General features: G+C 42.2%; 2 protein-coding genes and 1 pseudogene across 2 annotated transcripts; 2 read left to right on the forward strand and 1 right to left on the reverse strand.

The window, feature by feature from the left end:
- The first annotated feature begins 28,356 nt into the window (after positions 1–28,356).
- Positions 28,357–35,181, forward strand: LOC103543474 (cytochrome P450 2A13-like). Its single transcript, XM_070557861.1, has 10 exons — positions 28,357–28,567; positions 28,850–29,012; positions 29,894–30,043; positions 30,287–30,447; positions 31,666–31,842; positions 32,129–32,131; positions 32,898–33,036; positions 33,489–33,676; positions 34,282–34,423; positions 34,967–35,181. The coding sequence occupies exons 1-10, from the start codon at positions 28,388–28,390 to the stop codon at positions 35,146–35,148; spliced, it is 1,485 nt and encodes a 494-aa protein (XP_070413962.1). The 5' UTR covers positions 28,357–28,387; the 3' UTR covers positions 35,149–35,181.
- Positions 35,182–40,994: 5,813 nt separating this feature from the next.
- On the reverse strand, positions 40,995–43,279 carry LOC103543365 (zinc finger MYND domain-containing protein 11 pseudogene; annotated as a pseudogene).
- A 9,372-nt stretch (positions 43,280–52,651) lies between these two features.
- On the forward strand, positions 52,652–63,037 carry LOC103543364 (cytochrome P450 2A13-like). The gene is made up of 9 exons (XM_070632781.1): positions 52,652–53,369; positions 53,655–53,817; positions 54,711–54,860; positions 55,102–55,262; positions 56,456–56,632; positions 57,676–57,817; positions 58,271–58,458; positions 59,064–59,205; positions 59,749–63,037. The coding sequence occupies exons 1-9, from the start codon at positions 53,085–53,087 to the stop codon at positions 59,928–59,930; spliced, it is 1,590 nt and encodes a 529-aa protein (XP_070488882.1). The 5' UTR covers positions 52,652–53,084; the 3' UTR covers positions 59,931–63,037.
- The last annotated feature ends 9,052 nt before the right edge of the window (positions 63,038–72,089 follow it).

A 72,089-nucleotide genomic window follows, 5' to 3' on the forward strand; every position in this document is an offset into this window, starting at 1 on the left:
TTTGCATTTGTATGGTGGTGCTGATATGTGTTCCTCTGTGTGAGTCTGTGAATGCTTTTTGTGTGTATTTGTGTGTCTGTGTCCGTGTGTGTGCATATTGTGGTTTCTGTCTTTGTGTGTCCTGTAGATGCTCAATGTCTTTCTCCTTCAACTCTCTTTTGCTGTGACAGAGACAACGAGAGTAACAGAGAGAGGGGATGAGAAAGACAACATCAGAGAGACCCAGAGACAGGGGTTAAACAGACAGAGAAAAGAAGAGAGGCTGTGATCTGGGGACATAAAGATACCGTCAGTTGAGGGGCATGTCTCTCTAGGATCCTGTCTCTCTGATTGAGCTGTACACTTCTTTCCTTGTCTTTTTCTGTCTGTCTCCCACTGTGGGGGTGTCTTTTTCTGATCTTCTCTGCCTCTCTCTGTGTTGCACTCTCCCTCTTGCTTGATATCTCTGTCTCTTTCTCTAGACTCTGAGTTGCAGGAGCACAGAGTCTGGGTCTAATTTGATTGATGTCCACTGTGCTCGGGTCTGCCCTAGCAGGGTCGGTCCATAATTGCTAAATATGTGAATGAATGTGTCTATCTCTGCCTGGCTACCAGCCTCCTTCTCTCTCTTTCCTTTAAAATGAAGAACTAGCATCTTGCTTGCAAAGCTCAACAAAGTGCTTTCCACCACCAAAGATCCTCATCTAAGGGATGGAGGTGGCTGAGTCACTCCACATGCGTGAGAGTGAGGCAAGGACAATGTTTTATTGAATCTGAAAGTCAAAGCTGCCAGGTACAGACTCACGCAATATTTCTCCAACTCAGGACAATTCTGACCTCTTGAATCCAGGGGTGGAACCTTCACTTTCCTGACCTTGGAAAGGTGCCACTGTGGACTTTCCTGACCCCAGGTCCTGGTTCTTGCTGTGTTGTGTGATCAGGCACTGCGCTTGGGTCCTCATTCCTGCCCTGGGATCGCTGGTGGGGACAGGCAGAGTGTTTTACACAGAGTAACTCACTTAATCCTCATGGTTTGAAGTAGGTATTCTTGCCATTCCTACTTTATATATGGGGAGAGTGAGGCACACAGAGGTTGAGAGTGTTGCCCAAGATGACACAGCAGGTTAGAACCATATTGTCCAATGTGGTAGCCACTTGCCACAAGTGACTACTAAGTACTTGAAATATGCCTAGTAAGACTAATTAAAATTTAACTTTAATTAGAAAATTGATACTCAATTCAGTTATTGGAAATATTCTAAGTACAGTTGGAAAAAATTGGGTATGTGAATCTGCATTGTTAACTTTCATGGTCTCTAAATACATATCAAATATTTCTGGAGAAAACTTATGATCCTAATTAAGATGTGCTGTAAGTGCAAAATACACAGCAGGTTGCAAAGACTTATATGAAAAAGATATGACGAGAGGCAGAGGCAGAAAGAGAGAAAGCCAGAGACAGGGAGAGAACAAGAAATAGAAAAGAGATGTAACACAGAGAGGGAGGCAGACAAAGGGAAGGTGGAAGACAGACAGAGAGAGAGAATAGGAGAGCAAGAGAGACAGAGATACAAACACACAGGAGCAGGGGGCCTGCAGTGGGTAAAGGCAGGGCTAGCATCTGTGAAAGGCTTGCTGTTATATGTGAAAACGTGTTTCTTTCATTATTTTTTATTTTTAACAGCTTATTGAGGTATAATTAACATACAATAAATTGCATATCAAGTGTACAATTTGATCAATTCTGAAATATTGCACACCTGTGAAGTCATCACCACAATCAAGATAATGAACATATCCATCATCTCTAAAATCTCCTCATGCCTTTCTGTAACTCCTCCCTTCTCCCATTTCAAAGCCCCTCCCTAGGCAACCACTGATCTGAGGTTTGTCCTTAGAGATTAGCCAGAAATTTCTGTATTTTATATAAATGGAATCATACATTATGTCCTCTTTTGAGTCTGGCTTCTTCCACTCAACATAATTATTTTGAAGTTTGGATTAGGATGAATAATGGCCTCCCAAATATGTCCATATCCTAATCCCTATAACCTATGAATGCGACCTTACATGGTAAAAGGAACTTTGTAAATGGGATTAAATTAAGGTTCACCAAATGGGGAGATTATCCAAGTAGGCCAGGGATGTAATCACAAGGATCTTTATAAGAAAGAGGGACGAAGGTCAAAGTGAGCAGTAGGAGAAGTGATGATTGGAAGCAAGAAGTTGGAGTGACATGAAGGGGCCCTGAGCCAAGGAATGCAACTTCCAGAAGGAAAACAGCCCTGTTGACACCTTGATTTTAGCCCAGTGAGATTGATTTTGGCCTCTGATCTCCAGAACAATAAGACAATAAATTGTGTTGTTTTATGCCACTCAGTTTGTGGTGATTTCTGGCAGCACTACTAAGAGACTAATATAAGGTTTGTCCATGTTGCAGGTGTCAGTCGCTCATTCCTTTTCATTTCTGAGAGTACTCCATTGTATGGACACTCCACTGTTTGATTACCCATGGATCTGTTGATGGCCATTTGGGTTATTTCCAGTTTGGTGCTATTACAACTCTAGCCACTTATGAATATTTGCGTACAAGTGTTTGTGTGTACATATGCTTTCATTCCTCTTCAGCAAATACCTATTTGTGGAATGGTTGTGTCATATGATACACATATACATTTTATAAGAAACTTCTAACCTGTTTGCCAAAGTGGTTATAAGATTTTACATTCCCAGCATCAGTGTATGAGAGTTCCAGTTGCTCCACATCCTGGACAACACTTGGTATGGTCGGTACCAAGTGTTTTATTTTTAATTTTAGCCATTCTGATAGATGTGTGGTGGTATCTCATTGTAATTTTAATTTTAATTTACATAATGACTAATGATGCTATACATCTCTTCGTGTGCTAATTTTTCCTACGTATGTCATCTTTGGTGAAGAGTCCAGTCAATGTTTTGTCCATTTAAATTGAGTTGTTTGTTTTCTTACTATTGAGTTTTGAAAGTTCTTTACCTATTCTGCAGACAAAACCTTTGTCAGATAGGTGACTTGTAAATATTTTCTCCCAGTCTATGGCTTGTGTTTTTGTTCTCCTAACAGTTTCTTTTGAGGAGCAAATATGATTAAGTGTGATGAAGTTTAACTCATCATTCTTTATGGGTTGCACTTTTAGTATCGTATCTCCAAAACTGTCCCCACTCAAGGTCATAAAGATTTGATCCTATGTCTTTTCCCAGAAGTTTTACAGTTTAACGTTTTACATTTAGGCCTATGATCCATTTGTAGTCAATTTCCTTGTGAGGTGATAGGTATGGGATCAAAATACCTTTCTTGGCATATAAATATCCAATTTTTTCATCACTATTTGTTCAAAGTACTGTTTCTTCACTGAATTGGCTTTGCACCTTATTCAAAAATCGATGAAAATATATGTGGGTCAATTTGTGGACTCTCTATTCTTCGATTCTTTATTTTGTTGGTCTTGATCCTAATACCAAACTGTTTTGATTATTGTGGAATTATTTTTCCCAAGGTCAGAAGTTTTAGTCCCTCAACATCAGCCTTCTTTTTCAAAGTTGTATTTCTTGAAGTCTTTTGCATTTATGTCTGAATTTTAAAATCTACAAATAAAAAAATGTTGCTAGGATTTTATTTGGAATTTCTCTGAATTCATAGGAAATTGATATCTTAACCATATGTGTCTTCTGACAGTGAAGACAGTACATATCTCCATTAGTTTCATCTTTGTGGTAGGCAGAATAATGGCTCCCCCAAAGACGTTCACATCCTAATTCTTAGAGCCTGTGAATCTTTTAGGTTAGATGGCAAGGGAGAATTATTGTTGTAGGTGGAATTAAGGTTACTAATCAGCTGAATTTAAATTCAGGACAGTATTCTGGATTATCCAGGTGGATGTGATGTAATCATGAGGGTCCTTAAAAGTGAGTGAAAAAGGGAGGAAGAAGAGAAGGATCATAGGGAAATTTGACTATAGAAGAATGGTCAGAGAGATACAATATTGGTGATCCTAAGATGGAGGAAAGGCCATAAGCCAAGGAATGCAGGCAGCCTCTAGAAGCTGGAAAAAGGCAAGGAAACAGATTTTCTCTTAGATTTTCCAGAAAGGAACCCAGTCCTGCTGAAACCTTGATTTTAGGTCAGTGAGACCCACATTGAACTTATGACCTACAGACCTAAGGATCATAAATTTGTGTTGTTTTACATCTCTTAATTTCTGATATTTGTTATAGCAGCAATAAAAACTAATAGAATCTTCTGTAATGTCTCTTAGCAATGTTTTGTAGCTTTCAGTGTACAGACCTTTCACATATTTTGTCAGATTTATTCCTATTTCAGCATTTTGATGATATAGTAAATATTCTTTGAAAATATCTATTTCTGATTGATCATTGGTAGTATACAGATATACACTTGATTTTTATGTTGATTTTGTGTTCCTAATGATTGATACTGCTAAGAATATTTTGCATATGCCTGTTGACCATTTGTATATCTTCTTTGGAGAAAAGTGTATTCATGTGCTTTGCTAATTTTTCAATCAGGTTGTTTCTTTGCTCTTGATAAGCAGGCGTTCTCTATATATTCTTGATATTAACCTCTGATCATATATATTTTCTGCAAATATCTCCCCCATTCTATAAGTTGCCAGTTTGCTCTATTTATTGTGTCTTTTGATGCACAGAAGGTTTTAATTTTGATGCAGCCCAATTTGAATATAAGACTTGAAACCATAAAACTCCTAGAAGAAAATATAGTCAGTACACTCTTTGATATTGGCTTTTTCATCATCTTTTCAATGGCCATGTCTACTCAGGCAAGGAAAACAAAAGAAAAAGTTAACAAATGGCACTACATCAGACTGAAAAGCTTCTACGAAGCAAAGGGGAGCAAGAACAAAATGAAAAGAGAACTCACCAACGGGGAGAAAATATTTGAAAATCACTTATTCGACAAGGGGCTGATCTTCAAAATATATAAAGAGCTCATACCACTAAACAACAATAAACCAAACAACCCAATCAAAATTGGTCAAAGGATATGAACAGGTATTTTCCCAAAGAAGATATACAGATGGCCAACAAACACATGAAATCATGTTCAACATCACTACTTATTATGAAAATGCAAATCAAAACTACAATTAGATATCACTGTACACCTGTCAGAATGGCTAAATTACCAAGACAAAAAAAAAAAAACCAAACAAATTTTGGAGAGGATGTGAAGAAAATGGAACTCTCATACACTGCTGGTGGGAATGCAAATTAGTGCAGCCACTATGGAAAATAGTATGAAGATTTATCAAAAAATTAAAAATAGAAATACCACATGATTCATTTATCCCACTACTGGGTATTTACCCAAAGAACTCGAAATCAATGATCCAAAGAGATTTATGCACCTCTATGTTAATTGCAGCATTATTCACAATAACCAAGATTAGGAGCAACCCAAGTGTGCTTCTGTCAATGAATGGATAAAGAAGATTTGGCATATGTGTGTATATATATATGTGTTGTTATATATGAACCTCATGGAAATCACAAGCCAGAAACCTCTAACAAATATGCAAAAAATTAAAAGAAAGGAACCCAAATGTAGTACTAAAGAAAGCCACCAAACCATAAGGGAATAGAGCAAGAGAAGAAGAAAGGCATAGAGAAGAACTACCAAACGATCCCTCCCAAAATTAACAAAAATGGTAATAAATACATTCTTACCAATAGTTACTGTAAATGTCAATGGACTAAATGCTACAATCAAAAGGCATAGGGTGGCTGATTGGATAAAAATACAAGATCCATAGATGTGCTGCATGCAAGAGACACATTTCAGATGTAAAGATACTCACAAGCTGAAAGTGAAGGGATGGAAAAAGATACTCCATGCAAATGTCAGTGAAGAGAAAGCTGGGGTAGCAATATTTATATCAGACAAAATAGACTCTAAAACAAAAACTGTAGCAAGAGACAAAGAAGGGCACTACATAGTGCTAAAGGGAACAATCCAACAAGAGGATATAACACTTGCAAATATCTATGAACCGAACGGAGGAGCACCTAAATATATAAAGCAATTATTAACAGACATAAAAGGAGAAATAGACAGTAACACAAGACTGGGAGGGGCTTTAACATCCTACTTACACCAATGGATAGATCATCCAAACAGAAGATCAATAGGGAAACATTGGCATTAAATGACATACTTGACCAGATGGACTTAGTAGACACTTACAGAAGATTCCAGCCAAAAACCACAGAATAAACATTCTTTTCAAATGCACATGGAACATTCTCTGGGATAGATCACATGTTAGGCCACAAAACAAGTCTCAATAAAGTTAAGAAGATTGAAACACTACCATGCATCTTTTCTGAGAACAATGGTACGAAACTAGAAATCAAATACAGGAAGAAAATCATAAAAGCCACAAATATGTAGAGATTAAACAAAATACCATGGAACAACGATTGGCTCAAATGAAGAAATCAAAGGAGAAATAAAAAAATACCTAGAGACAAGTGAAAATGAAAAGATGATGTCAAGTTTTATTCAATACAGCAGAAGCAGTTATAAGAGGAAAGTCTACAGGCCAACCTCAAGAAATAAGAAAATCTCAAATAAACAATCTAACAGTGAAACAAAAGAACTGGGAAAAGAAAAACAAAGCCCCAAATAGGTAGAAGAAAGGAAATAAAAAATAGAGCATAAATAGATGAAATAGAGACAAAAATAACAGAAAAAACCAATGAAACTAAAAGCTAGTTCTTTGGAAAGGAAAACAAAATTGACAAACCTTTAGCTAGAGTCACTAAGAAAAAAAGAGAGAAGGCTCAACTAAATAAAATCAGAAATGAAAGAGGAGAATAACAGAAATACAAAAGATTATGAGAATACTATGAAAAGCTGTATGCCAACAAATTGGGCAATCCAGAAGAAATGGATAAATTCTTGGGATCATACAACCTTCCAAAACAAAGTCAAGAAGAATTAGAGAATTTGAATAGACCAAACACCAGTAAGGAGATCAAAACAGTAATCAAAAATCTCCCAACAAATAAAAGTCCAGGACCAGATGGCTTCCCTGGTGAATTCTACCAGACATCCAAAGAAGAAAATACCTATTCTTCTCAAATTCTTCCAAATAATTGAAGAGGAGGGGAAGCTTCCTAACTCATTCTATGAAGCCAACATTACCCTGATACAAAAACCAGACAAAGTCAACACAAAAAAAGAAAATTACAGGCCAATATCACTGATGGACATCGATTAAAAAATCATCAACAAAATACTAGTACATTTAATACAACACTACATTAAAAAGATCATATACCATGATCAAGTGGGATTTATTCCGTGGATGCAGGGATGGTTCAACATCTGCAAATCAATCAAGGTGATAGACCACTTTAACAAAATGGAGAATAAAAATCACGTGAGCATCACAATAGATGCAGAGAAAGCATTTGACAAGATATAGCATCCATTTATGAGCAAACCTCTGAATAAAATGGGAATAGAAGGAAACTACTTCAACATAATAAAGGCCATATATGACAAATCAACAGCTAATATCATTCTCAATGGAGAAAAACCAAAAGCTATCCCTCTAAGAACAGGAACCAGACAAGGATGTCTACTTTCCCCACTCTTGTTTAACATAGTATTGGAAGTCCTAGCCAGAGCAATCAGGCAGGAAAAGAAAAGGGATGCAAATTGGAAAGGAAGAAATGAAACTGTCACTGTTTTCAGATGACATGGTTTTATATATAGAAAATCCTAAAGAATCCACCAAAAAACTTTTAGAAACAATAAATGAATACGGTCAAGTCGCAGGATACATAACCAACATTCAAAAATCAGTTGTGTTTCTATACACTAATAACGAAGTAGCAGAAAGAGAAATTAAGAATACAATCTCATTTACAATTGCAACAAAAGAACTGACATATGTAGGAATAAACTGAACTAAAGAGGTGAAAGCCCTGCTCACTGAAAACTGTAAAACATTTTTAAAAGAAATTGAACAAGACACAAACAAATGGAAAGATTGTATACAATCAAGTAATGCGTGAATAGTGAGAGTTTTACTTCTTCCTTTACAATTTGGATCCCTCTTATTTCTTTTTGTCTAATTGCTCTGGCCAAAACTTCTAGTACGATGTTGAATAAGAGTGGTGAGAGTGGGCACCCTTGTCTTCTTCCTGTTCTCAGAGAAGCGGCTTTCAGTTTGTCTCCACTGAGTTTAATGTTGGCTCTGGTTTTGTCATATATGGCCTCTATTATGTTGAGGTATTTTCCTTGCATACCCATTTTATTGAGAGCTTTTAGGATAAACGGATGTTGGATCTTGTCACATACTTTTTCTGCCTCTATTGAGATGGTCATGTGATTTTTACTCGTCATTTTGTTAATGTGGTGTATCATGTTGATTTATTTGTGGATGTTGAACCATCCCTGCATCCTTAGAATGATTCTCACTTGATCATGGTGTATGACCTTTTTAATTTACTGTTGTATTTGATTTGCTAATATTTTGTTGAGGATTTTTGCATCAATGTTCCTCCATGATATTGGCCTCTAATTTTCTTTTTTTGTATTTGCTTTGTCTGGTTTGGGTATCAGGATAATGTTGGCCTCGTAAAGTGAGTTAGGAAACATCCAATCCTCTTCTAATTTTTGGAAGAATTTGAGAAGCATAGGAATTAAATCTCCTTTGAATGCTTGGTAGAATTCACCAGGGAAACCATAGGGTCCTGGACTTTTTGTTTGGGGGAGCTTTTTGATTGCTTTTTCAATCTCTTTACCTGTGATTGGTCTATTCAGATTCTGTCTTTCTTCTTGATTTAGTTTTTGGAGGTTGCACAATTCTAAGAATTTATCCATTTCTTCTAGGTTCGCAACTTTGTTGGTGTATACCTTTTCATAGTATTCTCCTTTAATTCTTTGTATTTCTGTGGTGTCTACTGTAATTTCTCTTCTTTCATTTCTGATTTTGTTTTTTGATTCCTCTTTCTTTTTTTCTCAGTGAGTCACACTCAAGGTTTGTCATTTTTGTTTATCTTCTCAAAGAACCAGCTCTTAGTTTCACTGATCCTTTGCATGGTGTTTTTAGTCTCTATTTCATTTATTTCTTCTCTGATTTTTATTTCTTTCCTTCTACTGAATTTGGGCCTTGTTTGTTCTTCTTTTTTCAGTTCTTTTGGGTATAGGGTAAGGTTGTTTATTTGAGATTTTCTCTCTTTTTTTGAGGTAGGCCTGTATTGATGTAAATTTCCCTCTTAGGACCACATTTGCTGCATCCTATAGGTTTTGGTATGTTAGTTTCTATTTTCGTTTCTCTCCAGGTATTTTTTAAATTTCACCTTTGATTTCTTCATTGATCCAATAGTTATTCAGTAGCCTATTGTTTAGTCTCCACATATTTGTGACTTTTCTAGATTTTTTTTATAGTAGTTGATTTCTAGTTTCATAGCATTGTGGTAAAAAAAGAGGTTTGATACGATTCCTATCTTTTAAACTTATTGAGACTTGCCTTGTTTCCTTTGGATGTTCCATGTGCACTCAAGAAGCATGTGTATTCTGCTGTTTTTGGATGATATGTTCTATACATATCTATTGAGTCCGTCTGGTCTAGTGTTTCATTTAAGGTCACTATTTCCTTGTTGACTTTTTGTCTGGAAGATGTATCCATGACTTAAGTGGGGTATTTACGTACCCTCCTATTATTGTGTTGCTGTCAATTTCTCCCTTTCCATCTGTTAATAGTTGCTTTATATAATTTGGTGCTCCTTTGTTAGATGCATATATGTTAATAACTGTTATGTCTTCTTGATGGAATGTCTCTTTTATCATTATGTAATGCCAATCTTTGTCTCTCATTATCTTTTTATCTTAAAGTATGCTTTGTCTGATATATGTATGCCTACACCTACTTGCTTTTGCTTGCCATTTCATTGTATTATCATCTTCCATCCCTTCACTTGGAGCCTATGTTTGTCTTTAGAGCTGAGATGTGTTTCCTAGAGGCAGCATATTGTTGGGTCTTGTTTTTAAATCTAGCCAGCCATTCTCTGTCTTTTGATTGGTGGATTCAACCCATTTACATTTTGAGTAATTATTGATATACGAGGGCTTAACACTGCTATTTTATCTCTGTTTTGCACTTTTTCTCTATTTCCATTGTTTACTGTTCCTTGTATTTTTGTCTGCCATTTCAGTTTGGTGGTTTTCTGTGATGGTATTCTCAGTCTTCTCTAAACTTATGACTTGTGACTCTGTTCTGAGTTTTTGTTTAGTAGTTACCATGAAGTTTCTATAAAAGATCTCATGGATGAAATAGTCCTTTTTCTGATAGCCTCTTATCTCCATTAACCTATGCAGCTTCCATCTCTTTCCTCTTCCCCTTCTATGTTTTTATTGTCACCAATTATTCTTTATTGTGTTGTGAGTTTGTGACTAAATGGAAGTGTTAATAGTATTTTTGATGGTTTCTTTCCCTTTATCCTTTATGTTATAATTAAGTGTTTGCTAATCTGTTCTGATACAGAGGTGCAATTTTCTGACTTTGTCTATTTATCTCCTTGCTCAAACCTTTGTAAACCTTTGCCTTTTGCTTCAAGTAGGAGGGCTCCCATCAACATTTCTTGTACGGCAGGTCTAGTGGCAATGGACTGTTTCAACTGTTGTTTGTCTGGGAAGGCTTTTACTTCTCTATCATATGTGAAGGATGATTTTGCTGGATAGAGTACTCTTGGCTGACAATGTTTGTCTTTCAGTATTTTGAATATATCATTCCACTCTGTCTTAGATTGTAAGGTTTTTGCTGAGAAAGCTGCTGAAAGCTTTATGTGGGTTCTTTTGTAGCTTATTTTCTTCTGTCTTGCTGCCCTTATTATTTTTTCTTTGTCGTTGAATTGTGACAGTTTTAACATTACATGCCTTGGAGAAGGTCTTTTTGGATTGATGTAATTAGGAGTTCTCTTAGCTTCATATCCTTGCATGTCCAGTTTCTTCCCCAGGTCTGGGAAGTTTTCAGCTATTATTTCTTTGAATAAGTTCTCTGCTTCTTTCTCTTGCTCTTAACCCTCTGGGATACTTATTATCTCTATGTTACTTTTCCTAATTGAGTCAGATATTTCTCAAAGAACTCCTTCAATTTTTAAAATTTTAGTTCTCTCTCCTCCTCTACCTGAAGCATTTCTAGGATTGTGTCTTTCAGCTTACTATTTCTCTCCTCCATAGGTCTACTCTATTTTTAATACTTTCAACATTATTTTTTTAAATCTCATTCACCGTGTTCTTCATATCCAGAAATTATGTTTGCTCTTTTTCTTTTTTAGAGCTACATTCTCTTTGGTAAAGTATTCCTCTGTTGATTAATTTTATTTCTGAGCTCATTGAACTGCCTTTCTGAGGTTCCTCGTAACTCATTGAGTTTCTTTATGACAGCTCTCTTGAGTCTCTATCAGTTAGGTTGTAATCTTCTTTGATTTCATGTTTGGTTTCTGGAGAGTTGTCATTTTCCTTCTGTTCTGCGATGTTACTGTAGTTCTTCATGCTGTTTGATGAACTGATCATCTGCTAGCACATTTGTGATAGTAATCACCTTTTCTTATTTGAATATGGCTTTGGTTTCTTTGGTTCTCATCACTTGGGTCTTGTGTCCCTCCACTAGCTTTCCAATGGCTTGGATCTTCTTGCCCTTGCAACACTTGTGCTGCTGTTCCATAGTTGGGGGTGGATGGAGTACTTTAACCACTGCTGATTGCACCACCTCCAAGGGTGCTGTGTTCACAGGTGTCACCATCACTCGTGGGGGCCCAGGGACCCATGGACTTGTATTCAGCCTTCATTGCAGGTGAACTTGGTGTCAGGGGTGCCTTTAATGGTGGATGGGTGCTCCACCCCATCTACTCACCTTTGTGCAATTGGGCCATTGCCATGGCCACTGCTTCACTGACCATCACAGGGCAGGACAGCCACTGGCCATGGCTATTCACTTGTACATGAGGCCACTGTCAACTGCAGCAGGTACCCCATGAGTGTTTGTATTTGCATCCAGGGCCACTGCCTGCCCATGGGTGTTCACACCTGAGTGGGGTTGGGCTGCCCTTACCTCAACTCACACTCATGTTAGCCACTAGGTAAGGATCCATGAACTGGATTCCTGTCACTGTGGGTGTTGGAGCAGGCTGCTACCATAATTCCAATGCTTCCTGAGAGTCTTGTCTGCCCACCTTCAGCTGTATAGCTTCCTGGATCTCTTAGGCATTTATTGTGCTGTGTAGGGAATTCTCTGTTGGTCAATAAATGTATGTTTGGTTGTAATTTAGAGGGGAGAGAAAAAGAGAACAACTGACAACAACATGATGCTGACATCACTCCAAGAAGAAGGTTCTTAAATCAATGATTTTAGCTTCCAACTTAAGAAAATAAAAAAGAAGAGAAAATGAACCCCAAAGCAATGAAAAGAAATAAAATAATAAAAATTAGAGATGCAATCCATGAAATGGTAAATGAAAAGCGGTAAAGAAAAATCATCTTTTAAAGATACAGCTCTTTGTGAAGATCAATATAATTGACAAACTTCTAGCCACATCTACAGGGAAAAAAAGAGGACACAATTTAACAATATCAGGTAAGAGAGGTTACATCATTATAGATTCTATAAATATTTAAAGGATAATAAAATCGTATTATAAAGACATTGTGCAATAAAGTTGGCAAATTAGATGAAATGGACAAATTCTTCAAAAGGTACAAGGTAGCAAAGCTCACCAAAGGAGAAATACATAACTTGAATAACCCTATAGTTATTGTATTTGTCATTACATTTTCTACAGATATGACACAAAAAGCATAGGCAAAAAACGTAAAAAATAGATAAATTGGACTACATCATGTTTAAAACTTCTGTACTTTAAAGGACACAATCAACAGAGTGAAATGGCACCTTATAGAATGGGAGGAAATATTTTTATATCTGCTAAGGGGTTAATATCCAGAATATATAAAGCACTCCTGGACGTCAACAACGTGGTGGAGTGAGATGTTCCTTTTGTCTCTCCTCCTTTTGAGCTACAACTAAATGGACATTCACTGACCAACAGAAGAAGCCCACACAGCACAACAGGATACCTGAGAGACACACACAGCTATACATCTGAGGGTGGATGAACTGGCCCCCCAGAAAGTGGCAGAGATAGATGAGCATGTCTTGCTCTCCCACAATAGCCCTGTGCACACACATGAATCCTTTTCAAACTAGTGCAAGTACCCAGAAAGTGGGAACATGCAGCGGGGAGACTCTAAGAGGAGGAGGAGGTAACCCTCAGCCTGTGCACATGGTTGCTGTCTCAGCAGAGAGAGGGAGCCCACTGTGTCCCTGTGCCATAAAGGAGCAGCCATAGCTCGGGTCCCAGCAAGGAAGCCCTGCCCACCAAGCACAGTGGCCTTCAGACTGTAGATTGTAAATAGGGACCTCAGAAGATTTCCATGTTGGGGCAAACATTCCCCAGGTACGTGCAACCACTCACAATGCAGCTGTACTCCCAAAGAGGGAATGGTCCAGGTGGCTGCTGGAATAGGTGCGGCAGCTTTGAACCCATGTGTGTTCTTTTTCCTGGCAGAGAGGGGTATCCACTGAGTCCCATGGCCATCAAAGATCAGCCACAGCTCAGGTCCCGGTGAAGAAACCCTGCCCACCAAGCACAGAGGTCCCATGGACCGTGGATCATAAACAGGGACCTTAGCAGATTTCTGTGCTGGGGAAAACACTTCCCAGGCAGGCACAAGCACTCACAGTGCAGCTTCACTCCCAAAGAGGGACCAGGTCTGGGTGGCTGTGGGAATAGGTGCGGAAGCTTTGGGCCCTTTGGTGATCACTTACTGGTGGGGAAGGGGAGCTCAGAGCACCCCTAGGTTCCAAAGAGTGGCCCTAGCCTAGCAAGGAAGCCCCACCTGACAAGGACAGTCCAAACAAGTGCCTGAACACATCCCAGGCTGAGGCAAACACCCACAATACCCCCACTGCTTCCAGCAGATGAGGTGGGGCCAGAAACACTGCTCCTTCTCCCCCCTACAAGTAACAGGGGCAATCTGTGTCCTAAGGATACTACAAATGCCCTGACAAAAGATTAGTTCATCAAACACCATGAGAAACTGCAGCAGCAATTAATACCAGAAGGAAAATGACAATTCTCCAGAAACCAACACTGAAGACACAGAAACATACAACCTAAATGGCAGAGAATTCAAAATAGCCATCATAAGGAAACTCAATGACTTACAAGAAAACAAGAAAAGAAAGACAATTCAAGGAAGTCAGCAACAAAATAAATCTCTTCACCAAAGAGCTTGGAACTATAAAAAAAAAAACAAGCAGAAATTCTGGGTATGAAAAACACAATTAATGAAATAAATAATAATCTAGAATCATTAAGAAAATAGAATTGATCTTCTGGAGGAAAGAATGAATCTTCTTGAGGATAAAAATGTAGAAATTCTACAGGTGGAGGAGGAGGCAGAACTAAGATTTTAAGAAAACAGACGAATTCTTCAAGAAATATCTGATTCAAGTAGGAATAGCAACATAAGAGTTACAGGTATCTCAGAGGGAGAAGAGAAGGAGAAAGGAGCAGAGAGCTTGTTCAAAGAAATAATTGCTGAGAACTTCTCAAACATGGGGATGGTTTGAGATTTACAGATAAATGAAGTTAATCGAATGCCCAACTTTATCAACATGAAAAGACTCTCTCCAAGGCATATAATAGTAAAAATCACAAAAGTTTTGGATAAAGAAAGAATATTAGAAGCAGCAAGGCAGAAGAAAATAACCTACAAGGAAAATCTGTCAGGCTTTCAGCAGATTTCTCGGCAGAAACCCCAGAGGCTAGGAGAGAATGGAATGATATATTCAAAATACTGAAAGACAAAAAGGTTCAGCCAAGAATATTCTATCCAGCAAAACTTTCCTTTGGATATGACGGAGAAATAAAAACTTTCCCAGATAAACGTAAGCTGAGGGAGTTCATCACCACTAGACCTCCCCTACAAGAAATAAAGCTGCCATCACACCAGCAACAAATAGACAAAGATCTACAAGGCTCTGAGCAAGGAGATAAATAGACAGACATGATCAGAAACCTGCAGCTCTATACTAGAACATGGAGGCAAAGGCTCAATTACAACTTAAAAGAGAAAGGGAAAGAAAACATCAAAAGCAATGATAAACCCTTCAACTTAGCCACAAACTCACAAAATTAAAAACAGGACAATATGCTCAGGAGGGGAGAGGAAAGGGAAGGAACCTGCTTAGGTTAATAGAGATAAGAGGCTATAAGAAAATGGAATGTCTCATCTCCAATATCTTTCATACCATCCTCATGGTAACCACTAAGCAAGTTCTTTCTTGAAGGGAGATCTGAATAGCACATCTCCCTGCCTGACACAGACACAAACACACATCACTAAAGCCTTGATGCTTTCTCCATAACATAGGTTTCAGAGCTACCGACAAGTATATAGCCTAACAGTCATCAGACATTCTCACCTGCAAAAATCTTTTCTCAAATTTTCCTATGTGCAAGTCTAATACATGAAGTAGGGAAGAGAATTACTAATGTCTCTAGGTAAAGCACAGAAGAGCTCTGGACTCTTAAAGAACCTTCACTTACACTCATGAGGAGAAATACAGGGCTACTAGGCACCCAGTCACTCAAAACACATTTCTGTCCTCCATTCTGCACTCTTGGGACCCGATGATACCAAGGTGATCAGAATAGACCCAGCCACTAACCACATTGGGCTCACAGTCCAGCACATTAATTACTGGTATCAAGGAAAAACTATAATAGGTGGATTTTATCTAAGAAGGGCAAAAGCCAGATTTGTAGAACAGAAAGACGATAGAGGCAGAAGGAAAAATCAGATAATTTAGGAAACATGAGCTTCATTTTCCTTCTTTTGAGTGGGCTGCTGATGATCTGGCAGCTATTAGGGACTGGTTAGAGTGTTCTGCCCCTGGGTATTTAGATGGATCATCAACAAAAACAAATTGAATTCTTTATGGATTGCCCAGAATATCTTGAGATTTTAAGTGTGGAGTGTGTGAAAGGCTCTCTCTCTATATGTGTCACTGTCCTTAGCACCCTTATATTAGGTTTTCTGAATCCCCCAACAGAATTTCTCATCCTGCTCCCCCATGAGACATATGTATTGTCAGCCTTTTCAAAATTTGTTAACTTAATGAGCAAGAAAAAGTGACAAACTATGGTTTAAATTTTTATTTCTTTGATTAGCAATGAGACAGGACTTTTGTGTGTTGATCCCTTGTATTTCTACTTTTATGAGTTGTCAATTCATGTCCTTGATCCATGTACCTACTCTACATTCAGAATTTTTCTCATTGATTCAATAAGCTTGTCAGACAATGAGATACTAAGCTTTATTTCTGGTTTTGGGTAAAGAGAGTCTCATGATGCATTTGCCCTTGAATTAAGTTTTTTTTAAAAACAGTGAAATTATTTCATATGAAGTCAAATTATTTCTAATTTTTCTTTTGTGATTTGCCGAATTATCTCATTTTAGAAATATCTTCTCTTCTGTACATAGCTTTTGACCCAACAATTATACTTCAAAGAAGTGTGCAAAGATGGAAATACAAGAATGATTTCAACAATTCTTATAAAGAAAAAAATAAGGTAAATATACTACATGCCCATTGTTGAGCAGAGAAGCATGCATTGGTTATAAATGCCAATGGAGCAGAACACCACGAATTGGTTCCCAAGCCTAGAGGAGGACTCCAGCTACATGGAGGATAGCCAACATCACCACAATGCCAACCAGCAGGAATAGAAGTGCAAATGCTTTTCCCCACTGCATCTTGTATTGGAGCTGCCAAGGAAAATACAATGCAGTCAAGCACTGGATGGATGGAACAATGCTTTACTTACATAGAGAAGAGACAGAGCAAGATCAGGCCAATTTGCCTATCATGAACCACTCTTGTGACGCATGGAAGAACTCTGTCTCCTCCCCATGAGGCCAGATATAACAGTGGGGTTGGCCAGGTCCTTAATGCTGCACGTGCTTAAGCAGAACAAGGGAGTACTCATTGAGTTTAAACAGGGAAAGATATTCCTACCCATATAATAAACCTAGCACCGGTTGTGTTGGCTCTTTATCTCTTGGTAAGGAAGTGTTTCAGGCCCAAGGACCATTTTTATGTGGCCAAGCAGGAGTTGAAAGACTTTGCACTTGAGATGGCCTTTTACAACATCCTTCTATAGGGAACTGGTATATCTCACTCAATGAAATGTTACACAGCCAGCAAAAAGTAAAAATTTAAATTTAGACACGTAAAATAACATAGAAATTTGTAGTGAGATATTTGTATTATGAAACTATCTTCTGGAAATATTTGGACAATCATAATAGAACAGAACATCTTTCTTACCAGACTCTAAATAAATTAATTGGTGCTTTTCCTTCAATAAGAGAAAGATGTAGAACTTGAGAAAGACATTACCAAAAATGCTTTAACCAAGTTTCTTTCATTTTCTACTGAATATTTAATGTTTACTTAATATTAAGTAAACATCGGATGTTAACTGCACAACTTTCTTATTTCTCTGAGATTCATGTTTAAAGGGGGAGGATGATTAGCTCCTGCTCCCAAGGGGTGAGCCATCAAGACTCTCTCTTTAACCACTGAGATAAGTGACTTGAATGACATGAAATTACAGAATTTCCTTTCCCATTTTGGCTGAGGGAGGAGAAGTAGAGATGGTACTTCCTCTTCTCTCTAGATCTGCACTGCCCAGCATGACTGCCACTAGCCATATGTGGCAATTGAGCACTTGAATTGTAGCTAGTGAGACAAAATTACAAGTGATGAGCCAATGTTGACACACTGTTATTAACTGAAGTCCATAGTTTGATTAGGGTTCACTCTGACACAAGAAGACAAACAGTGCATGATCTCACCTATATGTGGAGTCTCACAAAGTCATACTTATACAGAGAGTAGAATGGTGGTGGCCAGGCGCTAGGGGCTGGGAGAAATGGGAAGATATTGGTCAAAGAGTACAAACTTTCAGCTATAAGATGAATACATTCTGGGGAATCTAATGAAGAAGATGGTGATTATAGGTAACAACAATGTATTGTATACATGAAATTTGCTAAGAGAATCAATATTAAGTGTTCTCATCACAAAAAAGCTAACTATGGGAGGTGATGGATGTGTTAATTCACTTGACTGTGATAATCGTTTCACAATGTACACGTACATTAAATCATCACGTTGTATGTCTTAAAAATGACATCACAGTGTGCAGCCTAAATATATATAATTTTTATTACCTCAATAAAACTGGGGGAAAATAAATCTATAGACTTCAAAAAAATTAAATGATTATTCATATACTTGGATTAATATTTACCACATCTGTTTTATTTTCTATTTTTCTATTTGTGGGTGTTTTGTTTCTTTTCTTTTTTGTTTGATCTTCCTCTCTTTTTCTGTCTTCTCTGATTTTATTTGAGCATATTGTATGATTCTATTTTTTCATCTCTGTGAGCATATCAACTCTACTTCTGCTTTGTTTTTTTACTTTCTTCAGTGGTTGCCATTGAGTTTGCAACATACATTTACAATTAATCCAAGCCTTCTTTCAAATAACAGCATATCAATTAAGAGTTAGTGCAAGTACTTGTTCTTGCACTTACCTTATAACCGAGTATTCCTCATTGCCAACTCCCAAAATTTAGAACATTGCTGTAATTCATTTCACTTATCCATAAACTATAATCCCTGAATACAGTGTTGCTTTATTATTTGGAGCAAACTATCTGTTAAATCAATTAAGAATAAGAAAACAAAAGATTTTGTTTTAGCTTCATGTTTTCCCCTCTCTAACGCCCTTTCTTTCTTTATGTAGATTCAAATTTCTGACCTATATGATTTTCATTCTCTCAGGAGAACTTCTTTTGCATTTCCTGCAAACTCACTCAATATTTGTTTGTCTGAGAAAGCCTTTATTTCTGTTCATTTTTAAAGATAATTTAGCTGGATACATAATTCTAGGTTGGTGATTCTTTTATTTTAACACTGAAATATTTCACTCCACTCTTTTCCTGTTTGCATAGTTTCTGAAGAGAAGCCCAATGTAATTCTTATCCTTGCTCCTCTATAGGTAAGATTGTTTTCTCCTCTGGCTTCTTCCAAATTTTTTTCTTTGTCTTTGGTTTCCTGCAGCTGGAATATGACATGCCTACATACGGTTCTGTTATGTTTTGTATTTATCCTATTTGCTGCTTTGTGAATTTCCTTCATCTGTGTTCTGTCATAATTTTGGGAAGTTGTCAGGTATTATTGCTTCAGATATTTATTCTGTTTCTTTTCCTCTTTCTTCTCCTTCTGATATTCCCATCGCATGTATATAATACCTTTTAAAATGGTCCAATAGATTTCTATTTTCAAACCATTGTGCTAAGAAAAGATACTTGATATGATTTCAATCTCTCTAAATTTGTTTAGATTTGTTTTCTTGCCCAAAATGTGATCTATCCTGGAGAATGTGCCATGTGCACTTGAGAATAATGTGTATTCTGCTGCTGTTGGATGAAATGTTTGGTATGTATATTAGATGCTTTTGGTCTATAGTATAGTTCAAGACTACTGTTTCTTTATTGATTTTTTTCTAGATGATCATCTCTCTGTGTGTCTTTCTCTTATAAAGAAACTTATTACTGGATTTGTGACCTCGGATAATCCCAGATGATATCCTCATCTCAAGATCTTTAGCTTAATTACCACCTGCAAAAATCCTTTTTCCAAACAAGGTAACATTCACAAGTTCCAGAAATTAGCACACAGATACTTCCTGTGAGGGCCACCATTGAACCCACTACTCCTAGCATACATACAAATGAGTGGAAAAAGTATATATGAACTGTTTTAAGAAAAGAAAATGAACACTCACCACTTAGCTTAGGAAATAAAACCTTATTAATACTTCGGAAGCCCACTCTGTCTGTCTGTTTCCAATCATAGTTCCTGCTTCCCCTTAGAAACAGTTTCCATTTTGAATTTTCTACTCATCATTCTCTTGTCTTTCTTTATAGTTTTAACAAATAGGAATTATCCTTAAACCATACATTGTTCGATTACATTTGTTTTGCCTATTTTTAAACTTTAAGTGGAATCACATTATATGCATTCCTCTGTGATTTACTTTTTTCACTCATTATTATGTTTCTGCAATTCATCCACGTTGATGCAAGTGGCTGTAATTCATTCTCACTCATGAATGAATATGTTGTGTGAATAAACCCACTTTATGAAAGCACCACAATCTATTCATCCATTCTATTGTTGATGCACATTTTGGATTTCTTTCATGACATTTTTGTACGTCTCCTGGTGCAAACTTGCATGAGTGTCTTCAGTGCATACACAGTTAGGAGGGAGATTGTTGAGTAAAATTTGTGCAGTAAAGCCAAACATTTTCAATATCATTGCATAATTTACAGTCCTACCATCACTGGGAAGAGTTCCCATTGGAACACATCTTCTGCATCAGTTGCTCTTATCAGATACTTTTAGATTTTGCTGATTTGGTGAGTACCAAAATGAAGTCTCAGTTTGATTATAATTTGCATTTCCCTGATTGTTAGTGAGGCTAAGTCTCTTTCTGGTGTCATTGGTAATTTTTGTTTCCTTTTCTGTAAAATGACTGTGTCTTTTGTTATTATTGATTCTTAGGAGTTATGTATATACAAGGATATTAATCTTTTGTCAGTTATTTGATTTGATTGTTTAATATTTAACTTTATTCCATTCAGACTTCTTGAGTGGATGGTATAAGGTAATATCTACCTGTTAACAGTTGTTCAAAGATGGAGGCTTTCTCTATACTACCAGTGTTTCTCTTTCAGCTCCTGACATCTTTCTGCCCATCTCCTTGGGATCCTCATAAAAAGGCATAAAGAAAGAGAGGAATAAAATGTTGACCTTGCTTATCCTTAAATACAGAGAGCGTCAACAACTTTGTGTGCAATTTCCTAACATTTTAAAGTCTCCACTCTCTAACTTACCTTAAAAGCAAGGCTGACCTGGAGTGGAAATCTGACTCAGAAACTGTTGAAATTCTCAAATGCAGTCAAAGTACCAAGCCACCAAAAAAGAAGCCAAACTCCTTAAGAAAATCAGAAGCCATGCTGTTATCAAAAATGAGTTGCGTGATTTATTTAAGGATTCAAGTTAAGTGAAATGTGTCATTTCAAATTTAACTTTATGTGAATTGATTTCATTCAAACCAGACTATTCTTTTTCCTTTTAATATTTCCAACATCTTGCCTGGTAGACTACAATATTGTGTAGTGATTAAGAGATTTACCTTTGTTAGATCTAGATTCCAGTCTTGGTTCTGCAGCTTCCTGGTCAATAATAACATAACCTATCTTAGAGAGCTTCTAGGAAAATTTAAAAAGGTAATGCATGTAGATCATTCAGCATAGTTCTTGGCACGTGGCATTCAATAGTCATTAGCTGTAATAATAAACATAGTCATTATTATTAGCTAGCTTGTTTTAAGACACCATTTATTCCTTGCTGCTTGCATGTTCCCTTCCCAAAGTAGGTTCCTGGGCAGAATGTCTTGGAACTAAATTCCTGGACACAATGAGAAAGTAAACTCCATGGGGTCAGAGGTGGGACTGTTTTATTGACTGCTATAACATCAACACCTAGGACAGTGCCTGGCACATAGTAGGTGGTCTATTAATATTTAATTAATAAATGAACAACTTGTCAAAATTTTCTCTCCATTTTCCAGTTGTACTCAGAATAGGCTCTCCTCTCAAGAGCACAGCTTTCCTTCAAACTCTCTCCAATGAAGGTTCCTCGTTTAACTACCTCTAATGAGCCTCAGGGTCAGAAGGTAGGGTCAATACCTCTTGCTTCCCAATACCACTATGACATCTTGGAGCGTAGAAAAGGAAACCTTGTTAGCTAAATTCCAACATTAGGGTCATACCATGATCAGTCTCCATTAATTGCATTTTGTCTTGTGTATGGCCATATTTTCCTGTATCTTCATTTGCCTAGTAATTTTGGATTACATTCTGAAATTACAAGTGATACACTGTAGAGACTCTGGATTCTGTTATGTTCTGTTGAACAATATGGATTTGTTTTGTTTCAGGGAACAGTTAACTTGGCTGTGCTCAGATGCTCAGCTCTGAAATCTCATTTCAGTGCTTTTAGCCTTTGTTGGTACTACTTGGAGTTTTCCAGCAGATTAGTAGTTCAAGAATCAGTCAAAAATTTGGACACAGTTTGTACATAGAATTTTGGGCTCCCTCTCTGTGGCTACCTCCTTTTTGAGATTCTACTACCACTACCACTAGGCTCTGTAATCACCCTGAACTCCATCCTCTGGTTCTTCAAGTCTGAAAAAGTGCAAATTTCTATCTGAGTTTGAGCCACCCCTAAGGCCCTGTCCAGGGCCTGCCTTTGGGCCAAAAGCTATAGGAAACAGGAAATTCCCTTCTCCCAGCCCCCTTCACTCTCCAGTAATTTCAAGTAATTTTGTTTTTTAAAAATGTTTCATTCTGAGTTTACAGTTGTTATTTTTCAGGGTACTGGATCCATAGGGAGCTACTCAACCATTACCAGGATCAGAAACTCCTCAGAGCCTTGCTCCACCCTTCTATATCATGCTTTCCTCTTTTGAGTCTGTCTCCATTATCCCTGTCATGTACCAACTTCTCCCCTTCTGCCTACTCCCAGTACTTCTGGAAAAGAGGCACTTCAGTGGTCATGGACATGACCCGTGGAAAGAATCAAACAGGTAGAACCTTCACTTTCTTCTCTCTTTGGCGGTATCCTTCACTCCATTTCAGCTAGAACTCCCACAGCCTCATCTTAATCCTTGCCATCACTCTGAAACTCAAAAATGTCACTCTCTGACCAAATCCCCCTGTTCGCTAGGTGCATTTACCATCTCATTGCCAATGACCTTGGTAGTAAGACTGGTTCTCTGGATCTTTGCTTAATGTTCCAAGGAATGAAAAATTGACAGAAGGTCAATTCTCTCTCCTATTAGGAGACCTTTAAAAAATTTTTAAAAAAGCTTTTTGAACTTCTCTTCTCAAGCTTACAGCCAAGTTTTTCAAGAACCGCAGGCTATCAGGGACAGATTTCTGATGCTTCATAAAGAAAAAGAAAGTGAGGTTTAGCAGTTTAGAGTGGTGATTGAGAGCATGAAATTTAGAGTTACACAAAGCCATGTCTAGGCTCTACCCTTATTAGCTGTGAAACCCAAAGCAGCTCATTTCCAACTCTTTGGGCCTTACTTAGCTCATTTGCGAAATGGGAGTGATAAAACCAACCTCATAGGCTTGCTGTGAGGACTTTATTAAGATCATGCTCGAAAAAAGCTTCACATAGTAAGGTAGTAAGCTCAGTGAATGATATCATTCTTAGCAGGATTAGCATTTAAATTGAAAACAACAAGTTTCACTGAAGATTCTCATTTGGAAATGTTTTGGAACTACTTAGAGGTGGTGGTTTCTCAACACTATGAATATACGAAATGCATTGAACTGTTTGCTTTAAAATGGTTAATTTCATATTATGTCAATTTTGGTTCAATTGAAAAAAAAAAAGATTCTCATGGTGCTGGCCCCATGGCTGTGGGATCAAGTTTCCGTGCTCTGGTTCGGTGGCCCAGGGTTTTGCTGGTTTGGATCTTGGGCACAGACCTAACACTGCTCATCTAGCCATGCTGAGGCAGTGTCCCACAGAGCAGAGCCAGAAGGACCTACAACTAGAATATACAGTTATGTTCTGGGGCACTTTGTGGAGAACAGAAGAAGAAGAACAAAAAGAAGACTGGCAACAGATGTTAGCTCAGGTGCCAATCTTAAAAAAACAAAAGGTTCTCATTTGAGACAGTGTCATAGATTTCTGGCACACTTGTGCATGAGCCATGTTTTTCCTGAGAGTTTTGGGTCAGTCTACAGGGTAGAAGATAGAAAGTTAATTCATGAGGCTTGTGGAGGAGCCGGGAGGTATAGCTGTGAAATGCATCTGTTCTGTTCCATCCATATTACAGGTAGAAGACCTGGCTTGTGTGGCTCTCTGCCTACACTGCCTTCCTTCCTTCTCCTATCTGTGAACTCATCCCACAAGACTCAATTTGAATAACACCTCCTTTAAGAAGCCTTCCTCAACTCTAATCAGTAAATTTTTACTAATAATTACTAATTAATATGAATAGGATCAGTGAGGACTTTAATTTATCCAGGTCTTCTCTCTCACTAGCTTAAGAAATCCCTAACAGCAGAGACTGTGCCTGGTTCAACACGTCCAAAGTTCAACTCATTATCTCCTGCCTCAAATCTGCTCCTGATCTGTGTCTCCAATCAGTAAACAACACTACTATCTAGCTCCTACACTGGATTCCTCCATCTCCCTTAACCCACGCACAGCCAACCTATAACCAAATAAGAATTAGTTCTTCCTTCCCTAGTTCTTCCTTCTGCAACCCACCACTCCTCAAATCATCATGGCTCCATCCTCTCTCACCTAGATGCCTATAGAATCTACTTCTTTATCTCTCAGCTTGTTGTGTCATCTTCTCCAAAGATCTAAAGAATCACCCTAAAACAAAAATCTCACTATTTTGTTCCCCTGCTTAAAACCCTCTGTGGTTCCCCATTGCATCAGGACAGAGTCCAAACTCCCCACCAAGTCACAGAAGGTTCACGAAAGTCTGGCTCATGCTGATGGCTCCAGTCTCATCAGAGAACAAAGTCTCAGATCTGTACCCTCTGACAGCACTCAACCATGCCTCATGGGCCTCTGGGCTTTATACAACTTGATTCCTCTGCCTGGAACTCTCCCTCCCAGCTTTCCCTATTCTTTGATGGAAAATTCCCACTTAGCCTGCCAGTGGCTTAACCTGAACCTACAACTTTGAATCAGGTGCCATATCTGGCCTCTTACAGACACCTGTACCTCCCCTACCCCAGCTCTGACCTCTCGTCCTGTGCCTTCTCATCTCAGCCCTGAACTCTCTGTCTGGACCTTCTCCTACCAGCTGTGACCCCTCTGCCTGAGCCTTCTCATCCCAGCACTGTCCATTCTCAGCTGTCATGTCTTGTGACTGGTCTGTCTCCCTCTCTGGAACAGGAGCTCCATGAGGGCAGAGCCCAGGGGTGTCTTGGTCATCTTCTGTGTCCTCATCAGCATTCATTACAGAATGGCATCAAGTAGTCGGTCTGGTGCCCACTGGTTCAATGACTTTGTTAATGGCTTAGGAGGCTGGGGGTGATATTGTGGGAAAGAGTATTTTCTGAGAGGATATTTAAATCAATTCAATGGTAGTGACTTACCTCAAAATGCTCTCAAGACACACCTGTCCTATGGAGGCTTTTCCTACCTAGTGTGATCCTTGTAAACTGAGGGAGGTAATATCCTGAAAAATTAGGGAACTCTTTGTCTTTTTAAGATGGGAAATGGAGCTTGGGCAGGGCTGTGCTTGAATACAAACACAGGCATAAGCAGATCTCAGATGCACATGTGTATACAACATGGCTCATATGCCTGCATACTACACTAGAATGCACACACGCAAAAACATCCATGTGCTCCTATATAGTCACCAGTTGTACATGCACAGAGACATGAATACAGAGTCATACATTATGTAGACATCCCCCAACAGGAATGTCCCAAAGCACGTACATATGTTACCCTGAGACAGACATAGAGATGGGCATGCATTCTGGCACACTGTCATGGACATGCACACACCCTGTCATGCATCACACAGATGTGCATATATAGACACAAAGAGGTACAGACACCCACTTATGCACAAACGCAAACTCCACAAAGACATGCAAATGCATAAATGCATATATCAACATGGACATGCTGAAGCAAAAATGCACACAGACATGCACAGACACCCAAGCATGCACCCAGAATGACACATATAGTTATGTGTCACTTAACGATGTGGATGTGTTCTGAGAAATGCATCATTAGGTGATTTCATCATTGTGTGAACATCATAGAGTGCACTTACATGACCTAGGTGGTATAGCCTACTACACGACTAGGCTCTATGGTACTAATCTTAGAAGACTACCATCTTATACGTGGTCTACTGTTGACCTAAATGTCATCATGTGGCACATGACCATATACAGATGTCTACATAAGAGGAAACGTGATAGAAGCATCTAGGAGAATCCACTGGACAAAATAACGCAATCATAAAGAGATTTAGAAGCACATAAGAAGGTTGAAGGGCAAGCTGAATTGCAGGGAAGGAAAAAGAGCAAGATAGAGAGTCAGAGACAAGGAGAGAGAGACAAAGAGAGAGAGATGGACAAAGACTTGTGCAGAGCTTGATGCCCAGTCTCAGCTCCTGCCTGATGCTCATGTCAGAGCCTGCTGAAACTAACCTAAGAGCCTGTATTTTGCCATCCTTCTGCCCTCCTGAAGCCAGCTCAATGGCTACCTGGGTCTACTCTCAGAGCCCTCTTTGTACTGCAAGTGGCCCTATTAATCCTCTCCTGGTATCAAGATCACTGTCAGCATGTTTTCAATCCTAGTGTCTACCATGGGGCAAACTTGATACCAACATGATGCTATTCCCTCTCCAGGATAACCTGATGCCAAAGCAGAACCTGCCAGTGTAATCTCTGTGTCCAATGCTGGAGCCAGTCTCAGCACCCCTCTGTTGCTCAACTTTGTCTCTACCTGGCCCCAGGGTGGGCTAGACTAGTCAGTTGTGAAGAAGAGAAGAGAGTTCAAATCCTAGGTCTCTACTACTACCTCTGTGACCTCAAGCAGGTGGTTTTGTGGAGTCCTGGTCTTCTGAACTGAAAATTTAGGATGATAATGAACCAGCCTCATTTTTATAATGATTTGATAAAATCATGTATACATAGACTTAATTTTCACAGTTAGTGCTCACTAAAGAGAAACTGTCCTTATTAGTAAGGAAGAATGACAAAGAGGGAAGGACAGCAGGGCCACTCATCTTTTATCTACTCCCACCTTCAACATCCCTAGGCTCATCTCTGTTCCCGACACTGGACTTTACCCAAATCTATCCTGCTATAGTTCCCTTTATCAGCTAATAACAGCCCTGACAAATCAGGAATTACCTCTAAAGGGAGCTTCAGACATCCTCAAATACTTACCTTCTCTTCCCAAATACTCCCTTTACATTGGTGGGAAAACTCAGTCCCAGAAAGGGGGCATAAGAGTGCAGAGCAGGAGAGACAGGAGTCACATGTCAGCCCCCTACCCAGTCCTTGTTTTCTGTCCTCAATATTCCAATATATAAAATGGGAAACATTAAGAATAACATAATAACAGAAATGACAAAATCAACATAGTGAGCTTACCGAGGGATCTAGGAAGGGGGCTAGTGGAGATCCCTGCAAATTATAATGCTTGAGAGAGTTGGTACTTTTTGGTATCATACTGGTAGTTTTCATCACTATTTCACAAATCCTGCCCAGTCCCTCAGCCAACTAAGATCATACTTCTGTTCTGTGGTAATTTTCACTGAAATGTGACTCTGGACTTCAACCTCTTTCCCAACCAGAGATGGGCAATTCTATGTCACCTATCCTGACCTTGCTTTGAGGTCTCAATGGGGATTCTGGGCAGTAAGAGGTGGCAACGTGTCCAAAACAACAGTGGTTCAAGGCCTGGGGTCAGGTGCTGACTCACTGATCCAGCTTCACTCTCTGTATACTTTTCCACCCAGGAAACCCACATCCACAGCCTGGGGTCCTTCCTCACCTCAAGACCCTCAAATTTATTCCCTGGAATCTCTTCTGAGACCTTTGAATCTATATCCCTCCTCATCAAAAGACCTCCAAATCAAGAACCACACATCCTACCTCATTCCAAAATCCTAAATCCAGATCTTTAGATTCTTTCCTCTTGAGACCCCAAAATCCACAACTTTCGGTTGCCTTCTCACACTGAGACTCCAAATCTCAAGCTCAGGACCCTCTTCACCATGCAAATACTCCAAGCATTCAGTTGTGGCATTTATCTACCGCTTCCCGCACTGAAGTCCACAGCACTGGGGTGGCCCCTCTTGAGGGGCCACAAATTCAGTTTTGGGCCCAATCCCTGTTCATCTGCCCTGGGGTCCCCCTCCTCCTTCCCTGCTGGCTGTGTCCCAAGCTAGGCAGGGAGCATGGTTGTAGGTGTAGTTTGGAGGTGAAATGAGACAATTACACCATCAGGACCAAAATCCACCATCTCTCCCAGGTAGTATAAAGGCAAACCTTCCCAGCCATCACCATCTGGCTGTCACTTTCAGGGCCACCATGCTGGCCTCAGGGCTGCTTCTGGTGGCTTTGCTGGCCTGCCTGGTTTTAATGGTTTTCATGTCAGTCTGGTGGCAGAGGGAGCTCTGGGGAAAGCTGCCTCCTGGACCCACCCCATTGCCCTTCATCAGGAACTACCTGCAGCTGGACACAGAGCAGATATACGACTCCCTCATGAAGGTGCCATCAGAGGGAGATGGGTGGAATGGTGTGGGGGTGTGTGCCTGACCAGTTTGGCTAGGATTTTGAGGCAGAGGATTGACAAAGTTGGACCAGAGTTTCAGGAAAGGGGAATTTTGAAGGTTCAGCATCAGGATCCTAGGCAGGAAACACCAGATCTTGGGATCTCCAGCCTCTTGCCTGTGAGAACCTATGGGGAAATGCATCTTAGTGCTTGAGGCCTAGGTACAGGGCCAGTTCAGAGTTGGGGCTGCTCCCTCTAACCACTCCCACCTCCATCAGATCAGCAAGCGCTATGGGCCAGTGTGCATGGTTCACCTGGGGCCCCGGAGGGTCGTGGTGCTGCGTGGATACGAAGCTGTAAAGGAGGCTCTGCTAGACCAGGCAGAGGAATTCAGTGGACGAGGAGAGCTGGCCGTTGCTGACCGGATCTTCAAAGGCTATGGTGAGAGGGACTGGTGGGGGAATGTGGGCAGGCTGACTTTGTGACCTCAGTGGGGTCTCCAGTCTTCTTCTTGCTCCCCCATCCCCTCAGGCTGTGACAGAGCCTTCTTCTGTCTTCTCTGGCCCCATCTCTGTTCATTGGTGCCTCTTCTCTTGTCTCTAAATCATCTTAGAGTTTATGCCTCTCTGCTTCTCCCTGCCTGTCTCTGCCCCATCTCTCTGTTCCTTCTCACTAGATGTCTCTTCTTTCTCTGTAACTGTTAGAACCTCTTGATTTCTGCTTTGGAACCCTTGTCTTCTGTCACCGTGTGTCTTTTGTCTTTTTCTTCTTCTCAGCTTCTGTGCTTCCTTGTGTTTCTCTCTCCCTCTCCCACTCTTTCTCCTTCCTTAATCTTAGAATCTCACATTATTTCTGCTTCAAAGTCCCCATGCTCCTGTCTCCTGGTGGGTCTCTCCTCTCTCCAGACCACCTGTGTTTCTCTCTCCATATTTTCCTTTCTTCTCTAGGCTCAGTTTTAGAATGTTTCACATTTTTATATATACCTCTCAAAACTCCACATATCTCACTTGCCTCCCTCCCTCCCCTCTTCTCATGAGTGTCTCTATATCTCCGTTTCTCTGTGCATCTGTCTTGCTTCTCTCCTTCTGATTCTTTTCTTCCAAGTCAGTCTCTCTTTCTGTATTTCTCTGACTCTGAGTCTCTATATCTCCCTCTTTCTGCTGTTTCTCTCTCTGCTGGCTTTCTCTCAGAGTCTCTCCATCTTTCACCTGCTCCCTCTCTCTCTGCTCAGCTCTCCCTACTTCTCAGGATCCCCTGGGGCTGGTCTGTGTTGTGCCCCTGCCCCTCTCTGCCCTTTCTCCACTCCTATGCTCCCTCCCCAGGCGTGGCATTCAGCAACGGGGAGCGGGCCAAGCAGCTCAGGCGCTTCTCCATCACCACACTGAGGGACTTCGGAGTGGGCAAGCGTGGCATTGAGGAGCGCATCCAGGAGGAGGCGGGCTTCCTCATTGAGGCCTTCCAGAGCATGCGTGGTGAGTGGGGGGACCCTGGAGTATTCGGGAAGGAGGAGAAAAACACCTGATGGGGACACATGCATTCTTGCCTGGGAAGGGGACTAGGTTGGGGGAAGGTGTCAGGCTTTCAGCTCTGGGGTCTGGTGCTGGAAAGTTTGGCTCTTCACGTCAGTGGCCCCCTCAAATTTTCAGACTGGCAACTGACTGCTGAGTTGACTCTTCCCCAAATCCATCTCTCCCCGATCCCATCCCACTCCCCAGGCAACTTCATTGATCCCACCTTCTTCCTGAGCCAAGCTGTCTCCAATGTCATCAGCTCCATTGTCTTTGGGAACCGCTTTGACTATGAGGACAAAGAGTTCCTGTCACTGCTGCGTATGATGCACGGAAGCTTCCAGTTCACAGCTACATCTACGGGGCAGGTAACCCATCCCAGTATGGCTCTACCAGGTCCCTACTACAACATGCCAAGTCCTCTTCCACATGGAGACAGGTGTCCCAAACTCCCAATCTCCTCCAGACAAGGTCCCTCAAGTCCAGCCCCGACTCTTGGACAACTGGACAGTTGCATCAGATTCAGGACAGGCTCCCAATACCCAATCTCCACTGACACCTGGATATCTCAACAGATGCCCTGATTCTGCCCCGCCCCCCCCCCCCCCCCCACACACACACACAAAAGCAAACCAGAGCCTGCAGGCAAGATTCATGCTCTCAACCAAGTTCTCTCGCCTGGGCAGGTGTTTCCATCCCAACTTACCTTAATACCTCACAGGTGCCCCTTGTTAAGATATTCCTTCTTTCCATCTGAATTTCTTAACATCTGGAGTAGTAACCACCTCAGCCCACCCCCTAAATACCTGAACACCTGGTGCTGCAAAATGAAGCCCACCAAAATCATTTGATATCTACACACATATCCAAACTAGTCCACTGGAATATCTAGACAAAGCCTGCTGTCTAGCCCACTAAAATATCTGAACATCTAGACAGGTACCCCAACCAAGACCCCTAAACACTTAAACACCTGGATAGATTGTTCCACAAACACCCAAATAAATGTCCCTCAACCCAGCCCTGTTAAACACCCATAGAAAGGACCCTTATTGGGCAATTTGAATATCTGAACACCTGAAGAAGTATCTCCTCCACTTTAACACCTGCACTTCAGCACAACTTTACTACCTGAACACCTGTACAGAAGCCTCCAATCTAGATCCCCAAAATATCTGCACAGTTGTCTCCTACTGAGCCCACCTGAATGTCTAAACACCTAGACAACTGACCGCCCACACCAGTGCCACCTGAATAGGTAAACACTTGGACAGGTGTCTCCCACCCAACCTAACCTGAATATCTGAACATCTAGATCTGTGCTCCAATCCAGCCCCATCTGAATATCTGAACCCTGGATATGTGTCTCAATCCATCTCACCTAAATTCTTAGACAGGAATGCTCACACTTACCTCATGTGAAAACTTAGATATCTATTCCCATCCAGCCCCATCTAAATACCTCAACACCTGGGCAGGTGCGATTAACTCAGTGCCTTCCTGGCCCTGAGACAGGTCCCACTGCCATCGAGTCCTGCCCACTGACAGCAGTCCTTCCCTTTCCTTCCTCTGTCCCCCACCCTCAGCTCTATGAGATGTTCTACTCAGTGATGAAACACCTGCCAGGGCCACAGCAACAGGCCTTTAAGGAGCTGCAGGGCCTGGAGGACTTCATAACCAAGAAGGTGGAGCAGAACCAACGCACCCTGGATCCCAACTCCCCGCGGAACTTCATCGACTCCTTCCTCATCCGCATGCAGCAGGTACACCCCAGCAGCCAGGCGGGCAGGTCCAAAGCCAGGCAGAGGGAAATCAGGCTGGGGATGGAGGAGAACAGAGGCCCATTCGAATGAGTCCCCTATCACAATAAACCTCACAATTCAAGTTATAATTAGCCGCCACTGTTCCATCTACTGAGCCCTTACCCAGGGCCAGGCGTGTGCATGCAAATCATAACAGCAAGCACTTCCATAACACTACCATGTGCCAGGCACTATGTTAAGTGCTTCACGGTATTCGCCTACTTAAAACTCAGAACAGCTCTTGAAGGAGGTTCTATTATGACCGCAGTTTTACAACTGAGGGAAGTGAGGCCTAGGGAGTATAAGTGGACTGCCTGATGTCACAAAGCAAGGAAGCAGTGGAACTAGGTTAAACCCTGGTGTCCTTCACGTTTGGCCTGGTGCTTTTAGCCACCATGTTCTCTTACCTTTCGTACCCTGGTTATCAGATGCACCTGTGCGGACAGGTGACTTGGCTTTACCATGAGACAGTGGGGGGGGGGGTGTCCCCTCCCCCATCTGGAGGTCAATCTCACTTTTGTGAAGAAAGGAGAGGAGGCTTTATGGAGTCTCGAAGTTCAAGGTGAAAGGAGCAAGGGAGGGATTTCTCCATAGTAAGGTTCAAGAATTTTAGTGAAGGAATAGGATGCTGTTGCTTAAAATGCTGTGTCTGTGTCTCAGAAAATTGGTCTCTCTTTAACCTTCTCTGAATCATTCTATCATGCCATCTCTGTGCCTCTTTTTCACTCAGTGTCTCTCACTATCCCTCTCTTTCTAAATATTCCTACCAAAAAAGGTGACCACTAAGCTGATAATTAAAAGACAGATAGCCGGCAGAGAATGTGAGAAGAGCAAATCAGGCAGAGCCAGCAGCCAGGGAAAAGGCTTGCAGACCAGAGAAAGCCTGGCAGAACTAGGATCCCTCTTCCCACCTTTGTTCTGGATTTAGGAGAAGCAGGCCCTAAAGAAAAACCTCAGAAGGGCCCTGAGACCATGGAGGAGTGAGCTTGTCCTGAAGCCCCCTCTCAGTGCGGGAGCAGAAGAACCCCAACACGGAGTTCTGCTTGAAGAACCTGGTGCTGACCACGTTGAACCTCTTCATTGGTGGCACAGAGACGGTCAGCATAACCCTGCGTTATGGCTTCCTGCTGCTGATGAAGCACCCAGATATAGAGGGTAAGGCTGGAGGGTGCATGAAAGTGGGGGTCACAGATCCTCAAAAATCCTGTAAGCCCCCGACAATGTTCCCAACTCTCTCAGATACCTGGATCCTCAGACACGCCCTGCTATCCCGAGACTGGGTGATATTTAGCTGATGGGCACCAGTCAAGTTTCACCAGCTGTTAAAATATTTAAAATATCTGACTTGATAAAATAGCTCCTATGCTAAGCCCACCAATTGCCACTTCCTGCTCTGATTGCAGACCATCCCTGAAGACTTCTCCTTGGACTTTTCCTATGATTCTGGTATGATCAGGTGAACAGAAACCTGGGCTAACAATGCGTATGGCAGATGTCTGTTTTGAACATGTAAATGTCACAAATGGACGTATAGTTGTTCACACTTGGACTATCATCCCGGCCCTCAGACCCCTAGATACCTAAACATATTCCCTTCCTCCCCTCAGCCAAGGTTCATGAGGAGATTGATCGAGTGATTGGCAAGAACCGTCAGCCCAAGTTTGAGGACCGGGCCAAGATGCCCTACACAGAGGCAGTGATCCATGAAATCCAAAGATTTGCAGATGTGGCCCCCATGAGCCTGGCCCGTAGAGTTATCAAGGATACCAAGTTTCGGGGCTTCCTCATCCCCAAGGTGCTGCTCTGCCCTGCCTAGAGGGACCTCCAATCTGCTCCCTGTGACCCCATCCCCCTTAGAAGCTCCTCAGCCCCTGTCCAACTCCCTCAGTCAAAGACTCCCAACCACCACATCCCTTCAACCTTCCCACTCAGAGACTCCTGAATTCCATCTCTCCGCCGACCTCTTGCCTCAGGGAATATGAACCCCATGTTCCCCAAATGTCCTCTCTCAGAGAACATGAACCCCCATGTCACTCCAGCCTCCTGCCTTGAGAGACATGAACTGCTTGTCCTCCAGACCTCAAGCCTCAAGAGTCATGGAATTCGTGTTCTTCAAACTTCCCTTCTCAGGGAAGAAACTTCCCGTCCCCTGAACTTCCTATCTCAGAGACTATGACCACCCATTACCCCAAACCTTTGGCCTCGGAAACACAGACCCCATGAAGCACAAACTTCCTACCTCAGGGTCGTGAATCTCAAGTCCCTCAAAGGACCCGAACTCCCATGTCTCCCATTTCTCTTTATCTGGGCTGCTCAAATTCCCCCTCCAACCCCCATGGGCTTTCTGCACACCCATCTCCTACTCTGCCTTATCAAATCCTCTGGCCTCCTCCCCACCAGGGCACTGAAGTGTTCCCTATGCTGGGCTCCGTCCTGAGAGACCCCAAGTTCTTCTCCAATCCCCACGATTTCAACCCCCAGCACTTCCTGGATGAGAAGGGGCAGTTTAAGAAGAGTGATGCTTTTGTGCCTTTCTCCATTGGTAAGAGACCACTATCTGCTGCCAAGCCACCACTCACACCCAACGGGGACTCCTTCTTTTTCTGAGGTGTAGCCTGGTATCCTTCTCCACCTTGGAAGTCCCTCTTAGAATCTACCTTGGAGGCAACCAGCTGCAACTACCCTAACTACCAAGTACCTGGGTCCAGGAAAAAGCAAAGGGATGCTTATACCCCTTTCAGAGCTGGGGAAAACCAAGGCCTAGTGTGAGTTAGAGATTTGTCCCAGGTCACTTAAATTCTTCAGATGGCTGGGAAGGAGATGACAGCATAGCAGCCATATTTGAGAGCATATTCAAGGAGAAGGGGCATCTAAAGTTCTCATTGTTACAGCTTGGTATAGCTCGCCCCCATCCCAGGTACACTGGAGAATGAGGCTCAGAGAGGGTTAGAGACTTCTCAGAAATGTCTCAGGCCACGATATTCCAACCCCTCCTCCCGGGGAGAATGCAGCTGGCGTCTGGTAGTGGGTCGAGGCAGTGGTGAGAGTTGGCCTCACCTCCACACCTCCCATCTCGTCTCTTCAGGAAAGCGGCACTGCTTTGGAGAAGGCCTGGCTAGAATGGAGCTCTTTCTCTTCCTCACCACCATCATGCAGAATTTCTGCTTCAAGCACTCTCAGTCGCCCCAGGATATCGACGTGTCCCCGAAACACGTGGGCTTTGCCAGCATTCCAAGAAACTACACCATGAGCCTCCAGCCCCGCTAAGCCAGGGCTGTGCCAGGACAGGGCTAGTGGGAGCAGGAAGTCGGGGAGAGGGAGCCTGGGTTTGGCTAGCTGGAAGGTGGGGCCAGCGGGAGGGGCGGGGCTAAGCGTGGGGGTGGGCTGGGGGGAGTTTCGAGGCGCAAGGTGGATAGGAGTGGAAGAAGAAAGAGAACGGGCTGTGTCTGTTCACCTTGCTAGAGCTAGCTCCTTCAGAGCTGGGGTGAGAGGAAGGGATACCTTACCCTAGATTGTGAAGAAGAAGAGCAGCTATTATTTACTGAGCAAGTGCTCCGTGTCAGCTCTCTGCTAAAAGCATTACACGCTCACCTCACTTAATGCTCACAAACCTGTAAGACAGGGATCAGTGTTCATGCCATTTTACAGTTGACAGAGCTGAGGCTCAGACAGATGAAGTCTCTGTCCTGGGTCCTACAGAACACAGTAAGTGCCCAGCAAGTACTTGACCACAGATCTGTGCAGGGATCGCTCTACTTGGCCCACAGTCTATTGGCTAGATTCTCAAAAGACACCCCTTCCTCACACGAAAAACAGCAGTTTAGTTTATTACTGAACAGCCTGAACAGCTCTGTCCAGGGGCTTTTTTCCAGAACCCTGACAGGCAGCTGACCTGGCTTCGCTACACACTTGCCCACACTCTTGCCCATTCGTGCACACTTTGGATGCCAGGGAATACTTCATGCCTCCCACCAGATAAGGCCACTGTGTCAATCAGAGTCAGACCTGGGGACAGTAGACAGACCTCTTCATGAAGTGGGTGGGGGAGAGAAACACTTTCAGAGAATTCTAGGAGAACTTTAGTCATAGCACAGCCATGTGCATGTGTGTGTGTGTAAGCAGGCATGTGTGCATACTGGGATATGATTGTATGTTGGCCTGAGAGTATGGATGAACTCATATTTCCTATGAGATTTTGAAGGCAGGGCTCTGTCTGATGGATCTGGGGTCTTATCTCCAGATCTGGGACTTAAGTGTCTCAGAGTCACCTGCCTCCTCTTGAATAAGTTAGTGTATGTTTCCTTAGAAGCGGCATCAGCCTTAGGTCCTTGTGTTAGATCTAGATTTAGATGTAGCCATACATCTAAATGCTACACAGACCCCACCCTCACAAAACTTGCTAGACTTGAAGGACCTGTGATTGAGATCGAGTGATGGGAAGCCTGGTCTTTTGAACCCTGTACATTTCATCACTGGCTCTGATTCTCAAGTTTCTCAATTTCCATTTTCTGTGTCTTGCAACTTGAGTTCCATAAATTGGCTGCTTCCTGATCATTGAAGGAGGATAAGGATGGATTCCTAGAGTCATACTTTCATATTATAAACACATTAAGAATCCAGTGTCAAAATGAAACCTCATCCATCTCCGTGTGTGTCACCTTAAGAGGCTCCAAGAAACCTCGACTGGGGGAATCTTAGAATTGTGGTGTAACAAAACTGTCAAATCTTGGAACTGCAAAGTCCACAATTAATAGTCTTGGAAACTCAGACTCCCAGAACTGTCGCCTCAGAGTATTTGAATCACTGATGCCTGGAACTCTGGATGCTCAGAATTTTAGCATCAGAGGTTCCCCTGGACACATCTTTGGGAACTGCGTTCTGAGCCCCTCTGGCAGCAAATGTCAGTTCTCCAAGCTGAATGTTCCTTCTTAAAAAAAGTCAAGGGAGGAGAGGGGCTGGAGCTAGCTGGGCTCTGCCAATGAGGCCCGTTTCCATCGGAAGATAGAGTGCCCAGTAGCTATTTGCCATGCAAGAGACGGGGAGGAAGAGAACTAGTATTAATCCCCATAATCCTCAAACTTACACCTGGAAAAGAGAAAGCAGGAGTCCATCAATGCATTACCAAAGGTGTCGAGAGAAGTCACATTCTAGCCACCAATGCCCGGATCACACCTGTCCAGAGAGGACACTCTCAGCTCTGGTGCTCTGGAATGGCCAAATACTCAAACCAGCAGTTAGTGCTGCGATGGAGGTGGGAACAGGAGCCCTGGATTCTAGTCCAGGCTCTGCTGCTAACTCCTTGTGCCTTCTTGAGCCTCTTTATGGCCTGACTTTCTCATCTGCCTCCTTCCCACAGGATTACGTGAAATTCAAAACACAGCTCAGTGCTGAAAAGCTTTAAAAACTCAATGGCTGCAGGAGCAGGAGGATGGAATGGTAATATTTCTGGGTGGCTCATTTTTCACACCCTCTTCTGCCAAACCAAATTCTCTAGAGTTAACACACACAAACACACACACACACACACACACACACACACACACACACACACACCTGTCCTTGCCATACAACAACAGCAAGTGGCATGAGTGAGTGCCTATTACATGCCAGGCACTGTCCTGAGCCCCTTGTACTAGATTCCTAGGATTACTATACTAATCCACCCTGAACTGTGAGGCTTAAAACAACAGAAATGTATCATCTCATTCTGGAAGCTAAAAGTCCAAAATCAAGGTGTCAGCAGGACTAACCTCCCTCTAAAACCTGCATGGGAATCCCTACTTGCCTCTTCTTAGATTCTGGTGGTTCACTGGCAATCTTTGGAGCTCCTTGACCCTCAGCTGCATAACTCCAAACTCTGCCTTTGTATCACATGGTGCTCCCCCTGCGTGCATCTGTCTTCATAGGGCCATCTTCCTAAAAAGACACAAGTCGTACTCCATTTATATAAAATTCTGGAAAGGGCAAAAATATTGTGTGGAAATTAATAAAAGAAACCTTAACTAAGTTGGAAAGGGGAGGACCTGTAGGGAGAGCAGTAATGCTGTCTCGTCCTTTATCAATTATACCTGACAGGAAGAGATGGAAGCTTGCATTTCCTACAGGAAGTAAAACTAATTTACTTTTGAAGGAAGATTTTTTCTCCCCACCCTGCAATAGCCCAGCCATTGAGAAATGCCCCAGCTCAGCCAATGAGAAGGTGTTGCAGCCCTGATCTCTTACTTTCCCCCAATGGAGTTTCTTTTAGAACAGCCCCTTCTGGTCCCATTCATCCCCCACGGTCTGGCCTGTAGTCATGTCCTGGCAGCTGACTCAGGGCAATTTGTCTAAGGTGCACTTCTCTTGAGTCATATGGAAAAACTCCATCCACTTCCCATGGGGACAGATATAACAGTGGGGTTGGCCAGGCCCTTTATGCTGCATGTGCTTTTAATCTGCCAGGCAGGTTATGATGTAGAACAATGGAGTACTCATTGAGCTTAACCAGGGAAAGATATTCCTACCCACATGATAAGCCTAGCACAGGCTTTGTTGGCGCTTTATCTCTTAATAAGGAAGTGTTTCAGGCTGAAGGACCATTTTTATGTGGCCGAACAGGGGTTAAAAGACTTCGCACATGAGTTGCCATTTTACAACATCCTTCTATGGGGAACTGGTATACCTCACTCAATGAGATGTGACACAGCCAATACAAAGCCAAAATTTAAATTTATACACATAAAATTACATAAAAAATTTGTAGTCAAATATTTGTATAAGATAGAACTATCTTCTGGAAATATTTGGACAATCATTATAGAAGAGTCCATCTTTCTTACCAGGCTCTAAAAAAATTAACTGGTGCTTTTCCTTCAAGAAGAGAAAGATGTAGAACTTGAGAAAGACATTACTAAAAATGTTTTAACCAAGTTTCTTTCATTTTCTACCTAATATTTAATGTTTACTTAAGTAAATATCAGATGTTAACTGCACAACTTTCTTAGTTCTCTGAGATTCATGTTTAAAGGGGGAGGATGATTAGCTCCTGCTCCCAAGGGGTGAGCCATCAAGACTCTCTCTTTAACCACTGAGAGAAGTGACTTTAATGACACCGAATTACAGAATTCCCTTTCCCATTTTGACTGAGGGAGGAGAAGTAGAGATGGTACTTCCTCTTCTCTCTGGATCTGCACTGTCCAGCATGACTGCCACTAGCCATATGTGGAAATTGAGCACTTGAATTGTAGCTAGTGAGACAAAATTACAATTGATGAGCCAGCGATGACACGTTGTTATTAACTGAACTGCATGGTTTCCTTAGGGTTCACTCTAAGAAGAGAAGACAAATACTGCATGATCTCACCTATATGTGGAGTCTCACAAAGTCAGACTTATTCAAGCAAAGAGCAGAATGGTGGTTGCCAGGGGCTGGAGGGTGGGAGAAATGGGAAGATATTGGTCAAAGAGTACAAACTTTCAGCTGTAAGATGAATACATTCTGGGGAATCTAATGAAGAAGATGGTAACAACAATGTATTGTATACATGAAATTTGCTAAGAGAATCGATCTGAAGTGTTCTCACCACAAAAAAGGTAACTATGGGAGGTGATGGATGTGTGAATTCACTTGATTGTGATAATCATTTCACAATGTATATGTATATTAAATCATCACGTTGTATGCCTTAAAAAAGGACATTGCAGTGTGCAGCCTAAATGTATGTAATTTTTATTACCTCAATAAGACTGGGGGAAAATAAATCTATAGACTTAAGGAAAAATAAAATGATTATTGATATAGTTGGATTAATATTTACCATATCTGTTTTATTTTCTATTTTTCTATTTGTGGTTTTTTCTTTTCTTTTTGATCTTCCTTTTTCTGTCTTCTCTGATTTTATTTGAGCATTTGTATGCTTCCATTTTTTCTCCTCTGTGAGCATATCAACTCTACTTCTTCTTTTTCTTTCTTTCATGGTTGTCCTTGAGTTTGCAACATACATTTACAATTAAGCTAAGCCTTCTTTCAAATAGCTGCATATCAGTCCACAGTTAGTGCAAGTACTTGTTCTTGCACTTACCTTATAACAGAGTTTTCCTAATTCCTAACTCCCATAATTTAGAACATTGCTGTAATTCATATCACTTATCCATAAGCTATAATCCCTGAATATAGTGCTGCTGTTATTATTTTGAACAAATGGTTATCTCCTACATCAATTAAGAATAAGAAAATAAAAGAGTTTGTTTTAGCTTCATTTTTTTTTTGCTCGCGAATGCCCTTTCTTTCTTTATGTAGAGTCAAGTTTCTGGCCTGTATCATTTTCCTTCTCTTGGAAGAACTTCTTTTGCATTTCTTCTCCTTGGTAGGTCTATTGTGGACAAACTCCCTCAATTTTTGTTTGTATGAGAAAGCCTTTGTTTCTCTTCATTTTAAAAGATAATTTAGCTGGATACATAATTCTAGGTTGGTGGTTCTTTTACTTGAACACTGAAATATTTCACTCCACACTTTTCCTGTTTGCGTAGTTACTGAAGAGAAGCCCAGTGAAATTCTTATCCTTGCTCCTCTATGGGTTAGATTGTTTTCTCCTCTAGCTTCTTCCAATTTTTTTTTCTTTGTCTTTGATTTCCTGCAGTTGGAATATGACATGCCTAGGTATGGTTTGGTTTTGTTTGGAATTTATCCTCCTTGGTGTTTTGTGAACTTCTTGGACCTGTGTTTGTTCTATAATTAATTTTGGGAAGTTGTCAGGTATAATTGCTTCAGATATTTCTTCTGTTTCTTTCCCTTTTTCTTCTCCTTCTGATATTCCCATCGCATGTATATAATACCTTTTAAAATGGTCCAATAGATTTCTAGTTGAATGCCATTGTGGTAAGAAAAGACACTTGATATGATTTCAATCTCCTTAAATTTTTTAGATTTGTTTTGTTGCCAAAAATGTGATCTATGCTGGAGAATGTGCCATGTGCACTTGAGAAGAATGTGTATCCTGCTGCTGTTGGATGGAATGTTCGCTATGTATATTAGATGCTTTTGGTCTACAGTATAGTTCAAGACTACTGTTTCTCTATTGATTTTTCTGTCTAGATGATCACGTCTCTCTCTGCCTTTCTCTTTTTCTTTTCACATCAAGGTAGTATGTTTTATTTCTGAAACAGTTCTCACATTCAGATCTACTTTAAATGCTTCTTTGTTAAACTCACTTGTATTCACCTGTTGTTTTTTAAAGATCTTTAGTTTAAAGGTCAAAATCTCTGTAAAACCTAAAAATGTTTTAAAATTTGCTGAAAATGCAACAAATTCTCACTAAAATTTATTTAAAATAATACCCTCCACTGATGTTACTTTTCCCCCCTGAAAAACTCTGGAGGAGCGTTAACAAAAGATTTAAACTACTGTGCAAAATTTCTTCACGAAAAGTGTTTAAAGGCTGGTGCAAAATGGGGAGCAAATTCTAAACAATTTTGGCTTCTTGGAAACAAAAACCGCTGTGTCTGAGAAGAGTCGTCGTCGGCGCTCTCCGGGAAGAGCCGCCTTCATCTCTTCCGGCGGCAGGTGCGCTTGTGCTCGGTGTGCCAGTGCTCCTGCTGACACCTGATGGAGCAGCACGACGTGTTCCAGCAGCAGTGCATGACCTCCTCCTCACAGTTGTAGCACCACTGCTTCTTCTTGGTCTGAGAAATTAGTTGTTTGTGCTGTGTTGCTAGCTTCTTGATTTCTTCTACAAATTCTTCTTTGCACTTCTCTTTTACTTGCTTACCTTTTCTGTCCATCTCACCCTGCATATTGGCTACAGCTTCATGTACAGCTTGTCTTTTTTCTTCTTCCATTTCAGAACACAGCTTTTCTAGAGCTTCTCGTACAACTCTTTCAGTTTCTCGCTTGTGATCAGACTTCATTTGGTCTTTAAAGTCATTGAAAATTTTGGTGTATTTGTCGTGGCACATACTTTGACACACTCCGTCATTGGTGGTCTGGGTGTTCTGATGCAGCATTCTTGGGGAAGAGGCACTTAACCTTCTTGGTCTGAGTTGACACTGAAACTTTTTCGATTGGCTGAGGCATTGTGGGGATTTCCTGGCTGGAACTCACTGCTGCGGTTTCAGGCTCTGGTTCTTCTTTTTTGGGTTCCACACTCTGATTACGTCGTCCTTTCTTTGCTCTTGGTTCTTGAGTCACCTTTAGCTGCTCATTGCTGGTAGAGGAGATACTGGACTCTGCCTCCTCCTCCCCTCGGTCCTCATTCCTAGGCTTCCAAAATCTTCCTTCACGAAGGAAACGCTGATGCAGCTCCAGCTCATCACACGCCTTTTTCCATCCCATACTGTGCTTAACGTGCAGCCGATGAACATTGACTGTGTTATCCTGTATGTTTTCAGAAGGAATCCAGGTCCTTTGGTGGTGGTGACCAAAGAAGCGGACGTCAACTTGACTGTCCTCTTTCTGCATGACTTTGGCTGTCCAGAATCCAAAACCTTTCATTTTAGCCCAATCCAGCTCATGATTAGTTATACAAGGGTAGCAGAACCAATTGTCAGGACGAGTATTTGACAAATAGAAGCAATTCTTACAAAGCTGTAGTTCATCCAGCTCATGACATGTGTCTTTATATAGCATCCTTGCTATGTTAGCTTGCTCACTGTCCGCTCCATAGAAAATCACTGTGTTGTGGAGAAGTAGCTGAGCATCAGCTTTGAACTCTTCGTAACTTCGATATTTCCCTTCATTCACTTTCTCCTGTATGGTGGGGACGTCGACTGCTGAGTGTATGAGCCTCTGGTACATCGGGTGTTTGTTGTCCTTCCCCTTTTTATGAAGGTCTATAGCCCTCTCCTTCATGTAGGAGATGATGAACCTCAGGTAGGTGCTCATCTCCTGCTTGTTTGTATTTTTCTTCTTGATGCTCCTGCAAACTGGGCACTGCCAGTGACTACTGCTGTCTCTAAGCCTGTACTCATCAGACAAACACTTGGAATGATACACACGAAAACACAGGTCACATATCAACACCTCTCCAGACAAATGGCATTCAAAACAATACAACTCATGATTTTCTGTTTACCCGTCAATCTCATCTCCTGGCAACCAATATCCGTCCTGTTCAATACCAGCTTTGGAACCTTTGCAGCCCACTGTCAGAGTCTCCACAATGAGACCATCCTTCACAGCTAAGCTCAGCTGACGGGTGGTCTCTTTTGGATGCATACTGTGGACTCGAGACATATACTTTGCGATACGGTCAATGTTGGCAATTTGCTTCTGGTTTCGTATAATCTCAATGGCTACCCAAAGATCCTGGATAGCTTTTGTAGCCGCCTGTCGCCTTTTTGTTAAACGTGCCATGACCTGTTTACTGCTTTAGGGTGTCTCCGCGGCGAGCGGCGTACCCGAGACCCGGGGGCAGGAAGTTGGGGCGCCACCGCCGCGGGGAAAGTTTGCGTCCTGTGAGGCCGCGGGCCGCTCACGTGGCGGTGTCTGCGCGGGGCGGCCGCTCTCCCGGCCCGGCCTCCTCCATCTCGGTCCGCCCCCGGCGTGTACTGTGCGGCCCGGCGGCCCCGCCGAAGGCTCGGGCTCGGGCGCTGGCCCGCTGGGCCGCGGGCTGCGGCTCCCTCCCGGCCGGCCGGCCGGCGCCGTGCACGCCCACTCTGCCTTTCTCTTATAAAGAAACTTGTTATTGGGTTTGTGACCTGTTCAGATAATCCCAGATGATATCCTCATCTCAAGATCTTTAGCTCAACTACCACCTGCAAAGATCCTCTTTCCAAACAAGATAACATTCACAAGTTCCAGAAATTAGGACACAGATATATCTTTTGAGGGCCACCATTGAACCCACTACTCCTAGCATACATACAAATGAGTGGATAAAGTATATAGGAACTGTTTTAAGAAAAGAAAATGAACACTCACCACTTAGCTTAGGAAATAAAACATTATTACTACTTTGGGAGACCATTCCATCTGTCTGTTTCCAATCATATTCCCTTCCTTCCTTTAGAAATAATTTCCATTTTGAATTTTCTGTTTGTCATTCTCTTGTCTTTCTTTACAGTTTTACCAAATACGAATTATTCTTAAGTCATACCTTGTTACATTACATTAATTTTGCTTATTTTTAAACTTTATGTAAATAAAATCACACTATATGTATTCCTCTGTGATTTACTTTTTTCATTGATTATTATGTTTCTGCAATTCATCCGTGTGAATGCATGTGGCTGTAATTCATTTTGATTCATGGATGAATATGTTGTGTGAATGAACCTACTTTATGAAAGCACCACAATCTATTCATCCATTCTATTGTTGATGGACATTTTGGGTTGTTTCATGACATCTTTATACATCTCCTGGTGCAAACTTGCGTGAGTATCTTCAGGGCATACACATTTAGGAGGGAGATTGTTGAGTCAAATTTGCTCAGTAAAGCCAAACTTTGTCACGGGATTGCGTATTTTACAGTCCTACCAGCAGTGGAAAGAGTTCCCTTAGGAGCACATCTTCTCCATTAGTTCCTCTTATTAGATAGTTTTAGATTTTGCTGATTTGGTGAGTATCAAAATAATGTCTCAATTTGATTATAAGTTGCATTTCCCTGATTACTAGTGAGGTCAAGTATCTTTCACATATCATTGGTCATTTTTATTTCCTTTTCTCTAAAATGACTGGGTCTTTTGTTATTATTGATTCTTAGGAGTTATTTATATATAAGCATATTAATTTTTTGTCAGTTCATTGATTTGATTGTTTAATATTTAACTTTATTCCTTCCAGACTTCTGGGAGTGAATACTATAAGATAAGATCCACTTGTTAACAGTTATTCAAAGAGGGAAGCTTTCCTTATACTTCGTGTTTCTCTTTTGGCCCCTGACATCTTTCTGCCCATCTCCTTGGGATCAGCAGAAATAGGCATAAAGACAGAGAGGGATAAAATGTTGACCTTGCTAATCTTTAAACTACGCAGAGTGCCAACAATTTTGTGTGCATATTCCTAAGATTTTAAAGTCTTCACTCTCTAACTTACCTTAAAAGCAAGGCTATCTGAGAATGGAAATCTGACTCAGACATTGTTGAAATTCTCAAATGCAGACTGAGTACCAAGATGCCAAAAAAGAGGCCAAAGTCCTTAAGAAAACCAGAAGCCATGCTGTTATCAAAAATGAGTTATGTGTTTTATTTAAGGATTCAAGTTAAGTGGAATGTGTCATTTCAAATTGAGCTTTATGTGAATTGATTTCACTCAAACCAGCCTATTCCTGTTCCTTTTAATATTTCCAATGTCTTGCCTGGTAGACTACAATATTGTGTAGTGATTAAGAAATCTGCCTTTGTAAGACCTAGATTCCAGTCTTGGTTCTGCAGCTTCCTGGTCAATAATAACATAACCTATCTCACAGAGCTGCTGGGAAAAAGTAAAAAGGTAATGCATGTAGATCATTCAGCATAGTTCTTGGCACGTGGCATTCAATAGTCATTAGCTATAATAATAGACACAGTCATTATTATTAGCTGGCTTTTATAAGATGCCATTTATTCCTTCCTTCTTCCATTTCCCCTTCCCGAAGTAGGTTCCTGGGCAGAATGTCTTGGAACTAAATTCCTGGACACAATGAGAAAGTAAACTCCATGGGGTGAGAGGTGGGACTGTGTTGTTGACTGCTATAACATCAACACCTAGGACAGTGCTTGGCACATAGTAGGTGTTCTATTAATGTTTACTTAATAATAATTGTCCAAATTTTCTCTCCATTTTCTAACCCTAGTCAGCATAGGCTCTCCTCTCAATAGCACAGCTTTCCTTAACAATCTCTCCAATGAAGTTTCCACATTTGACCACCTCCAATGCGCCTCAGGGTCAGAAGGTAGGGTCAATACCTCTTGCTTCCCAATAGCACTATGACATCTTGGAGCGTAGATAAGGAGACCTTGTCAGCTAAATTCCAACAATAGGGTCATGCCAGCGTCGGTCTCCATTAATTGCCTTTTCTCTTGAGTATGGCCATATTTTCCTCTATCTTCATATGCCCAGTAATTTTGGATTGTACCCTGATATTACAAGTGATACATTATAGAGACTCTGGATTTTGTTAGTTCTGTTGAACAACATGGATTTATTTTGTTTTAATGAACTGTTAACGTGGCTATGCTCAAATGCTCAGTTATGAAATCTCATTTCAGTTCCTTTAGCCTTTGTTGGCACCACTTGGAATTTTCCAGCAGATTAGTAGTTCAAGGATCAGTCAAAAATTTGGACAGAGTTTGCACATAGAATTTTGGGCTCCCTCTCTGTGGCTACCTCTTTTTTGAGATTCTACTACCACTGCCACTAGGCTCTGTAATCACCCTGAACTCCATCCTCTGGTTCTTCAAGTCTGAAAAAGTACAAATTTCTATCTGGGTTTGAGCCACCCCTAAGGCCCTGTCCAGGGCCTGCCTTCAGGCCAAAAGCTATGGGAAACAGGAAATTCCCTTCTCCCAGCCCCCTTCACTGTCTGCCAGTTTTTATTCACTCTCCAGTAATTTCAAGTAATTTTGCTTTTTAAAAATGTTTTGTTCTGAGTTTATAGTGGTTTTGTTTAGGATGCTGGATCCAAAAGGAGCTACTCAACCATTATCAGAATCAGCAACTCCTCAGAGCCCTTGTAGAGTATGACTGCTCCACCCTTTTATAAACTTATTTTCTCTTTTGAGTCTGTCGCCTTTATGTCTGTCATGCACCAAGTTTTTCCCTTCTGCCTACTCCCAGTACTACTGGAAAGGAGGCACTTCAGTGGTCATGGGCAGGAGCTATAAAAACAATAAGACAGAAAGAACCTTCACTTTCTTCTTTGGCCTTATCCTTCACTCCATTTCAACCAGCACTCCCACAGCCTCACCCTAATCCTTGTCAGCACTCTGAAATCTGAAACACGAACATGTCACTTTCTGACCAAAACCCCTTGTTCTCCAGGTGCATTCACCATCTCATTGCCAATGGCCTCAGTGGTAACAGTGGTTGACAGGGTCTTTGGTAAATGTTCCAAGGAATGAAAAATTGACAGAAGGTCCAGTCTGTCTTCTGTTAAGAGAACTTTTTTAAAAACTTTTAAAAAGCATTTTGGAATTTCCTGTCTCAAGCTTACAGTGAAGTTTTTCAAGAATGACAGGATATCAGGGACTGATTTCTGATGCTTCATAAAGAAAGGAAGAGGCACTTGGCAGTCTACAGTGGTGGCTGAGGGAATGAAATTCAGAGTTACACAAGGCCATGTCCAGGCTCTACCCTTATTAGCTTTGGAACGCAAAGAACTCACTTACCACTCCTTTGGCATTACATAACTTGTTTGCAAAATGGGGATGATAAAACCAACCTTGCAGGCTTGCTGTGACGACTTTTATAAGATCATACTCATAAAAAGCTTCACATAGTAAGGTAATAAGCTCAGTGAATGACATCATTATTACCAGTACTAGCATTTAAATTGAAAACAAGAAGCTTCACTGAAGATTCTCATTTGGAAATGTTAGAAGGGGGACTTGTCAACACCCCGAATATACAAAATGCACTGAACTGTTTGCTTTAAAAAGGTTATTTTCATGTTATGTCAATTTTGGTTCAATTAAAAAATTAAAGATTCTCACGGGGATGGCCCTGTGGCTGAGTGGTGAAGTTTGCATGCTCTAGTTCAGCGGCCCAGGGTTTTGCTGGTTTGGATCCTGGGCACAGACCTAACACCACTCATCAAGCCATGCTGAGGTGGTGTCCCACAGAGCAGAGCCTGAAGGACCTGCAACTAGAATATACAACTATGTTCTGGGGGACTTTGGGGAGAAAAAGAAGAAGAAGAAGAAGAAAAAGAAGAATGGCAACAGGTGTTAGCTCAGGGCCAATCTTTAAAAAAAACATGTCCTCATTTGAGACAGCATCATAGGTTTCTGGCATACTTATGTACATGATCCCGGTTTTTCCTGAGAGATTTGGGTCAGTCTATGAGGTAGAGGATAGAAAGCTAATTGATGAGGCTTGTAAAAGCAACTGGGGGGTGTTGCTGTGAAATGAATGACCAGGCTTGTGTGGGTCTCTCTGCCCACACTGCCTTCCTCCCTTCTCCTATCTGTGTACTCCTCCCACAATCCCCAGTTTGAATAACAACTCCTTTAAGAAGGACTCCCAATCTTCAACTCTATGTAGCAAATTATTACTAATAATTACTAATTAATACCAATAGGATCAGTGAGGATTTTAATTTACCCAGGTCTGCTCTCCCACTACTCTAAGAAATCCCTAAGAGAAGGGACTGTGCCTGGTTCAACATGTCCAAAGTTCAATTCATTATCTTCTGCCTCAAACCTGCTCTTGATCTGTGTCCCCAACCAGTAAACAACACTACTATCTATCTCCCACACTGGACTCTTTCCTCACTCTTAACCCACGCACAGCCAACATATAACCAAATAAGAATTAGTTCTTCCTTCCTTATCTTTCTCCAACTCCTCTCTTCCCAGTCAACATGGCTCCATCCTCTCTCACCTGGATGCCTACAGACTCTGCTTCCTTATCTCTCAGCTTGTTGTGTCATCTTCTCCAAAGATCTGAAGAATCTTTCTGAAACACAAATCTGACCGTTTTGTTGCCCTGCTTAAAACCCTCTGTGGTTCCCCATTGCCTCAGGACAGAGTCCAAACTCCCCACTAAGTTACAGAAAGTCCATGAATGTCTGGCTCCTGCTGATGGCTCCAGTCTCATCAGTGAACACAGCCTTAGACCTGTATACTCTAACAGCACTCAACAATGCCCCATGGGCCTCTGGATTTTATACAACTTGATTCCTCTGCTTGGAACTCTCCCTCCCAGGTCTCCCTTTTCTTCTATGGAAAATTCCCACTTAGCCCCCAGTGGCTTAACCTGAACCTACAAGTTTGAATCAGGTGCCATATCTGGGCTCCTACAGACGTCTGTAGCTCTCCTATTCCAGCTCTGACTTCTCTTCCTGTGCCTTCTCATCTCAGCCCTGGACCCACTGCCTGGGCCTTCTCCTCCCAGCTGTGACCCTTGTGCCTGGGCCTTCTCATCCCAGCACTGTCCCTTCTGAGCTGTCATATCTTGTTACTGGTCTGTCTCCCTCTCTGGAACAGGAGCTCCATGAGGGCAGAGCCCAGGCGTGTGTTGGTCATTCTCTGTGTCCTCAGCAGCACTCAGCACAGAATGGCACAGAGTAGTTGGTTTGGTGCACACTGGCTCAATGACTCTGTTAATGGCTTAGGAGGCTGGGGGTGACATTGTGGGAAAGAGCATTTTCTGGGAGGATATTTAAATTGATTCAATGGTAGTGACTTACTTCAAAATGCTCTCTAGACACACCTGTCCTATGGAGGCTTTTTCTACCTAGTGTGACCCTTGAAACCCAAAGGAGGTAATACCCTGAAAAATTAGGGAACCAACTAGTTTTAAGGTGAGAAATGGAGCTGGGGCAGGGCTGTGCTTGAATACAAACACAGGCACAAGCAGATCTCAGACGCACATGTGTATATAACATGGCTCACATGCCTACATACTACACTAGAATGCATGCAAAAACATCCATATACTCATATATAGTCACCAGTTGTAATGCACAGAAACATGAATATAGAGTCATACATCATGTAGATATCCCCCAACAGGCGTGTCAGAAAGCATGCCAACAGACAGACACAGACATGGGCATGCATTCAGGTACACTGGCATGGACACGCACACACCCTGTCATGCATCACACAGATGTGCATATATAGACATAAACAGGTACAGACACCCACTCATGCACAAACACAAACTCCACAAAGACATGCATCTGCATAAATGCATATATCAACATGGACATGCTGAAACACAAATGCACACAGACATGCAAAGACACCCCAACTATGCACTGACAATGACACATACAGTTATGTGTCACTTATGACGGGGATGCGTTCTGAGAAATGCATCATAGGTGATTTCATCGTTTTGTGAACATCATAGAGTACCATTACACAACCTAGATGGTATAACCTACTACACAGCTAGGCTCTATGGTACTAATCTTAGGGGACCACCATCATACAGGTGATCCACTGTTGACCGAAATGTCATCATGTGGCATGTGACTGTGTACAGATGTATACCTGAGAAGAAACGTGACAGAAGCATCTAGGAGAATCCACTGGACAAAATGACGCAATCATAAATAGAGTCAGAAGCACATGGGAGAGAGAGAGAGAGAGGGAGAGAGAGAAAGAGAGAGGTGGATGGACAAAGACTTGTGCAGAGCTTCATGCCCATCCGGAACAATCTGAGTCTCTAACCTTGACCCAGCCTTACTCAGGAACTGCCTAATCCACCACCCTCCACAGGGCCGCCCAGATCAATGTCTTATTCCCAGGTTCAGCAAGTCAGCTCAGCTGCGCTGAGGAAGAAATGGGGAGGGAGGTTCCCCCAAAACTTTCTCTCTCTTCCTCCTTTCCCAAAGGGAAAGCTGTGGGAACTAGACTAAAGAATGTAAAAGTGAGAAGGGGGTTTAGTGATCCTCTCATCCATCTCCTTCATCTCGTGGATTAATAACAAGAACAGCTAATATTTATTGAGCACTTACCATCCTGGACTCAACATGCATTAAGCCATTGACTCCTCACTAAAATACCCTAAGAGGTGACCACTGTTATTGGCCCCCTAAGGCTCAGAAAGTTGAGGTTACGTGTTCAAGATCACACAACAAAGATGGATAAGGTTAAGATTCCAATCCATGTCATAATTTTGCTCTCAACTAGTGTACTATTCATCCAGAGAGGACAAGAGATTTTCCTGGGTTCACACTAGCTTACCCTAGAAGCCCATTCCAGGGCACCCCACACTGGCACAAGTCATGCTTCTGAGGGAGAAAGTGGGTGATGACAGACACTGATCTCTTATTCCATGTTCCAGGGTCATCAACAAGCCAACCTCACTTGACTTCTCTGTCCCCAAATACTTCTTCCAGTCTTCCTGTCTCACCCTCTCCCTGTCCAGCTCATGGCAGCCTGTCTGAACACTCAGTGCGCTTTCTGGTGCCAACCTCACAGAGAAACAAACTCCCCCAAATTCTAGTTCCCTCATTGTTAAGGAAAAAAGGGGATTGGAGGAGCCAATCCAGATGCAGGTTGGTGATGGGATTGGGGGGATCAATACCTGCGGAGCCCACACTAATCCTTTTTCCCTTCTCTTCCCCCTCCAAAAGCAGCAAACAACTGTCCTCCCTCAGCTTTGTTCTCTTCTCTTAGTTCCCTCCCCACAGGACTCAGCGTTCAGCAGCCTAGAATGCTTTGAGCAAAATGCCAGTCCTGGGGGTGCCAACCTCACCCTCCTGCCCTTGTCCAAGGTGAGAGGTGGCACTTGAGTCGGGTAGTCCACTGTCAGAGCCTGCCCAGCACCCAGGTGGGGCCCCTTTCAGGCCCACATAGGACCAATCTCAGCTCCTGCCTGATGCTCATGTCAGAGCCTGCTGAGACTAAGTTCAGAGCCTATACGGTGCCATCCTTATGTCCTCCTGAGGCCAGCCTCAATGACCACCTGGGCCTACCTAAAGAGCCCTTTTGGTACCAGAAGTGGCTCTATTAATGCTCTCTTGGTATCAAGTTCAGTGCCAACATGTTTTCAATCCTGGTGTCTACCAGGGGTCCAACTCAATACCAACATGATGCCGTTCCCTCTCCAGGCTGACTTGACGCCAGTGTAATCTCTGTGTCCAATGCTGAAGCCAATCTCAGCACTTACCTGTTGCTAAACTTGGTCTCCCCTTCCCCCAGGCTGGGCTATACCAGTCAATGATGAAGAAGGGAAGAGAGTTCAAATTCTAGGTCTCTCACTTCTACCTGTGTGACCTCAAACAAGGGGCTTTATGGAGTTCTGGTCTTCTGAACTGCAAAATTAGGATGATGATGAACCAGCCCCATTGTTGTAATGATTTGATAAGATCATGTATACGTAGACTTAATTTTCACAGTTAGTTTCACCAAAGAGCAACTGTCATTATTAGTAACGAAGAATGACAAAGAGGGAAGGACAGCAGGGCTACTCATCTTTTCTCTACTTCCACTTTCAAAATCCCTGGACCCATCTCTGTTCCCGACACTGGACTTTACCCAAATCTATCCTGCTATAGTTCCCTCTGTCAGCTAATAACAGCCCTGACAAATCAGGAATTACCTCTAAAGGGAGCTTCAGACATCCTCAAATACTTACCTTCTCTTCTCAAATACTCCCTTTACATTGGTGGGAAAACTCAGTCCCAGAAAGGGGGCATAAGAGTGCAGAGCAGGAGAGATGGGAGTCACATGTGAGCCGTGTACAGTCTCTGTTTTCTGTCCCCTTATGCCTATATATAAAATGGGAAACATTAAGAATGACAATAATAACAGTAATGAGGTAATCAACCTAGTGAGCTTCCTGAAGGATCTGGGAAGGGGGCCAGTGGAGCTCTCCGTAAATTATAATGCTTGAGACAGTAGGTACTTTTTGGTATCATGCTGGTAGTTTTCATCACTATTTACACAAGTCCTGCCAAGTCCCTCTGCCAACTAGGATCATACTCCTCTCCTATTCTGTGGAAATTTTCACTGAAATGTGACTCTGGACTTCAACCTCTTTTCCAACCAGAGATGGGCAATTCTGTCACCTATCCTGACCTTGCTTTGCCATCTCACTGAGGATTCTGGGCAGTAAGAGGTGGCAATGTGTCCAAAACAACAGTGGGTCAATACCTGGGGTCAGGTGCTGACTCACTGATCCAGCTTCACTCTCTGTATACTTTTCCACCCAGAAACCCCACAGCCACAGCCTGGGGTTCTTCCTCACCTCAAGATCCTCAAATCCATTCCCTGGAACCTCACCTCCTGAGACCTTTAAACCTACATCCCTCCTCAACAAAAGACCTCCAAATCAAGAACCACGCATTATATCACATTCCAAAATCCTAAATCCAGATCTTTAGATTCTTCCCTCTTGAGACTCCAAAATGCACAACTTTGGGTTCGCTTCTCACTCTAAGACCAGAAATCCCAAGCTCAGGGCTCCACCATGCAAATAGTCCCATACCTTCAGTTCTGGCATTTATCTACTGCTCCCCCTATTGGTCCCACTCCCTGTTCATCTGCCCTGGGGTCCCCCTCCTCCTTCCCTGCTGGCTGTGTCCCAAGCTAGGCAGGGAGCATGGTCGGGGGTGTAGTTTGGAGATGAAATGAGACAATTACACAATCAGGACCAAAATCCACCATCTCTCCCAGGTAGTATAAAGGCAAACCTTCCCAGCCATCACCATCTGACTGTCACTTTCAGTGCCACCATGCTGGCCTCAGGGCTGCTTCTGGTGGCTTTGCTGTCCTGCCTGACTTTAATGGTATTGATGTCTGTCTGGCGGCAGAGAAAGCTCTGGGGAAGGCTGCCTCCTGGACCCACCCCATTGCCCTTCATCGGGAACTACCTGCAGCTGGACACAGAGCGGATATGTGACTCCCTCATGAAGGTGCCGCCAGGAGGGAGATGGGTGGAATGGGGTGGGTGTGTGTGCCTGACCAGTTGGCTGGGTTTTTGTGGCAGGGGATTGACAAAGTTGCACCAGAGTCTCAGGAAAGGGGAATTTTGAAGGTTCATCATCAGGATCCTAGGCAGGAAATACCAGATTGTGGGATGTCCAGCTCCTCAACTGTCAGAACCTGTGGGGAAATTCATCCTGTTACTTGAGGTCTGGGTTCAGGGCCAGTTCAGAGTAGGGGTGCTCCCTCTAACCACTCGCACCTACCACCATCAGATAGGCAAGCGCTATGGGCCAGTGTTCACAGTTCACCTGGGGCCCCGCCGGGTCGTGGTGCTATGTGGATACGATGCTGTGAAGGAGGCTCTGTTGGACCAGGCTGAGGAATTCAGTGGACGAGGAGAGCAGGCCACCTTCAACTGGATCTTCAAAGGCTATGGTGAGGGGGGGTCTTGGTGTGGGAATAAGGGCAGGCTGACTTGGTGGCTTCACTGGGGTTCTCAGCTTTCTCCTGCCTCCCCCACCCCCTCAGGCTGTGACACAGCCTTCTGTCTTCTCTGGCCCCATCTCTGTTCATTGGTGTCTCTCCTTTTGTCTCTAAATCATCTTAGAGTTTCTGCCTCTCTACTTCTGCCTGCCTGTCTCTGCCCCATCTCCCCGTTCCTTCTCACTAGATGTCTCTTCCTTCTCTGTATCTGTTAGAACCTCTTGATTTCTGCTTTGGAACCCTTGTCTTCTGTCTCCATGTGTCTTTTGTCTTTTTCTTCTTCTCAGCTTCTGTGCTTCCCCGTGTTTCTCTCTCCCTCTTCCTCTCTTTCTTCTTCCTTAATCTTAGAATCTCACATTATTTCTGCTTCAAATTCCGCATGATTCTGTCTCCTGGTGGGTCTCTCCTCTCTCCAGACCACCTTTGTTTCTCTCTCCATATTTTCCTTTCTTCTCTAGGCTCAGTTTTAGAATTTTTCACATTTTTATATCCACCTCTCAAATCTCCACGTATCTCACTTCCCTCCCTCCCTCTCTTCTCTCTCCTCATGAGTCTCATTGTATCTCTTTTATCAGTGTATATCTTTTATCTGTCTTGTCTCTCTCCTTCTCATATTGTTCTTCCAAGTCAGTCTCTCTTTCTGTATTTCTCTGACCATGAGTTTCTACATCTCCCTGTTTTCTGCTGTTTCTCTCTCTGCTGGCTTTCTCTCTGAGTCTCTCCATCTTTTACCCATGTCTTCTCTCTCTACTGAGCTCTCTGTACTTCTCAGGGTCCCCGGGGCTGGTCTGTGTTGTGCCCCTGCCCCTCTCTGCCCTTTCTCCACTCCTATGCTCCCTCCCCAGGTGTGGCATTCAGCAATGGGGAGCGGGCCAAGCAGCTCAGGCGCTTCTCCATCACCACACTGAGGGACTTCGGAGTGGGTAAGCGTGGCATTGAGGAGCGCATCCAGGAGGAGGCGGGCTTCCTCATCGAGGCCTTCCGGAGCACGTGTGGTGAGTGGGGGACCCTGGAGTACCTGGGAAGGAGAAGTTAAGCACCTGATGGGGACACATGCGTTCTGACGTGGGAAGAGGACTAGGTCGAGGGAAGGCCTGGGGCTCTCAGCTCTGGGATCTGGTCCTGGAAGTTTGGCTCATCACTTCAGTTCCTCCCTCAAATTCTCAGACTGGCATCTGACTGTTGAGTTGACTCTCCCCCAAATCCATCTCTCCCCGATCCCACTCCACTCCCCAGGCAACTTCATTGATCCCACCTTCTTCCTGAGCCAAGCTGTCTCCAATGTCATCAGCTCCATTGTCTTTGGGAACCGCTTTGACTATGAGGACAAAGAGTTCCTGTCACTGCTGCGTATGATGCTGGGAAACTTCCAGTTCACAGCTACATCTACGGGGCAGGTAACCCATCCTAGCCTGGCTCTACCATGTCCCTACTACAACATGCCAAGTGCTCCTCCACAGGGAGACAGGTGTCCCAAACTCCCAATCTCCTCCAGACAGGGTTCCACAAATCCAGCCCCGACTCTTGGACAATTAACGCTTGCACTAGAATCCAGGACAAGTGCCCAACACTCAGTCTCTACTGACATCTGGATATTTCTTCAAATGTCTTCACCCTCCCCCAACCCAAAAACAGAACCAGAGCAAGATTCATGCCCTCAACCCAGCTCTCTCACCTGGGCAGGTGTTCCCATCCTATCTTACCTTAATATCTCACAGGTGCTCCCTGTTACAATAGTCCATCTTTCCATCTGAATTCCTTAACATCTGGACAAATGACCACCTCAGCCCACCCTCAACACCTGGTGCTGCAAAATACAAGCCATCAAAATCATTTGATATCTACAAAGTTGTCCTAAACCAGCCCACTGGATTACCTAACAAGCAACCTGTACCAGATGCACTTAAATATCTGAACAATTGGACAGGTATCCCAGCCAACTCCCGTAACCATTTAAACACCTGGGTAGACGGTTCCCCTAAACACTGAAATAAGTGTCCCTCAACCCAGCCCACTCAAACACCTACATAAGTGCCCATTATCAGTGCCCATTATCAGGCTATTTGAATATCTGAACACTCAAACAGTTATCATCCCAACTTTAACATCTGCTTATTAATCCCACTTTAATATCTGAACAGCTGTACAGAAGCCCCCAGTCCAGGTCCCCAAAATATCTGGACAGTTGTCTCCTACTGAGCCCACCTGAATGTCTAAACACCTAGACAAGTGACCCTCCCAATACCAGACCCGCTTGAATAGCTTAACACCTGGACAGGTGTCTCCCAAACCCATCTCAACTGAATATCTGAACACCTAGCTGTGTGCTCCCAAACCAGCCTCATCTGAATATCTGAACCCTATACATGTCCCAATCCATCTCACCTAAATTCTTGGACAGGGGCCCTAACAATTAACTCATGTGTACACTTAGATATCTATTCCCATCCAGCCCCATCTAAATACCTCAACACCTGGGCAGGTGCCTTTAACCCAGTGCCTTCCTGGCCCTGAGACAGGTCCCACTGCCATCGAGTCCTGCCCACTAACAACTGTCCTTCCCTTTTCTTCCTCTGTCCCCCACTCTTAGCTCTATGAGATGTTCTACTCAGTGATGAAACACCTGCCAGGGCCACAGCAACAGGCCTTTAAGGAGCTGCAGGGCCTGGAGGACTTCATAGCCAAGAAGGTGGAGCAGAACCAACGCACCCTGGATCCCAACTCCCCGCGGAACTTCATCGACTCCTTCCTCATCCGCATGCAGCAGGTACACCCCAGCAGCCAGGCGGGCAGGTCCAAAGCCAGGCAAAGGGAAATCAGGCTGGGGATGGAGGAGAACAGAGGCCCATTCGAATGAGTCCCCTATCACAATAAACCTCACAATTCAAGTTATAATTAGCCGCCACTGTTCCATCTACTGAGCCCTTACCCAGGGCCAGTCGTGTGCATGCAAATCATAACAGCAAGCACTTCCATAACACTACCATGTGCCAGGCACTATGTTAAGTGCTTCACGGTATTCGCCTACTTAAAACTCAGAACAGCTCTTGAAGGAGGTTCTATTATGACCGCAGTTTTACAACTGAGGGAAGTGAGGCCTAGGGAGTATAAGTGGACTGCCTGATGTCACACAGCAAGGAAGCAGTGGACACTAGGTCCAGTCGTGGTCTCTCTGACTCTAACACTGGTGCTTTTAGCCACCATGCTCTCTTACCTTTCGTTCCCTGGTAATCAGATGCACCTGTGCGGACAGGTCACCTGGCTTTACCATGAGACAGTGGAGGTCCCCTCCCCCATCTGGAGGTCAATCTCACTTTTGTGAAGAAAGGAGAGGAGGCTTTATGGAGTGTGAAGTCGAAGGTGAAAGGAACAAGGGAGGGATTCCTCTATAGTAAGCTTCAAGATTTTTAGTGAAGGAACAAGATGCTGTTGCTTAAAATTCTGTTTCTGAGTCTCAGAACGTCAGTCTCTCTTTAACTCTCTCTGACTCATTCTATCATGCCATCTTTGTTCCTCTTTCTCACTCAGTGTCTCTCACTACGCCTCTCTTTCTAAATATTCCTACCATAAAAAGTGACCACTAAGGTGATAATTAAAGGACAGTCAGCTGGCAAAGAATGTGAGAAGAGCATTTCGGGCAGAGCCAGCATCTGGGGCAAAGGCTTGCAGAGCAGAGAGAGCCTGAAAGAACTAGGGTTCCTCTTCCCACCTTTGCTCTGGATTTAGGAGAAACAGGCCCAAAGACAAACCCCAGAATGGCCCCGAGAGCATGGAGGAGTGGGTTCGGTCTGAAGCCCTCTCTCACTGCAGGAACAGACGAACCCTAACACGGAGTTCTACTTGAAGAACCTGGTGATAACCACGTTGAACCTCTTCATTGCTGGCACAGAAACGATCAGCACAACCCTGCGTTATGGCTTCCTGCTGCTGATGAAGCACCCAGATATAGAAGGTAAGACAGGAAGGAGCATGAAAGTCGGGGTCACAGATCCTCAAAAATCCTGTAAGCCCACGGCAATGTTCCCAACTCTCTCAGATCCCCGGATCCTCAGACACGCCCTGCTATCCTGAGACTGGGTGATATTTAGCTGATGGGCACCAGTCAAGTTTCACCAGCTGTTAAAATATTTGAAATATCAGAATTGATTGGATGGCTCCTATGCTAAGCCTACCGAGTGCCACTCCCTGCCCTGATTGCAGACCATCCCCGAAGACTCCCCCCTTGGACTTTTCCTATGATTCTGGTACGATCAGGTGAACAGAGACCTGGGCTAACAATGCGTATGGCAGATGTCTGTTTTGAACACGTAAATGTCACAAATGGACGTATAGTTGTTCACACTTGGACTATCATCCCGGCCCTCAGACCCCTAGATACCTAAACATATTCCCTTCCTCCCCCCAGCCAAGGTTCATGAGGAGATTGATCGAGTGATTGGCAAGAACCGTCAGCCCAAGTTTGAGGACCGGGCCAAGATGCCCTACACAGAGGCAGTGATCCACGAAATCCAAAGATTTGGAGATGTGATCCCCATGAGCCTGGCCCGTAGAGTTACCAAGGATACCAAGTTTCGGGGCTTCCTCATCCCCAAGGTGCTGCTCTGCCCTGCCTAGAGGGACCTCCAATCTGCTCCCTGTGACCCCATCCCCCTTAGAAGCTCCTCAGCCCCTGTCCGACTCCCTCAGTCAAAGACTCCCAACCACCACATCCCTTCAACCTTCCCACTCAGAGACTCCTGAATTCCATCTCTCCGCCGACCTCTTGCCTCAGGGAATATGAACCCCATGTTCCCCAAATGTCCTCTCTCAGAGAACATGAACCCCCATGTCACTCCAGCCTCCTGCCTTGAGAGACATGAACTGCTTGTCCTCCAGACCTCAAGCCTCAAGAGTCATGGAATTCGTGTTCTTCAAACTTCCCTTCTCAGGGAAGAAACTTCCCATCTCTTGAATTTCCTGTCTCAGAGAATATGACCACCCATTACCCCAAATCTTTGGCCTTGGAAAAACAGACCCTATGAAACACCAACTTCCTACCTCAGGGACATGAATCTAAGGTCCCTCAAAGGACCCAAACTCCCATGTCTCCCATTTCTCTTTATCTGGGCTGCCCAAATTCCCCCTCCAACCCCCATGGGCTTTCTGCACACCCATCTCCTACTCTGCCTTATCAAATCCTCTGGCCTCCTCCCCACCAGGGCACTGAAGTGTTCCCTATGCTGGGCTCCGTCCTGAGAGACCCCAAGTTCTTCTCCAATCCCCACGATTTCAACCCCCAGCACTTCCTGGATGAGAAGGGGCAGTTTAAGAAGAGTGATGCTTTTGTGCCTTTCTCCATTGGTAAGAGACCACTATCTGCTGCCAAGCCACCACTCACACCCACAGGGGCTTCCTTCTCTCTCTGAGGTATAGTCTGGTCTCTTTCTCTACCTTGGCAGTCCCTCTTAGAATCTACCTTGGAGGCAACTCTCTGCAACTCCCATAACTACCAAGTACCTGGGTCCAGGAAAAAGCAAAGGGATGCTTATACCCCTTTCAGAGCTGGGGAAAACAAAGGCCTAGAGTGAGTTAGAGATTTGTCCCAGGTCACTTAAATTCTTCAGATGGCTGGGAAGGAGATGACAGCACAGCAGCCATATTTGAGTGTGTATTCAAGGAGAAGGGGCATCTAAAGTTCTCATTGTTACAGCCTGGTATGGCTCGCCCCCATCCCAGGTACACCGGATAATGAGGCTCAGAGAGGGTTAGAGATTTCTCAGAAATGTCTCAGGCCACCATATGCCAGCCTCTCCTCCCGGAGAGAATGCAGCTGGCGTCTGGTAGTGGGTCGAGGCAGTGGTGAGAGTTGGCCTCACCTCCGCCCCTCCCATCTCGTCTCTTCAGGTAAGCGGTACTGCTTTGGAGAAGGCCTGGCTAGAATGGAGCTCTTTCTCTTCCTCACCACCATCATGCAGAATTTCTGCTTCAGGTACCCTCAGTCGCCCCAGGATATCGACGTGTCCCCGAAACACGTGGGCTTTGCCAGCATTCCAAGAAACTACACCATGAGCCTCCAGCCCCGCTAAGCCAGGGCTGTGCCAGGACAGCGCTAGTGGGAGGAGCAAGTAGGGGAGAGGGAGCCTGGGCTTGGCTAGCTGAAAGGTGGGGCCAGCGGGAGGGGCGGGGCTAAGCATGGGGGTGGGCTGGGGGGAGTTTCGAGGGGCAAGGTGGATAGGAGTGGAAGAAGAAACAGAACGGGCTCTGTCTCTTCTCGTTGGTACAGATAGCTCCTTCAGAGCTGGGATGAGAGGAAGGGACACTTTACCCTAAAAAGTGAGGAAGAAGAGAGCTGTTATTTACTGAGCACTTACTCTGTGTCAGCTCTATGCTAAAATCGTAACATGCTCACCTCACTTACTGCTTACAACCTATGAGACAGGGAACAGTGTTCATGCGCATTTTACAGGTGACAAAGCTGAGGCTCAGGTAGACTAAGTCTCTATCCTAGGGTATACAGAACACAGTAAGTGCTCAGCAAGTACTTGAGCACAGATCTGTGCAGAGATGGCTCTACTTGGCCCACAGTCCATTGGCTAGATTCTCAAAAGGCACCCCCTCCTCAAATGCAAAGCAACAGCTTAGTTTATTACCTAACAGCTCTGTCCAGGGGATTTTTCCAGAACTCTGACAGGTGGATGACATGGCTTCAAATACACACTTGCCTACACTCTTGCCCACTTGTTCATACTTTGGATGCCAGGGAATACTTCATGCCTCCCGCCAGATAAGGCCACTGTGTCAATCAGAGTAAGACCTGGGGACAGTAGTCAGACCTCTTTGTGAAGTGGTTGAGGGAGAGAAAAACTTTCAGAGAATTCTGAGAGATCTTTAGTCATAGCACAGCCATGTACATGTATGTGAGTGTGCAGGCATGTGTGGCTGGTGGTATATGATTGTATGTTGGCCTGAGAGTATGGATGAACTCATATTTCCTATGAGATTCTCAAGGCAGGACTCTGATGGATCTGGGGTCTTATCTCCAGATATGAGACTTAAAATTCTCAGAATCACATGCCTCCTCTTAAATAAGTTAGTGTAGCTTCCCTTAGAAGCGGCATCAGCCTTAGGTCCGTGTGTTAGATCTAGATTCAGATGTAGCCATACATCTAAATGCTACACAGACCCCACCCTCACAAAACTTGCTGGACTTGAAGGACCCGTGATTGAGATCAAGTGAAGGGAAGCCTGGTCTTTTGAACCCTGTACATTTCATCACTGGCTCTGATTCTCAAGTTTCTCAATTTCCATTTTCTGTGTCTTGCAACTTGAGTTCCATGAATTGGCTGCTTCCTCCTCATTGAAGGAGGTTAAGGATGGATTCCTAGAGTCATACTTTTCATTATTATAAACTCGTTAAGAATCTAGTGTCAAAATCAAACCTCATCCACCTGTGTGCATGTCATCTTAAGAGGCTTCAAGAAACCTCGACTGGGGGAATCTTAGAATTGTGGTGTAACAAAACTGTCAAATCTTGGAACTGCAAAGTCCACAATTAATAATCTTGGAATCTCAAACTCCCAGAACTGTCACCTCAGAGTATTTGAATCACTGATGCCTGGAACTCTGGACGCTCAGAATTTTAGCATCAGAGGTTCCCCTGAACACATCTTTGGGAACTGCATTCTGAGCCCCTCTGCTAGCAAACGTCAGTTCTGCAAGCTGAATGTTCCTTCTGAGAAAAAGTCAAGAGAGGAGGGGGCTGAAGCTAGCGGGGCTCTGCCAATGAGCCCCATTTCCTTGGGAAGATAGGGTGGCCAGATGGTCTTTGCCTTGTAGGGGAGGGAGAGGAAGAGAACTAGTATTAATCCCCATAATCCTCAAACTTACATCTGGAAAAGAGAAAGCAGGAGTCCATCAATGCATTACAAAGGTGCCGAGAGAAGTCACATTCTAGCCACCAATGCCTGGATCACACTGGCGCAGAGAGGACACTCTCAGCTCTGGTGCTCTGGAACGGCGAACTACTCAGGCCAGCAGAGATAGTGCTAGGGCGGAGGAGGGAACAGGAGCCCTGGATTCTAGTCCAGGCTCTGCTGCTAACTTCTTGCGCCTTCTTGAGCCTCTCTCTGGCCTCACTTTCTCATCTGCCTCCTTCCTCGTAGGATTATGTGAAATTCAAAACACAGCTCAGTGCTGAAGAGCTTTAAAAACTCAATGGCTGCAGGAATGGGAGGATGGAATGGTAATATGTCTGTGTGGTTCATTTTTCACACCCTCTTCTGCCAAACCAAAGTCTCTAGAGTTAACACATGCAGACACACACACACACACACATACACATACACACACTCACACCTGTTCTTCCATACAACAAGAGAAACTGGCATGAATCATTGCCTATTATGCCAGGTACTGTGCTGTAGCCCTTCTACTAGATTCCTAGGATGACTGTACCAATCCCCCATGAACTGTGAGGCTTAAAGCAACAGAAATGTATCTTCTTGGTCTGGAAGCTAGAAGTCCAAAATCAAGGTGTCAACAGGGCCAACCTCCTTTTAAAACCCATAAGGGAATCCTTTCCTGCCTCTTCTTACCTTCTGGTGGTTTGCTGGCAATCTTTGGAGCTCCTTGGCTTGCAGCTGCATAACTCTAAACTTGGCCTTTGTCATCACATGGTGCTCCCCCTGTGTGCATCTGTCTTCATAGGGCCATCTTCCTAGAAGGACACAAGTCATACTCCATTTATATAAAATTTTGGAAAGGGAAAAATATTGTGTGGCAATTAGTAAAGGAAACCTTGACTAAATTGGAATTGGGAGGACCTGTAGGGGAAGCCCTAATGGCCTATCATACGTCATTGATTACACCTAACAGGAAGAGATTGAAGCTTGCATCTCCTACAGGAAGTAAAACTAATTTACTTTTGAAGGAAGACTTTTCTCCCCACCCTGCAATAGCCCAGCCATTGAGAAATGCCCCAGCTCAGCCAATGAGAAGTTGTTTGCAGCCCTGATCTCTTACTTTCCCCAAGTGGTGTTACCTTTAGAACAGCTCTTTCCTGGTCCCCCTTTTTCCCTATCAAAGCAGCTCTTCCTCTTTGTTTTCTGGATTTGCCTATGGCTTCCCATAACATGCACATCCTGGATTGTAATTCTTTTGGCTATTCCTGAATAAACTCATTTTGAGGATAAAATAACAGGTGAAGTTTGCTTTTTAAGTTGACAACTGATACTGAGACCGGGTCCGTGGTTGCCAGGAATTTGAGGTGGGAAGATGATCTGAATACCAAGAATGCACAGAAGAACTCTTTGGGGTGTTGTAATTATTCAGTATCCTCTCTGCAGTTGTGGTTATAAGAACCCAAGCATTTGTAAAACCTCATTGTAAAAAGCGAGTTTTACTGTATGTATAAATAGTTCAAATAGTTCTTATAAAAAAAGTAACTGCAATTTTTTTTTTAATAAGTGAGCCTAATATTTAGGCAGATTTATGAAAAAAACAGTCTTAGGTGTAGATGATTTAAATGCCCTGTTAGCTTGAGGTCTCTTTGAAGAGTTCTGTGGCATTTCATAATCCTATCCATAAAGGCTTAATCATGGAGCCTCATGAAACTGTGAGACAGCAGACTCGTGAAATTGAAAGGGCTGTCTCTAAAGCCCACTGCTGTAAAGCTTATGGAAGCCAAAAGCTGGGCTTTGATGCAGTGCCATGTTAAGTGTCTAACGAAAATGGTTTTGCCTGTGTAAGGATTGAAAATTGTGCTGGAAAAAAATGCATAAGAAAATATCAACCAAATCCGAATTGGGGTCTGGACAGTTTCCAAAATAACTATTCTATGCTACTCAAAATGTCAAGGTCAAAGGCAACAGAAGCTGAGAATCCAAGATTAAGGAAGATCAAAGACATAGCAAGTAAATATATTGCATGATCACAGATTGGATCCTGAACTGGGGGAAAGGGACAATCATCACAAAAGACATTAATAGAAGAATTGATAAGCATTTAATATGGACTGTGGATTTCATAATAGTATCAATGTTATAATATTTGATTTTATAATTGTTCTGTGGTTATGTAAGAGAATACACACACACACACACACACACACACACACACACACACATATATATATATATATATATATATATATATATACACAGAGAGAGAGAGAGAATGTACAACTGAGGGGAAAGACTATACCTTGTATAACGTATTGGCCCATCAGGCTCATGAGAGAACAATCTCTGGGAAGTAAAAAAAGAGACAGAGAAAAGGGAAAAAGCAGCCATTAGATGGCATACTAACATCCACACTTCTAAAGGTGGACTCCTCGCTAGGACCGTTAAATACCTCTGCTGCTGCTGCCTAGGCCTCTGTTGCAACAAAGTTTCTGATACTCAGGATTATAGGGGAAAACATCCATGAAACACCTGTGGCAGAATGAAGTGGTCCTTTCAAACTTGATTTAAGCCTTATAAAGCAACTATTGCCATAGGGGATGCCACTAACCTTCACAATACTGATTTCAGGCTCTCTAGAGTAAGAAATTTATAAATATGAGCCGAAAAGGGATGACCACCTCTCCCTCAAAGTATATCCAGTGATTAAAAAAGAAAGGAAAGAAGAGAGAGAGAGAGACAAAAAGAGGGAGGAAGGGAGAGAGACCTTAATAGAGGAGGTGGAAACAAAATAAAAAAAAAATCCCCAGTTTGACCAAGTAGAAATCCAAAATTTACTGAAAGAATTTCTATAGTCAAAAGAGAAAAGGGACAGGTTAGCTTTTGTGCCTCTACTGCACAGGTTCTGAATTAACTTTAACGTGTACCAATTGGCAAACTTTCATGACTTAAATCAATATAGAGGCTCAGATTGTAATTACATCTGGGGATCCTACTAAATTTAAATGAGGTACTCCAAAAAGTCTTAAAGGAGTTACTGAATATAAAGTAGAAGACAAACAGGTATGCCCATATTAGCCATTGGAAGTACTGTCTTGCTTAAATTTCCCATAATCCTAGTACCCATTACCCTAAAATATCCCATTGTGGGCGTGGACACTCTGACACAACAACAGTTATATACCAACAAACTGGATAGTGTAGAAGAAATGGATAAACTACTAGAAACATACAACCACCAACACTGAATCATGAAGAAATAGAAAATATGAACAGACCTATAGCTAGTAAGGAGTTGAATTAGTAATAAAAATCTCCCAACAAACAAAAGCTCAGGAGCAGACTCCTTCACTAATGAATTCTACTAAATATTTAAAGAAGAATTAATGTCAATCATTCTCAAATGCCTCAAAAAATTTGAAATGGAAAGAGTATCTTCAAACTCATTTAATGAGGCCAACATTACACTCCACTACCAAAGCCAGATAAGGACACTACAAGAAAAGGAAGCTACGGGCCGATATCCCTGATGAACACAAATGCGAAAATCCTGAACAAATACTCCTAAATCAAATTCACGAGCATGTTAGAAGGATAACACACAATGACCAAATGTGATTTATCCCTTGGATCATGAGATGGTTCAACATATGAAAATTAATACCCATGGTACATCACATTAATAGAATAAAGGACAAAAACCACATGATCATGTCAAAAGATGGAGAAAAAGTATTTTACAAAATTCAACACCATTCATGATAAAAACTCTCAACAAATTAGGTACAGAAGGAAGGTATCTCAACTTAAGGTGGGCCATATGTGAGAACAGTAGAGCTAACATCATAGTCAATGGTGAAAAGCTTTTCCTCCTCTGAGCTGAGGAATAAGACAAGGATGTCAACTCTCACCACTTTTATTCAACATAGTACTGGACGTCCTAGCCAGAGAAATTAGGCAAGAAAAGGAAATAAATGACATCCAACTCAGAAAGGAAGAAGTTAAATTCTCTCTGTTTGCAGATGACAGCACCTTATGTGTAGAAAACTTTAAAGACTCCACAAACAAACTGTTAAAACTAATGAATAAATGCAATAGAGTTGAAGGATGCAAAATCAACATAGAAAAATCAGTTGTTTTTCTATACAGTAAAAATTAACTCTCTGAAAAGGAAATTAAGAAAACAATCTCATTTACAATAGCATCGAAAAGAATAAAATACTTAGGAATAAACTTATCTGAGGAGGTGAAAGTCTTGTGAAAACATTGATGAGAGAAATTAAACAGGACACAAATAAATGGAAATACATCCCATATTCATGGATTGGAAGACAATATTGTTAATAATGTTAATCCTACCCCAAATGACCTATAGATTCAATGCAATCCATATCAAAATCTCAATGGCATTTTTCACAGAAATGGAAAAAATAATCCTAAAATTAATATAGAAAAACAAGGGATCTCAAGGAGCCAAAACAATCTTGAGAAAGAAGAATAAAGCTGGAAGTATCACACTTCCTAATTTCAAAATATATTACAAATCTACAGTAATTAAAACAGTATATTACTGTCATTGAAAACAAACACATAGCTCAAGGGAACAGAATAGATAGCCCAGGAATAAACCTTTGTATGCACCATCAACTGCTTTTCAATAATGGGACCAAGAATACACACTGGGGAAAGGATAGTCTCTTCTACAAATGGTGTTGAAAAAAATGAATATGCACATGCAAAAGAATGAAGTTGAGCCCTTATCTTACACCATATACAAAAGTAAACTCAAAATGTATTAATGACTTAAACATAAGATTTGAAATTGTAAAACTCCTAGAAAAGGTAGGGGAAAAGTTTCACGACATTAGTCTTGACAATTTCTTGGCTGTGACACCAAAGCACAGACGACAAAAACCAAAATAGACAAGTGAGACTTGATCGAACTAAAAAGCTTCTGCATAGCAAAAGAAACAGTCAAAGAAATGAAAAGGTAGTCTACAGAATGGGAGAATATGTTTGTCAACCATCTTTCTAACAAGGGGTTAATATCAAAAATGTATAAGGAACTTGTATAACTCAATAGCCAAGAAACTAATAACTTGATTTAACCTATGGGCATAAGACTTGGATAGACATTTCTCTAAAAAGAAATACAAGTGGTCAACAGATGTGTGAAAAGATGCTCAACATCACCAATCATAGGGAAATACAAATCAAAACCATAAGCTATCACCTCACACCTGTTAGGATGGCAATTATCAAAAAAAAAAAAAAAAAAAAGGAAGACGTAGACAAGCATGTGGAGAAATTGGAACATTTGTACACTATTGATGGGGATGTAAAATGGTGCAAGTGCTATGGAAACACTAAGGAGTTTCCCCCAAAAAATTAAAAATAGAAATACCATATGATCTGGCAATGCCACTTGGAATATTTATCTAAAAAAACTGAAATCAGGATCTTAAAGAAATACCAACACTCCCATGTCCATAGCAGCATTATTCCCAATAGCAAAGATGTGAAAAAAACCCTACATGCCCATGGATGGATCAACGGATAAAGAAAATGTGGCGTATATATACAGTGCAATATTATTCAGCCATGAAAAGGAAGAAAATCTTGCCATGTGTGACAATATAGATGAACTTTGAGTATTTTATGCAAAGTGAAGTAAGCCAATCAGAGAAGGACAAATACTGCATTGTTCCAATTATATGAGGTTTCTAAAATAGTTAAACACATAGGCACAGAGAGTAAAATGGTAGTTGCAAGGGATTGGGAGTAGGGGGAATGGATAATTGCTATTCAATAGGCATAAATATTCAATTATGGAAAATGAATAAATTCTAAAAGTCTGCCATACAAATTAGTTAACAATACTGTATTGTATGCTTAAAAATTTGTTAAGAGAGCAGATATCAGATTAAGTGTTTGTCCCATGATAAAAAAAAAAAGAAAAGAAAATGTGTGAAAAAAGATGGAATGATTCATTGATGTCCTAAAAGAGAGGATTAAAAGTAACCTTAAAATGATGAATAACCTAGCCTTTATGATTTCTAAGGTGAACTTAATACATGGACAAAGTTTGGTAAGGGCATAATCACATGTGTTTGACATATATTTAATATAGGTGATAGTGTGCATACAAATGAAAATGATTAGGATGAAAATATAAGAATTAATGACTATAAAAATTAGTATTGTCAACTTAAAAAGCAAATTTACCTGTTATTTTATCCTCAACATGAATTTATTGGGGAATAACCAAAAGAATTGCATTTTTGGATACGCACACTATGGCAAACCGTAGGCAAATCCAGTTAATAAAAAAGAGGAACTGCCTTTATAGAGAAAAAGGGGGAGTAGGGAGGAGTTGTTCTAAATGAAAGTCCATTGGGGGAAAGTAACATTTCAGAGAGGCAATGGCTTCTCCTTGGCTGAACTGTGGTGTTTCTCATTGACCGTGCTGTTGCCAGATGGGGTGAAAATCTTCTTTCAGTCATAAAGTAGTTTTGCTTCCTGTCCAAGATGCAAACTTCTTTCTCTTCCTGGATGGTGTAATTGACGATGTGTGATGGGTGTGAGACCTCCCCCTATAGGACTTTCTGACCCCAATTTAATTAAGGAATTTTTAAAAAATTAATTTTCACATTTTTCCCTTTTGATCAAGGTCTTTCATTGATAGCATTGCTGATCAACAGTCAGGTTCTCTGCACATAGTGGTCCTGTCCCTTAGTGCCAGGAAGAGCCTTTCCTGGTTGTCATGTTCTATGTTGGAGGGAAAGTACATAGTGGTTGAAAACCATTTAGGACACATTTGAATAATGAGGAAGGTGAGAAGGGAGAACTCTCAGGCAGTTCACATCTGAAGTCTATGTTTCTCCAAGGTCATGGGCATTGGAGATCATCTTGAAGTGCTGAGACAGCATCACCTTATTGGACACATCACTTTTACAGAGATTTAACCAGCAATAGGTACAGAACTTCACAACAAGGACATAGAGTAGGATTAAGAGCAACAATATAAGCCCCATTTGCGGGATGGTTCTAAGCCAGGAACCCAGGCCTGAAGGTAGCAAGCTGAACAAATCGAGACAGTGGATTGTTAGGTGAAACTTGTTTTACTCAATGTGCTTGCTGTCTAATCTTATGTAGTTGGGTTTCTATTTCCCCAGAGGCATTTATCCACTTACAATAGGACGTATTTGCCACTGCAGAGACACCTTCTTGCTCAAATATATAGCTCAAGGGTTATACATTTATGCAATACTACCTTGGGCAATGAGTCAAGCAACCATTTTTGAACTGAAATTGCTCGGGCTGTGGAATTAGCCAATTTTTCTAGTGTCAGGAAGAGATTTCTGATCATTTGTTCATTGGCCCTCACTCCGATCCACGAGAAGAAAGCTCTTCCCACGGGGGCAAACCTGGAGTCACGCACATCTTCTGGAAGTTCTTGTTTAAAGTAGTTATGGTGGTTGAATGGAATGGGCCTATGGGAGGCTTCTGCTTGCTTATCTAGCAAATATAGAACAGTGACTATGGCAAGGGCACACTATCCTTGTATTCTCCAGCTGTCAAGACAATGAGTTGCCCAAGCATAAAGGCCATTACTGAAACTTCCACAGGTGAAAAGTAACCAGGGTGTGTACATAAGTCTCCCACATAAGTGATGTTATCTATAGACTCATTCATAGGTGTAGAGGCATTAGCATTATACTAACAAGGCTCAGATACTATGTTGTTACATGCCGAGAGGTTGCCTAAATATATGGGTATATCCAAAAATTTATAGATGGCCTGGGTTGCACTGGCAGACCCACAGAATTTTTCATACAAATATTCAAAAGATATTGTTTACTCCTACCAAAGCTGGGTTAAATTAAAGCGAGGGGCAAGTTTAGGTGGGCTGAGCACACTGAGTTGGTAAAATTGGCCAGCAGATCAATTTAGAGAAACAATGGCATTTGGGGTCCCAGTGAAATTACATATAGGGTGAACTAAGGGATCATTACTGTCTCGGACAGACTGAGGTTTCTGATGAAAAATCCAGCAATTGGAGAGGGTTCCCCCTTTTGCACTGGATTGGGAAAGGTGAACAAGGACATTGTCCTTCCAGGAAAGAGAGAGAAAATAAAGTAAGAAACAACAGTGGGAAAAGGATATACAGGTCTGGTCTAGTCATCTTGGAAAAGCTGTCTGCCTCAGATGCCAGCTGCTTCTCTTCCTAGTCCATTTGATTTCGAGGTCTCTGGTATTTGTACACAACTAGATGTCAGGTGCACCTTTATAGCTGTGAGATGTGTACTTAAGGCTTGAGTCCCTGAAGTCTGGCTGCCATTTGGGTAGTGAGGAGGATCTTGTATATTTCCTTTTAGGGAGATTTCAAGGGCAGTAAAATTGGAAACATCAGTTTGGAGTATGATAGCCAGACATTTAAGGAAACTGCAAGAATTTAGGATTCAGTCCAGCTTATAGGTATATAACAAACTTTAAAGACTGCTAGTATGACTAGAATTTAATATCTACAAAGGAGCAAGCTCAATTTGTCTCTCCATAACCTCCATTTAAAAAAATAAAGATAATCGTAGTAAAACAAATTTGTTTGTGTTAAACTTGTCGTGATTATTTACACAAATGCAGCAAAAATAGTAATTCACCATATAAACTCTTTTAAAAGATTGCTTTTTTTGCTGGAACTTTGTAAGCGAGGTCCTGGGATGATTTTTTAAGCAGTTCCTTAAAGCTTTCTGGTCATATCTGATTCTACGTACATCGTTTTTAAATATAATACTCTAGTCAAAGCCTTGCTAATGTAGCAAATATTTCCAATTGCGTTTTGTTGCAGGGAGAACAGACCTTTATGGAGCCCATGCAAATACATATATTTTCAGGGAAAGAATACTGAAAGGATCAGGTAGAGAGAAAAATGTAAATATTTTAACCCTGTTGCAAAGATATACTTTACAAAAATGCTGTAAGTTATAGATAGCTTAACGGAGAGGAGAAGAAAAAGGAGTCCTTTACATCTGGAAAATAAAATATTAAAGCCATCAGTTTTCCATTAGAGTTTTAGAAATTCTTATCCAGTTCAGTGTTAGGTCTTAAAGTTACCAAACCTATATTCCAGAGTACTTGTCAAAGTCTTTTTCATGAATCTCTTTGAAAATGAAACATAATTATAAAAGCAACAGAGTAAAACAATAACTATCTGTAACTGATAAAAGACTTTTTTTTTATAAAGGTAATGGTTAAATACAGCTGACAAGAAGATTTGGGTATTTTTGTAACATTAGATAGTAACTAGGATTATAGGTAATAACATTATATTAGGATATATAATATTTTAAGGAATTTTATAGAATTTCTAGGACACTTTTTAGTAACATTCACCCATACAATATAACTTAAAAAGGTTTATTATCACTTGTTTGACTATGCTTCTCCTGTAGTTTGGCATACAAAATAACCCTAATTAGTGTAATCTCTCTCTCTTTATAAGGGGAGAGAATAAATCTTTTAAGATGTACCAGCTGCTTTCTGGAAAATCCCAAAGTTACATCCACATGAAAAAGGCATCATTTAGAATTTGAATATTTTGGGAAACGTCAAAAATATCAAAATGTGGAGATCTCGTCAAGATGGCAGCATAAGCAGACTCTGAACTAATTTCCTCCCACGAACACAACCAGGTTACAGCTATTTTTGAAAAAATTACCCTGGATAGAAAACTGAGAACTGGATAAAAAGACCCCCCACAACAAGGGACAGTCCTGACTGATGAAGATCAAGGTTGCCCCTGCCCCAGGGAGAAGCCCAAGGCGTCTTGCCCTACAAACTGATCTATATCATCCTCTGGGAAGCATAGGACATCCTGACTTAATCCAATCTGATTTCTATCCAAAGTTAAAGGAACACCCAATAACTATACCCCACCTGCAATGATATCATTTTAACAACTTTTTTCATGATCTTCCCTTTGTCTTGTAAAGAAATAACTCACATACCTATGCCTTATAAATTTAGCTTTAACCCTCAACACATTGCAGCTCTTGCTGCCCATGGGTCCTGTCCCCATGCCTGCAGCTCTTACTGCCCATGGGTCCCGTCCTCATGCCTGCAGCTCTTTATTGCCCATGGGTCCTATCCCCATGCTACTCCATGCTATTCTCTGAATAAAAGAGCACTACTGCCAGACCTTGAGAGTCAAGTCCAAGAAATCATTCTTTTGACTCCTTGACTCACCTGAGGCCTATAGCAACTGTAAGCCCCTGAGCCTAGCAACCAACTACATTGGATACCTACCCAATTAACAGGAAAACTGCCACAGGAGAGGACTGTTAGAAC

The sequence above is a fragment of the Equus przewalskii genome, chromosome 9, assembly GCF_037783145.1.
Source record: "Equus przewalskii isolate Varuska chromosome 9, EquPr2, whole genome shotgun sequence".
Taxonomy (NCBI): Eukaryota; Metazoa; Chordata; class Mammalia; order Perissodactyla; family Equidae; genus Equus; species Equus przewalskii.

Coding starts and splice junctions, on each gene's coding strand:
- LOC103543474 (XM_070557861.1), top strand. CDS start 28,388: ATGCTGGCCTCAGGGCTGCTTCTGGTGGCTTTGCTGGCCTGCCTGGTT. Junction 28,568..28,849: donor TATACGACTCCCTCATGAAG/GTGCCATCAGAG, acceptor CACCTCCATCAG/ATCAGCAAGCGCTATGGGCC. Junction 29,013..29,893: donor CCGGATCTTCAAAGGCTATG/GTGAGAGGGACT, acceptor CTCCCTCCCCAG/GCGTGGCATTCAGCAACGGG.
- LOC103543364 (XM_070632781.1), top strand. CDS start 53,085: ATGAGACAATTACACAATCAGGACCAAAATCCACCATCTCTCCCAGGT. Junction 57,818..58,270: donor GAAGCACCCAGATATAGAAG/GTAAGACAGGAA, acceptor TCCTCCCCCCAG/CCAAGGTTCATGAGGAGATT. Junction 59,206..59,748: donor TTTTGTGCCTTTCTCCATTG/GTAAGAGACCAC, acceptor TCGTCTCTTCAG/GTAAGCGGTACTGCTTTGGA.